Here is a 64,384-nt window from a genome sequence, read left to right on the forward strand (position 1 = left end):
GTGGAGTAGAGGGAGGGGCAGTAGGGGAAAGTGGGGGACTGTAGATGAAGGGGAGGGATCGGTGGGAGGAATAAGCGGGGGTGGGCAGGTAAGGGAGCAGACAGGTGATGTAGCAATGGAGGATACATCAGAAATCAAGACTAGGTAGAAATGCAATGGAGGCTGCAAATAGCCCATGTACAACAACTATTAACTGGCCCTATGCTTTCCCTAGAGAAAAATAATAAAAGGCTAACATGCTCATCTTGTCTCCACAAGCCTCGAACGTTTCACTGCCATGGGTGGCCCATGATGGCTTGCCCACCACTTCTCCACACGGGGTCTTGTGCCCGCGGAGACAGACGCTATCCCTGACTCTCGTTCTTAATTTAATAATTTATATCTAACATCTCAAAATGTAATTTCTACTTATATCACAAATATACATTATCACAATTTTTATGTCTCGCAAATGGGATAAAATTTATTCTACTCTTCACTGATAATGTATATTTAAAACATACAAAATAGACAAATAACATTGCCTTCTGCAAAATAGATGGAAAAGATAATGGAGATTTTGTTAAGCTTATAAATGTTAACTGGTCAAGAAATCTTTGTTTATTAGAAACTTTTTATAGTAAATGTTCTTTAAGATAACCCCTCTTCCAGCATGTTATCAATTTTTTTTTTTTTTTTTACAAAGTTCAAACACACTTGTTCACAGACACTTTTCCTGATATAGGGAAACTAATAGTAGGATAATTTTAGTAATTGTAACTTTTTGTTCATAATATATGGGAATTAAGGAAGACAGCATGTCTTAGGATAGGATGAGCGTGGTAGAAGTAGATCTCGTCAGCCTTGGATGGCCAGAATTGACACGATATATGGGCGGATATGACTTCACTAAGGGCAGAGTGAGGGCAGGAGCCAGGACTGACGTGTCTCTTTAAGGACAACCTTCTTTTGTTCTAGGGGCCATTTTCTTTTAGGGCATTTCAGCTGACAAATGAAAGCATTATACATTTAACAGCCCGTGAAGCTTTGAAATAACATGGTGCAAAAAAAAAAATAAACTCACGGGATTCAAACAATTACCAATACACTTTTCCTCTTCATAATCTAACGTAACAACTTTGCATATTCCCTCTATCCACATTGCATAGTATTGCAACAAATCACACTTGCCTTTACATTTTTAACTCGTCCAAATAATTCTCTATTCCTGCATCAGATTCACTTTCCTAACCTTCGTAATCAACACTGAGCTACATCCCCCACACGATCCTATCAACTTCAATTGAAATAACAAAATACACAATTAGAATATTTTCTAGCAAAAAATTCCATTGCTAAGTTCTGGATAACTCTACGGAACACAAATCTGAATCGCACTGAGTCGCAATCACGTCCACCCCCTCCTCCTCCCTCCCTTGTCTCACAGAAGGCAAAAAGGGAGGGGGACTGCAAGCATGACATTTTAACCATGTCAGTGCTGGAAAGACAGTTACGTTACAATTATTGCAAAAGCAAATAGACACAAAAAAAAACACAACATTTAGACAATACACCTAGGGTACCCATACTTATAGCAATAATTGAAATAATCCCTGATCCAGTCAGGTCAATCACAATATAGTAATACTCTCAGTGGAACTCAATACAAAACCCCCACCCTCTACCAGGGTAATGGCTAACACAAAATACAAAAACAATTATTATAATATACATATTCTTAACCCTTTGTGATCTAGTTCTTCCTCAGTCCAACCTTCCTGCTGAATTCTAGCTGCAATCTACCACATGAAGGCACAGCAATTTTACACACTTTAGCAATCTTTTCAACTAGATCACACGCGCTAGCCAGCCCTTATTGGGCTTTCCTAACCCTGTTCAATTCCCCTCCTATACAGGCATCCCAGATATAGGGGAAAGAAGATTAAACAGATTATCTACAATGGTCAGCTGCCACTCAGAAAGGGTGGGTCCCTCCAAGTGCATCTTCCCAAAACGCAGACTAGTCACTAATTCCGTGTACCCGAGGTGGTAGCCACGGATTGGAGTGGGGTGAGAAGTGTGTGACCAATCACTTCTCTCACAAGAGAAATAGTAGAGGATAGTGTAATAGTATAGGAAGTGTAGAAAAGATAAAAAGGTAAGGAAAATCCTTAGAGACAGACACAGGAGTTCATGAGACTCCTCATTAAACAAACAAGACAACAATACAGTTGAAATACAGTGCATGCATTACAGTTCAAATAAAATCAACAGTAATTCCTTTCCTTTACTCGTGTGCTTACTCCAAAGTCACCTCCCTCAACCTCGTAGTGTCTCCACTACCTGCGGCCGCGGAAAACAACTGACACCGGTCCGAGTTCCGCCAGCCTCCCTCGTCACAGCAGCCCACTAATAGTGTCTGCGCTACCCTCACCCTCGTAGTGCCCCTATAAAAACCCACTTACAGGTCTCACTACCACGTGGCGATCAAGACAGCAATGCCTGCCCGAATTCATCCACCAAATATGCTAAAAATTGGAATGGCTCCAGCTCAGCGCTCAAAGTTGGAGGGTACCACCACTCTGCAAGCAGAGTTACGTGCACAGAGAAGCTAGCTAGGCTATCAAAGTGACACAAGAAGGATCCCCAGGAAACTATGAGTCTACACAATCTCCACAGATCCAACACACCTCTTTTTCCATACAGCCCCAGCCACGAGGCTCCTAAAAGAGTAAAACAGGCAAAGAAGACCCCCAGGAACACATCCACAGGTCAACCCCCCTTTTTCCCCTACAACCACAGCACCGTGGTTCCTAAAAGGAGTAAAACAGGCAACAGAAGACCCAGGCAAATCCCCTCAGGTCCACCCCCCTTTATCCCAAAAGGGGTAAAATACAAACAGATAGACAGACAAACTGAAGACCCAGGCAAGTCCCCTCAGGTCCACCCCCCTTTATCCCAAAAAGGGGAAAACAAGCAAAACAGAGAACCCCAGGCAAATCCCCTGCAGGTCCACCCCCCTTTATCTCAAAATGGGGAAACAGGCAAACAATTCAAACATACCCAGGCAACAGATAGACTAAATGCAGGTAAACAAGTGAGTAACGAGACACCGGGCAAGATATTACCTGTCTTTGATGTCTTCCCGGGAAGCAGTCACAGACACGTGGACGGGTCAATCAAAGGGGCCGGAACATACCGGTGGCTCTGCAGAAGTCTCTACCGTGTACCTGGAGGTGATCAATCTCCTTTCCTTCCCCCAGGATTCCCCCGTCCAACAGCATCTTCCTTAGGACGGCTCACCGGCCAGACATAGCCCGATGCCCCACGTTGGAAAGCGCCAAATTGATGTAGATTAATTTAGAAATAAACAAATATGTTTAAATGTCTATCTGTTCCTGCCAAATCTGAGATGATTAAATTGCCTATACGCAGAAGTAAGCTCACACTGACACATGGAGTTCAGGTTAAAAGCACTTCAGAAAATTTAATGCAATCTGGCTGGAAAACAGTTATGCAGATCTTTTTAAAGGCAAAATGACATCATCATTGAATATCAGATAATAACAAATAAACATCATTAATTGGATTAAATGTTATGTGACTATATCAGTGTCCACCCATCAATATTATTAATTGGATCAAAAACTAAGTGGTTAGCTTCGTGTCCACCCACCAAGAGGTGGTATTATTTTGGACACGGGTGGGGACAAGGGGGTCTTGAGCGTCATTTTACACGGTCGGTGATGTCAGATCTCGTGGTCAGGTGCAAGGTCTCTTATGAATAGAACATTTCATTACTACAGTGTTCTCATGGCCTTCAATTTATACTATGTTGCGAGTTAGGGGAAATTCAGCAGTTCCTGGGTTAGTCATATCTTTATGGAAAAATACAGTCTTTGTCTATTGTGTTAGATGTGCTGAGCAATTCTGTCATGTAATGTAGTTTTCATATGGAGAAGTCAGGTTATGAGGACAAAATGGAGGATTGAAGAAGTCAGGTTAGGAGGACAAAATGGAGGATTTGTCACAGCATCAGGTTAAAATGGAGTTAGTGCAATAATTCAATACAAGTACAATAAAGATTTTTTTTAATAATTCTACATCATGTGTGTATGAATGCAGTGTGTGTATGAGTGGTGTGTGTGTGTGTGTTGCAGAGCCTTGGTGGGGGGTGGGCAATTTTTTTTTTTTTCATTTTTTTATTATTATTATTTATTATTATTTTTATTTATTTAATTTAATTATTATTTATTTTTTTATTATTATTTATTATTAATTTTTTTTATTATTATTACTATCTTTTTTTTTCGTCCCCCCTCCCTGCTTGATACATAGCAGGGAGGGGGGCTCTCCTTCCCTGGTGGTCCAGTGGCATTGGCAGTTCGGTGGGGGGAGAGGGGGGCTGGCAGAGCTGTAACTTACCTGTACTGCAGCTCCTGTCAGCTCTCTCCTCCTCCGCGCCGTCCGTTCAGCTCCCTCTGTCAGCTCACAGTGTAAGTCTCGCGAGAGCCGCGGCTCTCGCGAGATTTACACTGGGAGCTGACCGAGGTGCTGAACGGACAGCGCGGAGGAGGAGAGAGCTGACAGGAGCTGCAGGAGAGGTAAGTAAGATCTCTGCAGCCCCACTGTCTGTATTATTAAGAAGCCCAATCTTGACCCTAACTCCCCATCCAACTATCGTCCTATCTCGCTACTGCTTTTTGCATCCAAGATCCTTGAAAGAATTGTGTATGCGAGATTGACAGACTTCCTCGAGTCCAACTCTCTGCTAGACCCGCTTCAGTCTGGTTTCTGCGCTAAGCACTCTGTGGAAACGGCACTGACTAAAGTATCCAATGATCTACTCGCTGCAAAATCTGGTGGTCACTACTTTATCCTAATTCTCCTTTTCCTGTCTGCGGCTTTTGACACTGTTGATCATCAACAGCTTCTTCTCATTCTCTGCAATATCGGTCTACAAGATATTGCTCTCTCCTGGTGCTCCTCCTACCTCTCCCAGGGCTCTTTCAGTGTTTCTTTCTCTGGCTCTGCTTCTTCTCCCCAACTCCTCTCTGTTGGTGTCCCCCAAGGTTCAGTCCTTGGTCCCCTACTGTTCTGCATCTATACTGCCTCCCTTGGTAAACTCATTAGCTCCTTTGGCTTCCAATATCATTTCTATGCAGATTACACGCAAATCTACCTGTCCTCTCCTGATCTCTCCCCGTCCCTCTTGACTAGTGTCTCTGACTGCCTGCCCACTTCCTTAAACTAAACTTGACCAAAACTGAAATTCTGGACTTTCCTCCCTCAAGTGTTGTTACTCCTGTGTCTGTCTCCCTCCAAGTCAACGGTGTTACCATCAGCTCCACCATGCAGGCTCGCTGCCTATGTGTTCTCTTTGACTCCGACCTCTCCTTCAAGCCTCCTGTTCAATCTATCGCCAAATCCTGTCATTTCCATCTCAAAAACATTGCGCGCATCCGCCCCTACTTAATGCCAGATGCGACTAAGGTGTTGGTCCATTCCACTGTCCTTTCTCGCCTTGAATACTGTAATCCGCTTCTCAGTGGTTTTACGTGCTCCCAACTTGCACCCGTTACAGTCCATAGTGAATGCGGCAGCGAGGCTCATCTTCCTGTCCGCCCGCACTTCCCATGCCTCCCTACATTGGCTTCCTATAAAATATAGAGCTCAATTTAAAATTCTGGTTCTTGCTTTCAAATCTCTACATAATGCTGCTCCCACCTATCTATCCTCCCTTATACACAAGTATGTCCCGTCTAGGCCCTTACGATCTGCTGAAGACTTACGTCTATCTTCTGTCCGTACTCCCACCTCTGATGCTCGCCTTCAAAATTTCTCAAGGGCTGCACCGTTCCTGTGGAACTCGCTTCCCTCCTCCGTTAGATGCTCACCCAGTCTCCACTCCTTCAAAAAATCGTTAAAAACCCACTTCTTCATAAAAGCGTATCAATTAAACTGTTAATAGCTCCTGACTGATTCCTCTTCTGCAACTGTCACTAGTTTAATACTATCCTTACCTTTTTGTGTCATTTTACCCCACTCCCTCTAGCATCTCTGTATCATTGAGCAGGGCCCTCAACCGCTCTGTTCCTGTGTGTCCAACTTGTCTGGTTACAACTACATGTCTGTTTGTCCACCCATTGTAAAGCGCTGCGGAATTTGATGGCGGTATATAAATAACATACCGTATATACTCGAGTATAAGCCGACCCGATTATAAGCCGAGGCCCCTAATTTTACCCCCCAAAAATGGGAAAACGTATTGACTCGAGTATAAGACTAGGGTGAGAAATGCAGCAGCTACTGGTAAATTTCTAAATAAAATTAGATCCTAAAAAAAATATATTAATTGAATATTTACAGTGTGTGTATAATGAATGCAGTGTGTGTGTATGAATGCAGTGTGTGTGTATGAATGCAGTGTGTGTGTATGATTGCAGTGTGTGTATGATTGCAGTGTGTGTGTATGAGTGCATCGTGTGTATGAATGCAGCGTGTGTATGAGTGCAGCGTGTGTATGAGTGCAGCGTGTGTATGAGTGCAGCGTGTGTATGAATGCAGTGTGTGTGTATGAATGCAGCGTGTGTATGAATGCAGTGTGTGTGTATGAGTGCAGCGTGAGTGTATGAGTTTAGCGTGTGTGTATGAGTGCAGCGTGTGTGTATGAGTGCAGCGTGTGTGTATGAGTGCAGTGTGTGTGTATGAATGCAGTGTGTGTATGAGTGGTGTGTGTGTGTGTGTGTTGCAGAGCCTTGGTGGGGGGTGGGCAATTTTTTATTTTTTTTTTATTTTCATTTTTTTATTATTATTATTTATTATTATTTTTATTTATTTAATTTAATTATTATTTTTTTTTATTATTATTTATTATTAATTTTTTTTTATTATTATTACTATCTTTTTTTTTCGTCCCCCCTCCCTGCTTGATACATAGCAGGGAGGGGGGCTCTCCTTCCCTGGTGGTCCAGTGGCATTGGCAGTTCAGTGGGGGGAGAGGGGGGCTGGCAGAGCTGTAACTTACCTGTACTGCAGCTCCTGTCAGCTCTCTCCTCCTCCGCGCCGTCCGTTCAGCTCCCTCTGTCAGCTCACAGTGTAAGTCTCGCGAGAATTTACACTGGGAGCTGACCGAGGTGCTGAACGGACGGCGCGGAGGAGGAGAGAGCTGACAGGAGCTGCAGGAGAGGTAAGTAAGATCTCTGCAGCCCCATTGTCTGTATTATGGCAATGTAAATTGCCATAATACAGACTCTGACTCGAGTATAAGCCGAGTTGGGTTTTTTTAGCACAGAAAATGTGCTAAAAAACTCGGCTTGGGGGCGGGGCCGGACCGCCGAGCTGAGCGGCAGCCATCCATGCCAGCTCCAGCTCCGAATCGCTCAAATACGCTGAAATAAGCACTAAAAGCACACCTGAAGCCGGGGCAGAAGTAAGCACCAAGCGGGGAGAGGCACAGGAGCACAACCTGCGAACCGACACCGAACTGCCTGCCCTACCGGAGCACGATAAACCCATGTGGCCTACGCGCAGAAACCGCGAGCCCAGACGAGAGAGAGAGGGGGAACCGGATCCGGCCCCGCTCCCCCCCCCTCAGGCCGGCGGGGGTGATCCCGGCCCATGAGGTAGTTCTCGGAGACTGGAGGCAGAAAGCCCACAAATGGCAGGGCCCTTTCCCACGTGGAGTCAAGATGGCCGCGGAACCCGCTCGCTACTGGGAACCACGCAGGGACGCCTGGACCCCTGGGGATGGCGGATCCCACAGACGGACCCCACCGGGCGGCAGAACGGTCAGTGCAGAGCCAGCCCTAACCCCTGGATTTGGTGGTGATCTGGGGAGGCCCAGCCCCGACTCTGTGATCCCTATGGTGACTGGGTAAGCTGGATCCCCGGCGGACCGGTGGCCGGGGAGACAAGCGCCGGCGACATGCAAGAGGCCGGAGAGGGGTGGGGCCTAACGGGCCTGGAGCTCAAACGGGGAACTGCAGCTGGGGAGGTGCAGGGGACTGGAGGCCCGAGGACTTTTCAGTGGGGGGGGGGGGGGGGGAGTCTGCCGGGCTGCTGACGTCCCTGAGTGCCCACAGCACTGTGGAACCCTTGAATGACCGACCGGAGCAGGCCTGGAGGAGAACAGAGGGGATTGGTCACGCCAGGGGAGCTGGGGGACCCTGCAATGAGTGACCAGCCTAGCAACCATATGCACCCCAGGCATAAGCCTGCAAGAGGACACGGCGGAGGAAAGCCCGCACAGATACCTCCCAGGAGGCCACTGACATTATTAACCGCCGGGCACTACAACGCCACCTCCAGTGGAGAGACTCCCCTATTATGGTATCACAGACCAAGATTAGGATACACCTTCTTACTCTTAACCTATTGAGGTATAATCCGGCACCATATATATGCATAATTATATAGTATTGTTGGGCACTCACTGTTTCATAGGCCTCTGCGTAGGCGACCACATACTATTACCCTGCACTGCAATCATTAATCAGCCTCTGCGCAGGCACATATGCAACTAGTGTCTTATACAACTCTGAGCCTCTGCGCAGGCAACATTATATTGATTTTTGCTTCTCGCAACATGCATGCAATTCTACTAAAAAATAAGCACTCTTCTTGACATACACGCACGCTCCTACACTTGTTCAATGTTTTACTCTTTATACGACATGCTTCTGGACTGATCTATATAAAAAAAAAAAGTGCAAGCCTCTTCACATGACCCGTTATGTACACGCAACTTACCTTGTCATATTTACTACCTATGTCATGCTGTATAATTCTTGTTTACCATCTATGCACTACTAAAATAAAGAATTAAAAAAAAAAAAAACTCGGCTTATACTCGAGTATATACGGTAATAATAATAATAATAATTACTGTTATTTTTTTCACTTCTGGGAGAGCTGGGTGGATATTTTGCACCTGTGGTCTAGTGGGGCTACTGGGCTGGCTGATGGTGCACAAAGCAGCTCCTCATTTGCACGGCGCAGAGTAATGCCGGGAGCCGGAGTGACGTCAAATTCCGCCTCCCAGCATTACAAGGGAGCTGAGCAGGATGGACTCAACACTCTCCCTGCCTGCTTTGTGCGCCCGACTGCCTGACTAGGCCAGCTCTTGGGCCCCCTTAAAACAAGGCTAAAAAGGCATTTCCCTGGGCATTTGGGGGCGGCGTTTTTTGCCACCCCCTAGGAAGTGCCACCCAGGGCAAATGCCTTGTTAGCCTCATGGTAAATACAGCGCTGATTGAACTTACTTCCTCCCAGTAGGCTGCAGGGGCTGTTATAACTCTGTGACAGGGGCCCGGTTGCCTCAGTACTTTTCTATGGGGTTTTCTTTGACACTGGATGACCATATGCAGTGTACAACATCATCCAAACTTTCTGAAACTCCAGGAAGTGCCTAAAGTGAGCCTGCCTTTGTACTGCAATGTAAACATTGCAGTTTCTCTAAAATGTAAATGTTTTACACTGCAGAGTTAAGGGTGGCAGGGACACTGCATCCAGACCACTTCAATGAGATGAAGTAGTCTGAGTACCTAGAGTGTCCCTTTAAATTACAACCAGTGTGAATGGAGGGCTGTGGTTACAAGGAAGGGTGGGGAGAGACAATAAAAAGGACTGTAGACCATATGGGAGACTTAAAGGAGTGGCAGAGCAGCCAGCGTGAGCAAGTCTGGAAGTGTCCATGGATAAAACCCTGCTGGGAAAATAACAAGACAGAGAAAAGGGGGAAGAGGGGAAAGGCGCACACAACCTGGTCAACCAAGAGATTAAATTGAATTCTATCTACCCAATGTAGAAAATCCCCACCATTTTAAACCAGATGATAAGGAATTTAAAGGTGGGGAAGCATCCTTTAAATGCACACTGGCAGGGCTGGACTGGCCCACCGGGATACCGAGAAATTTCCCGGTGGGCCGCGGCACCTGGGGGGCTGGAGATGGAGAGGAAGCCCTGCTCCACATATTTTAATAATATTGCGGCCGCTGGCCGCATGTCAGTGCCGCCGGGTGGCCGGTCCGGCGGCACACTCTGAGGTGATTACTCAACTTGCGGCCGGCGGCCCCATCTCCTGTGCTGACAGCTATGCTGCTGTCAGTATCAGCGAGTGTGCCGGGTGGCCGCCTAACCGGTCCGGCGGCACACTCACTGATAATGACAGCCGTGCAGCTGTCAGCACAGGAGGACTGAGGGAGGGGGCGGAGCTAACTACCAAGCTCCCTCGCGGTTCCCATAAATCCCAGCATCTACACATCATAGAGTAGGGACACAGAAGGGCAAGGGGGGGGGGAGACAAATAAAGGGGAAGGGGGGCAAATAGAGGGGAAGGGGGGGCAAATAGAGGGGAAGGGGGGACAAATAGAGGGGGGGCAAATAGAGGGGAGAGGGGCAAATAGAGGGGAAGGGGGAGGCAAATAGAGGGGAAGGGGGGACAAATAGAGGGGGAGAGGGGACACATAGAGGGGAGGGGGGGCAAATAGAGGGGAAGGGGGGGCAAATAGAGGGGGTGGGGGGAGACAAATAGAGGGGAAGGGGGGAGAGACAAATAGAGGGGAAGGGGGGCAAATAGAGGGAAAGGGGGGAGACAAATAGAGGGGAAGGGGGGCAAATAGAGGGGAAGGGGGGAGACAAATAGAGGGGAAGGGGGGAGAGACAAATAGAGGGGAAGGGGGGAGACAAATATAGGGGAAGGGGGGGCAAATAGAGGGGAAGAGGGGGGCAAATATAAGGGAAGGGGGGCAAATGGAGGAGAAGGGGGGAAACAAATAGAGGGGAAGGGAGGCAAATAATAGAGGGGAAGGGGGAGACAAATAGAGGGGAAGGGGGGAGAGAAATAGAGGGGAAGGGGAGAGACAAATAGAGGGGTAATAGAAACACAGGGGAAGGGGGGACACAGAGACTGAGGGGTAATAGAAAGACACCAGGTTGGGGGACGAAGACAAAGAGACAGAGGGGTAATAGAGAGACAGGGGATAGGGGGACAAAGAGGGGTAATAGAGACAGAGGGGTAATAGAGAGACAGGGGATAGGGGGACAAAGAGGGGTAATAGAGACAGAGGGGTAATAGAGAGACATAGGGGTTGGGGGGACAAAGAGAGGGGTATTAGAGAGACACAGAAGAAGGGGGGACACAGAGACAGATGGGGTAATAGAGAGACACAGGGGATGGGGGTACAAAGAGACAGATGGGTAAGAGAGAGACACAGGGAGGAGATGGGAAAGAGAGACACAGGGAGGAGATGGGGAAGAGAGACACACTAAAGGTTTGTTGGGGGGACAAAGAGACATACAGTAGGGAAGGGGAACAAAGTGACACAAGATTTGTGGGAGGCAACGCTGGGCTGGGGAAAAAGAGACAGAGAGTGGCTGGGAGTGGCTACTTTGAAAAGCCCAGGAGTGCACGTAGACAGACACACACTCCTACACACATATATATATACACACACACAATCACATATACACACACAGTTACACATATATACATAGGCATACACTCTTATTTTTATTATCGCCATTTATGTAGCGCCAACAGATTCCGTAGCGCTTTACAATAATATGAGAGGGGTATTTGACTATAAATAGGACAATGACAAGAAAACTTACAGGAACAATAGGTTGAAGAGTACCCTGCTCAAACGAGCTTACAGTCTATAGCATATTTATAGTCACATACACATTATTGCAAACCTACAATTTATGTTGCTGGCTGCTTCTGGTGCAGTATGCTAAGGGCCGGTGTAAAGAATTTTGGGTACATAGGCGAAGATGCATTTTTCCGCCCCCCCAAAAAACATCTTCACCTGTGTGCCTCTTAACCTCCCTTTTGTGTTTCTTATCCCGTTTTTAAATATCTGACTCCCTTTAGTGTATTTTATCTCCTATTTTTGCCTTTGTGTGTCTCCTATCTCTCCTCTTTCTATGACTCTTACATCCTCCCACATTTTGTGTGTCTTACTCCTCCCAGACCCTTTGTGTGACTCCTTTTCTCCCAGCCCCTTTGTGTCTTTTACTCTTCTCAGCTCCTTTGTGTGTGTCTCTTTCCTTCTCAAGCCCCGCTTTGTGTTTTTCTCATCCAGCCCCTCTCCCCATCCCTTAATGGTCCCCTCCCTTCTCTGACCCTTACTGTTCCTATCCCCTCTCTCCTCCTTTCCCTGTCCCTTAGTGTTCCTCTCCCCTCCCCCCCCCGTTCCCTGTCGCTTAGTGTTCCTCTCCCCCTCCTTCCTTTTCTTGTACCTCAGGGTCTCTCCCCCCTCCTCTCCCTGTCCCTTGGTGTGCCTCCTACCTTTCTTGTAGCGTGGCTGAGCAGAGCGAATCCCGGTACAGTGAGCTTTTCCTGTCAGTCCTGCCAGGTACAGGAAACAGAAGTTCCTGTACCACGGTACACTCCGCTTGGCCATGCTACAGTCAAGGGTGTATAAACACTAACAGTCACACACACTCAATGACAAACACACAGACGTCTCTGACAGCCAGACTCACTTATCTGACACACTCATTTATTGACAGACACTCACACGCACACTGACAGACACACAAATAATAACAGACACACACACTCACATGCTCACACATACACACTCACAGACACACATACTCACACACACACTGACAGATACACATACTCACATGCACACACACACACACTGACAGACACACACACTCACTCACACACACACACAAACTCACAGACACACATAATTACACACACACACACACACCGACATATACACTCATTCACTCACACACACTGACAGACACACACACAAACTCACAGACACACATACTCACACACAAACTCACAGATAAACATACTCACATGCACACACACACACACACTGACATACACACTCACTCAAACACACACACTGACAGACACACAAACGCACAGATACACATACTCACACACAAACTCACAGACACACATACTCACATGCACACACACACACTGACAGACACAAACTCACAGACACACATGCACACACACACTCACAGTAATTAATAATATAAATTTAATTAAAATTTCCCACCCAGCCTCCCTACCTGGAGAGCTGGCGTGGATCTGGGCCTGAGCCTCAATTCTGACCTCAAACAGAGCAGCACACCGCCGCTCCCTCCCTCTAACCTGCAGGTTCCTGGTGCCAGCTGCGTCCCATCTTGCTGCCCTGTACTGCTGTCTGGGAGCTGGGAGGAAGTTAAATGTAATCACTTCCTCCCAGAACAGTAAGCACTTGAGGGAAGAGCCGTGGGCCGTATGTTTGACAGCCCTGATCTGGAGGTTTCTCTAGACCAGGGGTAGGCAACCTACGGCACTAGTGCCATGCACGGCACTCGAGGTGCCTTTGCACGGCACTCAAGGCTACGAGAGCCAAACAGGCTCTGGCCTGTCAGGAGTCCCAATGAAACTTCAGCTATCTATAATACGTAAAGGTGGTGATGGACAATCCTCAATTTATGCATTGGAGCACATAGAGGAAGTGATCTCAGATCACTTCCTCCCAGCACTTATGAATGGGAATCCACACTGCAGTAAAGCAGCCCACAGCTTCTTGTTGCAGCTTCTGTCCTTGAGCTGTGCCTGGCCAGCCTGATCCTCACTGGAACACAGGGAAGCCTCAGAGCTGCAGAATAACCCTCCCCTCATACAAATAATACAAACACACACACAGTCCGCACAAACACAACACCACCAACAATCCACATACATGCACACAATCCCACATGCAGCCTCTCACATGCAATACCCCAAACAGCCCCACACAGACACACACTACCAAATACACAATGTGACATATCCATCCACACACAGTTCCACAAGCAGCCCCCATACACAGCTCAAATTCATAGGTATTATACATGATACCACAAACTATTAATGAACATATAAAATATAATAACTCATACGCACAAATACAACGATACAAAGCAACTGCAGTATAAATAACACAAGCAGTATATGGCAACATGCTCACCTCAATTTAAAGAAATAGGACCGACACACTATGGGACTTCACAATCTTATTTCGGCACAGTGCTGCTAAAAGGTTGCCTACCCCTGCTCTAGACCTACACTGATTCAATCAAGAGGCTTACCCCCAACTCGCCCCCTATAATAGGGAATCTAAGGATGGCATCTCTAGGGACCCATAGATTATATATATATGGAACTCTAATCTGTATGTGAAAGAATATAAATATTTATATATATATATATATATATATATATATATATATATATATATATATATATATACACACACACATATACAATCAGTTGTAACACTTGCTCTTTCTTTTCTGTGTGTAGAGTTTTCTATTGTTTCCCTGACTCTCAGCATCTTATGCGTTTTTCTTTGCAAAAGTAATGAGCGCGCACATAGTTTGTCATGCATGAATTGAACTATTTCTCATGGAATTGAGATGGTGGATTAATGAGTGGGTAAGGATGGAAAGGAGGTAAGGTTGAAGAAACTCCCCTAGTTGAAAGGCGTGCCAGACAAAGCACACTGACAAAGTTAGACCTTTTCTTGCTTTATTTTAATTTGTATATTTGTGTAACAGTGTTTGCTTGCTGTTAAAAAAAAGTCAAAAAATATATGTGTCTTCAATGTTTAGGCTTTTCTGCATTTTATTAGTACATGCACCAGCAAATTTTTACTCTGTTCTAGCAAAACGAATAGATTGAAAAATCAATTACTTAAAAACCATTATCACCATCTGCAAGATGATATATACAGAAATGACCAAGGCAGGTAGGTTGCCAACATAGCTTACACTCCCATGGACGCTATATGCTTCATTTTTCTCATCGGTAAGAAGATTTTAAAAATAAATGAATAAATAAGAATAACTTTTTCTAATTATGCGCATCTTGCATTTTGGCTTAATTAATGTGTACTGTTAACCAATTACACACACTTTAAAGTACAAGTTCCAATAATCTGCAGTATATATATATATATATATATATATATACACACACACACATACATACATGTACACACATACACACTATATATATATATATATATATATATATATATATACACACACACACACAAACAGTAGAGGCCATAATTGAGAGAAAACTACATATTTACAAAGTCTATACATCTAAAAATAAGCTGGACACATTTACACAATATTGATTCCAATAGACCATAATGTTTTATTTTTGGCATTTTACGCACATGTGTGCCTATTCTGTTGGAGCTGGTTCCAGTAGCGGACTAACTCAGGAGGCTTGAAGTCATGGGACGTAACTATCCGGTTGTACATACAGTCAGAATATGCAACCCTCCAGTGATTGAAATCAGACGGGCTAGGTGGAGGTACAGGTTTAATTCCCAATTTGTCAAGACAAATCCCTATATAAACATCTTCTAATGGCAAATGTTTAACAGTTAAAGTGATTTTAAATATCTTTTCTGCCAGCTCCCCAGAGAACACATAACCAGTGCCAGAACAAAACACAGGGTACATGTCTCCTGGGTACAAATCTGGTGGCATGTACCATTTACTGTCTTTGTTCCGATTCGGTGCATACCCTTTCATTATAGATCCTGTAAAATAATTGGTCCTTGGAGGAAGATCTGGCTTCAGAAGCTTGTTTATTAAATATTCAGTATTCACAAACATGTCAGTGTCTGTCTTCATGACATAGTGTGCGTGTGGACAATATGTGGCCACCCAGTTCATTCCCATTAGGGTTTTAGTGGTCAGATTGTTGTAGGTGTCTAAATATTCCTGCTGGATGATATCATGATATTGCATACTTTCACTGGTTATGGCCTGTTCAATGTCAAATGCTTGTTGAGTGTTTCGACCGAGCAAAAACAGCCTTACTACTTGGACTCCTGGTATAACATTTTCATTTCCCCAAGTTTGCCTAATAGCTTGACGAGCATCTAGATGTTGTGGTGTTGCAGCTATCAGCAAAATTAGAAAGGGAATGTGTGTTTGACATTTCATGGGCTCATTAATGATATAATCATAGAACTGAACTCCCTGAGATGAAGCACGCAATTGTCCCATGGGCATAATCTGTAATAATCTTTGAGTTGATTGACTGGTTTTATCTTGAGGTTTCTCATGGGAAGAAGAGTAAACCATATTCTTTGCAATCCAAGCAGAGTTGTTAATGTTACTTTTTTTCCCCTTGAAGACACGTATGTTGTGCAACTTCAGATTGTCTTCATTCACAAATTTTCTTGGAAACCAGCTATAACTGCTTAGCATCAGCAACATGAAAAGCAGGAACACCAAAAATACAAACCCTGTTGTAAAGCATGAAGAGACAAAGGTTCTGGAGAGGCGCTTCAGCCAATGGGGACAACAGTGGATCCTCTTCCAGAAAAGCATGATACAATTTCCCCAAAGAATAATGCAGTGCCTGAACTTCCACCATCAACCACAGCTAATCACACAGCATTCCCATGCTCCAATGCTCCTCTTCTGAGACTGCAAACGCCATCTACAGAAAAACAAAGCAAAGCACTTGGAAACTCAAGTTCTTACCTTGATACAACTAAAAATGTCTTGGTTTACTCCTGTCCAATACACTCTGTTTCCTTGATAATCTTCTACTCTCTGTTTATCTACAACAAAGCCTCTTTTCTCTCACAGGGTTCTTCACTACAGTAAGAATTGTTGGGAATTCACTTTGAAATCTCATTTTAGTGAATAACCTAGTACACATTAAAAACACCATATTTATGAGTATAGTTGTTTTGCGTGGTTGTTTAACAGTTTGTAATTCAGTGGGAATATATGAATATTTTTTTGAAACAGAAGAGAAGGGATCGGTGGTGGAGAAAACCTCCGCCGATACCTTGGTAGGGTTACAGGAGGTAAAAGGGGCTTAACCCCAAATGCAATAGGTACAAAAAAAGAAAAGTGGAAATGTGTGACCAACTCGCATAAAGCAGGTGGGAACACAGATCCACTAGGAAATACCTCCTAATAAAAACCGTCACATAGGTAGGAAAAACCTTTATTAGAGAAAATTATCTTAATAACACACCAAAATAATGTGTAAAGAAGAAAACCAACACCTAGTAAAAAACTTTTGGCTGGATCTAATTAGTAATCTTAAATAAAGTAGTGTAGTGGGAGCCCGTGATATTATGAAGTAAAATATTATTTACAACTGGAGATAAATCACTGAGTATAGCCCCTAGAAACACAGTATAAATAGCAAGACCACTAAAGAATCAATCAATTGGACGGGATAATGTCTAGTAGTGGTTGTGGTATCATAGGACAGAGACAGCAGTTAGCGAAAAAGGGGGTCCTAAGGGAGCCTAAGCAGGCAAAAGGAACTAATAACCTGTAGTATAACAGACGTACTGGTACAAAATAGAAGTAAGGCCTATAGGTAAAAACCATAAATGAGTAGCCAGCTGGAGCCCTGAAATACGTAAAATGGGGTAAATAGCCAGACCTAATAAACCCTAAACTAACTGTCTCAAAAAGCCACTGCTAGCTGCTGCTTCAAGGCAGCCTAACAAAAGTCCCTCCAAATTGAATAGTAAGACGCCAGGATAGTGTCTAACTCAGCCAAGTTAGATAAAATACAGATCGAAAGTAGATTAGAAAATCATAGCGTCGGCTATTTCGCTCGACGCGCGTTTCGGCGTATTACAAACGCCTTTGTGTTTCGCTAACTACTGTCTCTGTCCTATGATACCACAACCACTACTAGACATTATCCCGTCCAATTGATTGATTCTTTAGTGGTCTTGCTATTTATACTGTGTTTCTAGGGGCTATACTCAGTGATTTATCTCCAGTTTTAAATAATATTTTACTTCATAATATCACGGGCTCCCACTACACTACTTTATTTAAGATTACTAATTAGATCCAGCCAAAAGTTTTTTACTAGGTGTTGGTTTTCTTCTTTACACATTATTTTGGTGTGTTATTAAGATAATTTTCTCTAATAAAGGTTTTTCCTACCTATGTGACGCTTTTTATTAGGAGGTATTTCCTAGTGGATCTGTGTTCCCACCTGCTTTATGCGAGTTGGTCACACATTTCCACTTTTCTTTTTTTGTGAATATTTTTTTGTTCAATCATATTCAGGCATTCAGTCTAACATTTATATTCACATTCCTAGCTAAACAAAAGCAAATTTAGTTTTCAATACCAAGTGAAGGGTCTGGGACAAAAGCAGCAAAAGATGACCAACAATATTAACAACCCTAGCTTAAACTATCAACAATAACGTGGCCTGAAGTATCACAATCTTTATCTGCCATGATTCAGTATTTATTAATCAGGTAAATTTGACCGATAGTCTGATAGCAAAAATAGTCAAGATGGAAAACCAGCAATTTTAGCTCAAATTGTGCTATTCAGTTTTTAATTCATCATGACTTGTTTAGTGAAAACAACCCGCTGTATTTCAAGAGTTCTATTTCTGAAGTCAGAATAATGCCTAAAATCATTTTATCCCTGGCTTCAGTCCAGTGGCGTACTAAGCAGGGGGCGAGAGGGGGGAGGTCTGCCTCAGGTGTCACTGATCAGTATATTTATGTATGTGTGTGCATAACTAGATGGCTGCGCACCAGCCCACGAGACACAGAACGGAATCCCAGTGTAACGAACTGTGTTTTGCTACTAACCACCTTCCTTATTTTTGGCTGTCCATACTTTTACTTGTTGCAGAATTTTACATTATTTGCCACTGTTCGTTACTAATAAGAAACAAGTAACAAGCGCTATGTTATACCATTCGTCTGGCTGTTCGGTAAGAATCTAATTGCAACCATATTAAGTCCTACCGTTCGACAAATGGACAAACAACCAAACAACCAGGCCACACCGGAGAGGAGCGTGGCTCTAATTGACCTCCCCATCGTTATTCACACTACCTTAATTGCTAACCACACGAACGCACTGGGTATTCCCTGTGTGGCCGCCGTTCGGCCTACGAGCACGTGGCGGTGGCCATCTTGTCATACGAACACTCCAGCGGTGTTTGGTTGTCAAGTGTCTGGAACCCAAATTGGACACTCGATAGCGCGAACACCGCGGAGACCTCCATACCCCCACCCGCTTGTGGAAAATCAAGCGAACAGAACGGCGTTCGGTGAAAAGAATCATACGAACCAAGACAAAACCCATTATGTAGACCTTTTCGTGCTTTTCAACCGCATGAATGGAAACCTCCATAAAACATTTGAACCCCTGAACCAATCTGGGTGATTTTTCAGTATGTTGCTCCCCCAGATCGGGGCTATCAGAGGGTATATAAATTATGGGTGTATGGTATTGTTTTGGGGTACATCTGAGAATTGGGGAAAACTGTGTTCTAAAACTTATATGTAATTAAGTTATCTCTCATGCTGAGGGGAGGGAATCTGTGAACTGTATCCAGCCCTGGATTGGCTGATGCCTTATTCTTTGTGGGTGTCTCCCTGGCATGGGAGAAATGTATAAAAACTGAGTATGTGATTAAAAGTTCAGTTCTGCTCCTGATACTGAGTGTCGTCCAAATATTGGGAAAAGGTGATGGGAGATTCGTGGATTTCTTTATTGACTACTCAGTGGCGTACACACAACCCATGGGGCCCCGGTGCGAAAACTGATCCGTGGGCCCCCCCCCCCCGCGCGCGCGCTTACTCTGCGCGGGCTGGGGCCGCAACACATGGCGGCGGGCACCTGGTCGCAGGGCTGCGACCCCTGCGACCACGTTATGTACGCCAGTGCATGCATAAACACATACACTTAAAGGACCACTACAGACACCCAGATCACATCAGCTCAATGAAGTGGTCTGGGTGCCAGGTCTCTCTAGTTTTAACCCTGCAGCTGAAAACATAGCAGTTTCAGAGAAACTGCTATGTTTCACTGAGGGTTAATCCAGCCTCTAGAGGCTGTCTCATTGACAGCCGCTAGAGGATTTTCTGCGTTTCTCACTGTGAAAATCACAGTGAGAAGACGCTGAACGTCCATAGGAAAGCATTGAGTAATGCTTTCCTATGGGCGGTTTGAATGCGCGCGTGGCTCTTGCCACGCATGCGCATTCGGAGCTGAGAGGCGGATCGGGGCGGAGAGATCCCCAGCGCCAAGGGAGTCCGGCGCTGGAGAAAGGTAAGTGCTTAAGACACACACGCACACATTAACTGACAGACACACACTCAGTGACAAACATACATACACACTCACTAACAGACACACACTCTAACACTAACACGCACACTCCAACACACACTCTAATACTAACACACACACACACTCTAACACTAAGACAAACACTCTAACACTTACACACACACACTCTAACACACTCACACACACACACTCACTAACATACACTCACACACTAACACACACTCACTAACATACACTCACACACACACTAACACACACTCACTAACATACACTCTCACACACACACACACTAACATACACACACACACACTAACATACACACACACACACTAACATACACTCACACACTAACACACACTCACACTAACACACTCACACTAACATACACTCACACTAACATACACTCACACTAACACACACTCACACTAACGAACATACACTAACACACTCACACACTAACACACACTCACTAACACACACTCACTAACATACACTCACACACACACACTAACTAACATACACTAACATACACTCACACAAACATACACTCACACAAACATACACTCACTAACATACACTCACTAACATACACTCACTAACATACACTCACTAACATACACTCACTAACATACACTCACTAACATACACTCACTAACATACACTCACTAACATACACTCACACTAACATACACTCACACTAACACACACTCACACTAACACACACTCACACTAACACACTCACACTAACACACACTCACTAACATACACTCACTAACATACACTCTCACACACACACACGTTTTTTTTGTTTTGTTTTTTTTCTATTTAATCCCCCCAGCCTCCTTACCTGTGGGAGAGCTGAGGGGATTCCCTGGGGTCCAGTGGTGTCACCCGGCGGGCAGTCAGGCTGGAGGGCGCGCGAGGGAGCACTCTCCCCTGAGTGCTTCCTCTTCAGCTCCCTCGCGCGCCGCGTACTGATGCCGGAGCCGGAAGATGACGTCATCTTCCGGCTCCACGTCATCTTCCGGCTCCGGTTTCAGTGCGGTGCGCGAGGGAGTTGAAGAGGGAGCACCCAGGGGAGAGTGCTCCCTCGCGCGCCCTCCAGCCTGACTGCCCGCCGGGTGTAAGCAGGGCCAGCCTCGGGGGGCCCGGAGGTGGCCGGCTCCTGGGCCCCCCAGGAGAAGAGGCTGGCCCAGTGAGTACATACCTGGGTCGCAGGGCGGCCGGGCCCCCTGGTGGGCCGGGCCCGGTCGCAGCCGCGACCCCTGCGACCCCGGTATGTACGCCACTGTGACTACTTATGCTGTTCTTCTGGTAATATCCTGCTTGTTCCTGAGTAAGTATTGGAATATCAGCGGAGAAAAGTCTATGTTAAACTAGCGCTCCGCTACACACAGGGTGAACTGCAGGATGGGAAGCGCTCCCCTCCTGCCGGTCACATAATGTAGCATGATCGAGCAGCAGACCACAGTAGAGGAGTTTCCGTTACTCTACTCAGTCTGACAGGTCCCAAGTGCTCACTTACAGCACAGAACTGCTTCCTGTCAGACCGGCTACAGTGAACATGAGCTCCTCTACCGCGGCTCAGCCCGGACGTACAGGAGGGACTGTGGAGGGGGAAATGGGACACATGGAGAGGATGAGTGGGATTGGGACACATGGAGAGACTTGGGGAAGGAAAATGGGACACGTGGAAAAGCTGGCGGTGAGAGAATGAGACACATTGAGAGGCTGGGGAAGGGGGAGAAGGGAGACATGGAGAGGCTGGGGAGGGGGGAAATGGGATACATTGAGGTGGGAAATAAGACATCTGGAGGGGCTGGTGGTGAAAGAGACACATAGAGGGTCTGGGAAGGGAATGAGACACATGGAGTGGCTAATGGGGTAAAGGAGACACATGGAAGGGCTGGGGGAGGGGAATGAGACACAAAGAGGGGCTAACGCGGTAAAGGAGACACATGGAAGGGCTGGGGGAGGGGAATGAGACACAAAGAGGGGCTGATCTGGAATGAAACACATGGAGGGGCACAAAGAGACACACTGTGGGGCACAAAGCAAAACACACACAGAGGCTGGGGAACACAAAGAGACACACAGAAGGGCTTGGGAGACAAACAGACACACACAGAAGGGCTGGTGGACAAAGAGATACACAGAGAAGGCTAAGGGGAACAAAGAGACATACAGAGGGGCTATGGGGGACAAAGAGAGACACTCAAGGGTTGGGGGGATAAAGAGACACACAGAGGGACTGGAGGGGGACGAATAAACATTAAGAAGGGCTGTGGGGACAATGAGGCACACAGAAGGGCTGGGACATGGGAAAAAGAGACACACAAAGAGGTACACAAAAGGGCTGGGGGGACAAATATACACACATTATTGCTGGGAGGGAGATACACACAGAGGGGAATGGGCAAAAGAGACACATTAAGGGGTTGGGGAGAAACAGATACACAAAGGAGCTGAGGGAAGTAAGAGGCCTGCCAGCAAGCCACACCAGTTGGACAGCACACAGCTACCAGCCACAGCCAGGCTGACTGCCAATCTCCCACAGCAGCCAGCCAGCCTGCCAGCCAGTCTGCCAGCTACAGCAGCCAGCAACAGTAATTAAGGTGAGAAGAGCCAACTTGGGCTGGGTATCAGAGACCTATATATTACAATATTGTGAATTGGGACAAGTGACTACATTGTGGTCTCTAATGGGGCATTGAGGGGACTCTTTCTAACATACAGTTTACAGATTTGTGCAATAAATATTCTTAAAAACATTTTTTTAAAATTGCAGGTGTTTTTTACATTTTAAAATTAGGGAGATGGTGCCAAATACAGTGTCCGCCCCAGGTGCCAAGTTCTCTAGGTACCTCCCTTCTCCAGTCTAATAATTTACCTTGTGTATCTCAATTAGGGATTTTAGATTCACCATAAAATGGGCTGTCCAGCAGTATGTGAAATTAATAAGCTGCAGAGTTATTCATTGACTAATGACTTAATTTCCTTCCTATCTACTTTCCTGCACTTTTTGCACTGTCCATCAATATGTATTGGTGCACACATCCCTACAACAAGAGGTATCAATCTGGTAGGGAGAGATAGGAAGGGCTGGTATGCCTCCTAAATAATAAATCTTGTCCAGTTAAGGACAACCCTCACAAAAAGAGAGCTTGCCAGCCTGGCACTAAATTGCCTCTCTAGCTGGCCCCATTCAGGGCAGCCTATGCTCCTGAAGCACTCTGAGAATGAGATGATGTGTGTTTTGAAAAATATGGTGGATATTGCAAACCTTATCCCCATGATCCAATAAAGCATTGCTTATTGCCCTCTCAACAACAAATAAGGGTGGTCCTTATGCTGGGTATTGCCAAAGAATATACGTGTGAGCTAAAATTTCATCCTAAGTGACCTTAACTTAGTTTTCCCCCTTCTCCTTCTCTGTAGAGAGACGAGAACATGAATTCCTGCCAACAGTTCCAATGGACAAATAGGGACATTTTAATTTTAGGGTTGTGAGTGAGGGTGTGGCCTGGGACTGGCCTGTTATGATAAATGTTAGGTGACCAACAAAAATTTATAAAACTAAGAATGTAATTTATTACATTAGCAATGTATCTTATTTACAAAGACTGATTTGTGCACATTTATTGTAGTTTTATCGCTCTGTTATACTCTGTCAAACAAACCAACAATATGGAGCCCCTAGAAAAGAGAAACTTTAGGACAGAAAAGAGGGACAGAGGTATACAGGGACTGACCCTCAGAAATAGGAAGTGTTGAGAGGTATAAACTTGTGTACCCCACAACAAAGTTGTGTTACTTGACAAAGTTGCTCATTCCATGTGCTATTCGGCACCCTGGAAAAGTGATATGGTTTCAACAAAACATGGTGGATCTGGCAAAACTAGTTAAAGGACCACTATAGTGCCAGGAAAACTATAGTGCCCTGAGGGTGCCCCCACCCTCAGGGCCCCCCTCCGCCTGGCTCTGGGATGAGGAAAGGGTTAAAACTTACCTTTATTCCAGCGCCAGGCGGGAGCTCTCCTCCTCCTCTCCGCCTCAGATTCTCCCATTCGGCTGAATGCGCACGCGCGGCAAGAGCTGCGCGCGCATTCAGCCGGTCTCATAGGAAAGCATTATCAATGCTTTCCTTTGGACGCTTGCGTGCTCTCACTGTGATTTTCACAGTGAGAATCACGCAAGCGCCTCTAGCGGCTGTCAATGAGACAGCCACTAGAGGATTTGGAGGCTGGATTAACCCATTTATAAACATAGCAGTTTCTCTGAAACTGCTATGTTTATAAAAAAAAAAAAAATGGGTTAACCCTAGCTGGACCTGGCACCCAGACCACTTCATTAAAGGGACACTCCAGGCACCCAGACCACTTCAGCTCATTGGAGTGGTCTGGGTGCCAACTCCCACTACCCTTAACCCTGCAAGTGTAATTATTGCAGTTTTTTTAAAACTGCAATATTTACCTTGCAGGGTTAAGTCCTCCCCTAGTGGCTGTCTATTAGACAGCCACTAGAGGACACTTCCTGCTTCATAGCACAGGTTTTCTGTGCTAGAGCGTCGCTGGACGTCCTCACGCTGTGTGAGGACCTCCAGCGTCGCTCTATTCCCCATAGGGAAGCATTGAAATTCATTTTCAATGCTTTCCTATGGGGTGCGCTAATGCGCATGCGCGGCATTGCCGCGCATGCGCATTAGGTCTCCTCGGCCGGCGGGCGAGATCAGTCTCGCCCACCGGCCGACGTAACCAGAAGGAGGAGCGGCGGGGGAGGAGGAAGCAGCGACGTGGGACCTGTCGCTGCCCCTGGTAAGTGACTGAAGGGGTTTTCACCCCTTCAGTAACCGGGGATTGGTGGGTGGGAGAGGGACCCTCCAGTGCCAGAAAAACGGATCGTTTTTCTGGCACTGGAGTTTCCCTTTAAGCTGAAGTGGTCTGGGTGCCTAGAGTGGTCCTTTAAACCTGAGTTACAAAAATAAAAATCACTCAAATGTAAGGAATGTCCATTCTTGAGCAACTCAGAAACAATTTTTTTGGGTTTTTTTGTTTAACCCCTTAAGGACAGACGACGGATATATTCCATCATGATTCCCTTTTATTCCAGAAGTTGTGTCATTAATGGGTTGAGATTAAAGGTTAAGGAAAACACCCAATTCTTGGGGAGGAGAGTTGAAAAACTGCCTTGCAACTTGTCATTTTTCTTTCTGATTATATTTTACTAGAAAATTGACAGACTATAGTGCATTAGCAAAAAAGCTGCATTCAGGAAATATCTGCGCTACGGATGTTAGTTTTACTGATATGCCTAATTTTTTTTTTACGTTGATTGTTTTTAAACTCAAAGCTAATAAGATTAACCATTTAATATATTTTTTAATTACTGTATTTAAACAAATGGCAATGAAAATTATTGAACAGTTGAGTATGTATGCCACAAAGAAAATATGCATATGTTTTTTCTGCATGCTTTTTATGGGAGTTAATTTAAGAAAAAAAAAAGAGAGTTTATGGAAGCTACTGTCGTTCATCTTTCCCATGCACCAGGGAACACTCCAATCAGTGGCTTCTATTTGAGAACGAGATTACGTCTTTCCTTTGCACTGAGCTGTAGCTTAGCGTGTCTGCTACTTCTGCTAGCTCTGTGGAGATAACAGAAGAAAACCTCCCTCGACATCACTGGCCCTAGTTATACAAGTGTTAGTTTCTATGAAATCTGATCTTTTATGAACTGTCACAAATATGACACACTTAGCCATAAAACTTAAACCATAAAACAAATCAGTGTGTTAATTGTTCCTTGAAATCATAAAACTAAGAACGTGGTACTAGCATTAAACAAAGCAGAGGAAATGGAAAGGAGCAAAAAACGTGTGTGCAGGATGGAAAAGAGGGGAAAGATTTACAGGTCCAATATCCAAAATCTCATACTTTTCAGCAACCCCACCACATGTAAAAAAAAAGTAACCTCTCCCCCAAAGCACCTCCAACAGATGTCCGAATAGACTGCCCCATATAAGCTAATTTCACTGGAGTCACCTCATTAGCATCTTGTACATCCACCCCTGTTCCACTGCACAAATAGAAACCAGTGGCGTACATACCGGGGTCGCGGCTGCGACCGGGCCCGGCCCACCAGGGGGCCCGGCCGCCCTGCGACCCAGGTATGTACTCACTGGGCCAGCCTCTTCTCCTGGGGGGCCCAGGAGCCGGCCACCTCCGGGCCCCCCGAGGCTGGCCCTGCCTACACCCGGCGGGCAGTCAGGCTGGAGGGCGCGCGAGGGAGCACTCTCCCCTGGGTGCTCCCTCTTCAACTCCCTCGCGCACCGCACTGAAACCGGAGCCGGAAGATGACGTGGAGCCGGAAGATGACGTCATCTTCCGGCTCCGGCATCAGTACGCGGCGCGCGAGGGAGCTGAAGAGGAAGCACTCAGGGGAGAGTGCTCCCTCGCGCGCCCTCCAGCCTGACTGCCCGCCGGGTGACACCACTGGACCCCAGGGAATCCCCTCAGCTCTCCCACAGGTAAGGAGGCTGGGGGGATTAAATAGAAAAAAAACAAAAAAAAAAAAACGTGTGTGTGTGAGAGTGTATGTTAGTGTGAGTGTGTGTTAGTGTGAGTGTGTGTTAGTGTGAGTGTGTGTTAGTGTGAGTGTATGTTAGTGTGAGTGTATGTTAGTGTGAGTGTATGTTAGTGAGTGTATGTTAGTGAGTGTATGTTAGTGAGTGTATGTTAGTGAGTGTATGTTAGTGAGTGTATGTTAGTGAGTGTATGTTAGTGAGTGTATGTTAGTGAGTGTATGTTAGTGAGTGTATGTTAGTGAGTGTATGTTAGTGAGTGTATGTTAGTGAGTGTATGTTTGTGTGAGTGTATGTTAGTTAGTGTGTGTGTGAGTGTATGTTAGTGAGTGTATGTTAGTGAGTGTGTGTTAGTGTGTGAGTGTGTGTTAGTGTGTGTGTGTGTATGTTAGTGTGTGTGTGTGTATGTTAGTGTGTGTGTGTGTGTGTGTGAGAGTGTATGTTAGTGAGTGTGTGTTAGTGTGTGTGTGAGTGTATGTTAGTGAGTGTGTGTATGTTAGTGAGTGTGTGTGTGTGAGTGTGTTAGAGTGTGTGTGTGTAAGTGTTAGTCTTAGTGTTAGAGTGTGTGTGTGTTAGTATTAGAGTGTGTGTTGGAGTGTGCGTGTTAGTGTTAGAGTGTGTGTCTGTTAGTGAGTGTGTATGTATGTTTGTCACTGAGTGTGTGTCTGTCAGTTAATGTGTGCGTGTGTGTCTTAAGCACTTACCTTTCTCCAGCGCCGGACTCCCTTGGCGCTGGGGATCTCTCCGCCCCGATCCGCCTCTCAGCTCCGAATGCGCATGCGTGGCAAGAGCCACGCGCGCATTCAAACCGCCCATAGGAAAGCATTACTCAATGCTTTCCTATGGACGTTCAGCGTCTTCTCACTGTGATTTTCACAGTGAGAAACGCAGAAAATCCTCTAGCGGCTGTCAATGAGACAGCCTCTAGAGGCTGGATTAACCCTCAGTGAAACATAGCAGTTTCTCTGAAACTGCTATGTTTTCAGCTGCAGGGTTAAAACTAGAGAGACCTGGCACCCAGACCACTTCATTGAGCTGATGTGATCTGGGTGTCTGTAGTGGTCCTTTAAGTGTATGTGTTTATGCATGCACTGGCGTACATAACGTGGTCGCAGGGGTCGCAGCCCTGCGACCAGGTGCCCGCCGCCATGTGTTGCGGCCCCAGCCCGCGCAGAGTAAGCGCGCGCGCGGGGGGGGGGGGGCCCACGGATCAGTTTTCGCACCGGGGCCCCATGGGTTGTGTGTACGCCACTGATAGAAACCTTTACAGTAGCCTCTTAAATATTGTCCAAACTTGTCCAAATGCCTCCAGTGGAGACATCTGGACCTTGATATTTTTGTTCTTACAATTTGCTCCTTCACAAATATCTTTGTGCTGAAGGGCAGTACATGAAAAGTGTTTATAAACTGCCCAACAACATTTATATTTCCTGTCCTAACGTGTCTAATACCCCACCTCCTATAGACTGTAAGCTCGTTTGAGCAGGGTCCTCTTCAACCTATTGTTCCTGTAAGTTTTCTTGTAATTGTCCTATTTATAGTTACATCCCCCCCTCTCATAATATTGTAAAGCGCTACGGAATCTATTGGCGCTATATAATTGGAAATAATAATAATAATAATAATAATATTGACACAAAGAGAAAGGTCCAGGCACACAAGGTTAAATGCAGTGCAAGCTGTATCTGACATGAAGGGCACTGTTCTGACCGAGAAAAGTCGAGCCATCAATATTTATCAGTGAAATACATCCACGAAAATATGGCAAATTGCCCAGTCACTAGTTTTACACTTTCAGTAGAGATGCTCCCATCTGCCGTATGTCATGTGTTGGCATGGGGAGCTATTATACTCTCTCTTGGTAAGAAGCCTGGTACATGGTTATCTACTTAAGTGAAAATTCAAAGTGAATTTAACATTTATCTGAAATGAAAGCATAGGCGACATAGAAAGTTAGTTTGGTTTGACTATTTTGACCTTAAATGTGAAATTCACATTGAATTGAGTAAATAACCCTGACGGGTTTTGTGGGTGACGCATGCACTAAACATTTTAATATCTTAATCATCAATTCCTGCTCAGCCAAATTTCATAAATATCTCACAGGTGAATGGATGACAAGCATGCACTGTTAGTGCTAGAAATAGCTTACAAAACAAACATCACAAAAAAATGCAGTTTAAGAAGGTCTGTCTGGGGAAAACAGGCTGGTAAGTAGCCTCATGAAGGTAAAATGCCAAAGAAGGGGGGTGGAGCCTGACTTGCAAACTGAATAGACACATGTTCGAGGGGCTCCCGATTTCCTGGGAATACTCCCTGAACCCAAGAGGGAACCAACGCCAAACAGCGCTACCTATATATTGCCCTGGCAAGCATCTTGACACTTTTCCCTGGCATTATCACTATTGGGAGCACAAGGTGGTTTACTGCAGCCTGCAGGTGACGGAGCTGGGAAGATGGAGGCCGCTCTCCTCTCCTTTGCATCGGCAGTGCGGACCCACTAACCTCCTACCCCACCCCCCCCAGACCGGTGGGGGTGATCCCTGTCCATGGCTGGAGGGCAACCCGGATGTGAAAGACACAAGGAATAGTGCCGAGTGAGTCAACTGTGGGCACGGAGTCACGCAACATTGCGGATGCCACGTGCTCCTCAAGTAATTGTGGTGAGAGGCCTGACCTCGCGACCTGGCTGGATAACATATTTGCTGCCTTCTGGGAAAAACTAACACTACAACAAGCTACCAGGCAAGAAGCAAATGTTAACCCTGCTATGGAATCGCACCTAGCACAGGCTCGTGGCCGTTAGTGTGCAGAGAGCGAGATCAAGGTGGCGGATCAAGCGACCTCTCGCACCTGCACAAGCCAGTCCACAGATGAGGAGGGATGCAGTTAGACTCTACCACAAGAGACTGGCTGCACGACCTGTAACCTGCTACCTACATTGTCACGAACCGGAGATCACAAGGGAGACCAGGTGGCCCATGGAAATATTGAGAGCGATATGCTGCCAGCACTGGCTGTGAATACCTGCATTTTGGGGCCTGAAATCCCTCTGCATAATGCCGGACTGTGCTCTACCTCTCGAAGGTGTTGGTTGAGTGGGGACAGGTGGTAGGAAACACAGCCATTTATTCTCACACCTTTTTCCTTTTGATTTTGAAGTCTGCTGGTTCACACGCACAACATTACACCCTCACCTTAGAGTGTACATATCTGCCGTAATGGGGGAGCCCTCTGGGAGAACAAATATGATAGTTACTGGACAATTCATGCCCCATTCTGATAAAAGCGTAAAAATTGGAAATGTCTTCTTTAAGCTTGTTTTCTTATACACTTATGCCCTATAATGTCAGCATGTTAAATTGATTTATTTCCACACCTGCCTTACCATGTATCTGACATGTTAGTCATCCTGTTATTATTTTTACCTTAACATTTAAAACTGTGCTGTATTTCTCATATGCCATAAAACTGACTGTACTTGACGTAATTGCTAATGATATTGTGGCACAGAAAGATTACCCGTTATCTCTATTCACATGCACGGCAAAAATAAAGAATTTTTAAAAAGGCAAAGGCTAAAGTAGTGCTCTTTGGTAAGTAAAAAGAATTTTACGACTTAACTGAGTTATAACGGGGACTTTTACCAACTTTAACTTAATTGTAACTTTTTCTTAAAGGAACACTTCAAGCACCATAACACCAACAGCACACTATAATTGTTGTGGTTTCAAGACTGCCTGGCACAAATCCATAGCTCTAAGCCCTGCAGAGATGGGAATTGTGATAAGAGCTTTTGGCTACAAGAAGAGGCTGGGAGCAGCACCTGGCAGATCCCAAGTAATACCTTACAGGCGGGGATAATGGTACTTGGAGAGTTCATTTAAAGTGTACCTGTCAAAGTAGAAACAACCTCATTATACTGGATAAGGATCCAAGTATTTAGATGCCAGTGTGCTTGCAGTGAAGTAAGCATGTTGGCGTCATGGAGAAAGATTGTCCTGCCCGGGGGGGTGTAACCAATGCCAATGACACTAGAGTAGGACCAGTAGTGGATGTTACAATACAGTAATATTCACAGTGCTCAGGACATAGAGATGGTGGAATCAAGGTAACTAATAATAGAATATAGAATTTAACAATAAATACATAATTCATCCCTATGATACATTATGTATTCTTTACCTATGGGGGTGATTTCAGATAAAGTGAATCTGTAACAACAAATTCACTTTACAGGACAGCATTTTTTCTTATACCATTAGATGGATGAACTATATAAAATTGAAATAATTTTACAATATTGTGTACAATCATCTAAACGCAACTCACTGAGCCACACAAAAATTAAACACCTCAGGGATCATATCTGGATTTATACTCACACTGTTCATGCATTAATTTTGCTGCCAAATTCCTGCAATGTTTGTGATGCTATTCTGTTGTGTTTTTGTACTTTTTTTTTCTAATCTCTTTTCATACGTTATTTGTTTTTTGCAATGTACATTGATATATAGTGCTGGAGGTACTGAGACTGCTCATATAATTCATAAAATACTCTCTGGTAAAACCTTTTGAAAACAAAGACATTATCTTTTTTTTTTTTTTTTTATTATACAAAACACTAGACGCCTTGAATTCCGATCTACCTCAGCAATGGAAAGATCTGGCAAGTACTGCTATTCTCTAAAATCCCTTTTTGGCCAGGAATTTTGATTTTGCTTCTTCTGAAATAATAAAGGTTTCTCACTAAGAGTTATCATACACTTTTAATAGGGCAGTGTGGTTCATTCTGTAATTTATAAAACTTTTCACTGTGAATGATCTGGCTAATTATTGTATAATTATATAGAACGCCAGGTTTTCTAAAGTCTGTTTGCTCCTAGTAGCTGATTGTAACAAACGCACATTTAGTTAAGCGTGCTTATGACTTGGTTCTGGTGTTAATGATAAAAACAATTTATAAATGGGGTGCTTTGCTCCCCCAACAAATTCGATTAACAACCCACAAAATTCAATTTAGCATTAAATCTATGCAATGAAAACGAATAAATAAGTCTCTGCAGGTAACGTGAATACCAGACAAAGGCATTACTTAATTAAGGAGTATTTATTATGAGCAACAAAACAGTCACAGAGCATACAAAAAAATAGATGAGAAACAAATAAGTTACACCAACAACAGTTAAAAAAAAATAAGAAAATTAACAGTAATCCTAATTACTCACTTAGATGGCAAAGTAACGGTATCTTCTGTCAGGGGGGCTCCGACAAGGAAAGATGACAACTCAGAATAAGATTTTGATCCCTAGTAAGCACACAAGTCAATAACACGTCATCAGATTTATACCACCTACTGCATTTATCTCAAAATTCTATAGGCAGAGGGAACTCTGAAACACGCCCCCCCCCCATAACATGAGTGGGAGATGGGAATGACGCAATTTTGTGAAGGTGGGAAACTGATGTGGTACTTACTCAGGGAGGTAGTGTCAGGATCAAGACAGGGATCCAACACGCAGTGTACTAAAACTATAAAGAGACGTATACCGGACCTTAGAGTGGCCGGACTAACGTCAAGCAAACAAGGAATGGTCAGGGACAAGCTGAGGTTGAGGGAACGAGAAGACAGGTAAGCGTAAGCCGGGCTGAGTATAAGGATAGGAGAGGGAAGCAAAGTCAAGAAACAAGTCAAGTCAAAACCGTAGAACACTAAGAGAATATAAACGCACTGAAGGAACAGACAAGCTGAAACCTTATAGTAAGTGAGTACCTTTTATACCCTGTCTCTTTAATTGATATCCACGCCCCCAGAACATCCTGGTTTGAGATTTCCTGCGGGTCGTGACGTCATTGACGTCATGACGTCGGCGGAGTTGCGCCGCGTCATAAAAGGGGGCGGGGCTATCGCGGACGCGGCCGAAGTGCCGAAATTGCTGGAGAAGGAGGTGTGAGTGGCAGGTACCATGACAGGTAGGAACACCGGTTGAGGGACATAATGTAAGGGTATGTATCCTTACAGTTAGTCAGCTATACTAATAAAGCTAGACGCTGGCAATTTGTGTGTAAAATAAGACACCTGGAAGAGGAACATTGGTTTGAGTCACAGTTGTAAATTGTCTGACATATACCACATGAATACCCAATAAAGTTAACCTTTAAACATTTCATGGTAATAAAACTGTCACGATTCCGGGAACCAAACACGCTAACACACACACAGGAAAGGTGCAGTACCGGACCTTAGAGTGGCCGGGCTAAGCACACAAAGAATAGTCAGGAGACAAGCCGAGTAAGGGGAACCAGAAGACAGAATAACGAGAAACAAGCCGAGCTCAAAGGGTAGGAGAAAGTCACAAAGTCAGATAAACAAGTCAGAGAGTACGTAACCAGAAACACAAGTACAGTAGCAATACTAGCAAGCAAAGACCACAACAGGAGGAACAGGAAAGGTAAGTATTTAAATCCATAGGTTAATTCTGATTGGATAATTTCCAATCAGAATTAACAATCACACATGGGAGATATCTAGACCTCCCACTGTGATTGAGGCACTGTGCCTTTAACGCCGGGTCAGGTGGCTGACCCCGGCGTTTATTAAAATGGGCAGTCTCCCAGCGTGCAGCGTCATGCATGCTGCCGCTGGGGGATGTAGAGGAAGACGCGGGCGGCATCCGTGGCTGGGAGGATGCCGCCCGCCGTGTGCACGCCAGGAAGGGGACCGCGGACGGCTGGAGGGTGAGTGCCGCGAGCGGACTGCAGCCTCCCCTCGCAGCCGCCCGCGGGATCCTGACAAAAACTGGGAAAGAACCACTAATGCACTCCTGTTTATACCCTCTGTCTAAGGATTAACTCTAATTCATATATACAGATTTCGACTTTCCTGACCATTCAAATTACTGAAGTAAACTGAGAGTTCTTGTACTACCCTTACATATTTTTGTGAAATTATATCATAATACAACTGAGACTTTTTTTTGTCTTCGTTTCATAAAATCTTCTATTCCCCTGATTAATTTTGTAGCAAAATATTTTACTCTTGCAGATTAATGTCCCTTACAATTCAAGACAATACCTTCAGAAACATTATACTTTATACTAGTAATGCCTTAGCTATTGTATTCTTTTATCAAATGGCTTTATCTAATAGCAAAAGTTCAAAGTACAGGTATCAGCATGGGTATGGGAATTCTGCTTGGTGATAACCCAATCTATGACATGGATGCAGACAGGGTTATACAGTAAACTCTGAATTTTCCCAAACTAAATCTGAATGGAAAAACTAAACCACATTGCATGAATATATTACATAGTTACATAGCTGAGAAGAGAGTTGCGTCCATCAAGTTCAGCCTTCCTCACATATGTTTTTACTGTTGATCCAAAAGAAGGCAAAAAACCCAGTCTGAAGCCCTTCCAATTTTGCAACAAACTAGGAAAAAATTCCTTCTTGAACCCAAAATAGCAGTCAGATGTCTCCTTGGATCAAGCAGCGATTACCCCACTAATTAGAAATTGTATCCCTGTATGTTATGTTTTTGCAAGTATTTATCCAATTGCAGTTTAAACATCTGTATAGACTCTGACAAAACCACCTCTTCAGGCAAAGAATTCCATATCCTTATTGCTCTTACTGTAAAAAAAAATGTCTTTGCCTTAGATGAAATCTCCATTTTCCAGCCTAAATGTGTGACCTTGTGTCCTATGTATAGCCCTGTTTATGAATAGATTTCCAGATAATGGTTTGTACTGGCCCCGAATATATTTGTATAATGTTATCATATCCCCTCTCAGGCGCCGTTTTTCCAAACTAAAGAGATTTACATTTTTTAACCTTTCTTCATAACTTAAATGCTCCATTCCTTTTATCAATTTTGTAGCTAATTTCTGCACTTTTTCTAGTGCCATGATATCTTTCTTTAGAACAGGTGCCCAAAATTGCACAGCATATTCAAGGTGTGGTCTTACCAGCGATTTATAAAGAGGCAAAATTATATTTTCATCTGGAGAATTTATGCCCCTATTTATACATGACAAAACCTTACTGGCCTTAGCAACGGCAGATTGACATTGCATATTGCTGCCTAATTCGATATATCTGAACTCTTAGCTAGAGTCACAATTGGCTATATTTGTCTCAGTGACCTTGTGTGTGTCAGTGAGTTTGTCTGCTGTGTACGTGTGTGTGTGTGTGTCACTGAGCCTGTAGGTAGTGAGCTTGTGTGTGTCTGTGAGCTTGTCTATTGTGAGTTTGTGTGAGTCAGAGAGTTTTTGTGTGTTTCACTGAGCATGTTGGTAGTGAGCTGGTGTGGGTCAGAGAGCTGCTGTTTGTGTCGGTGAGCTTGTCTGTAGTGAGCTTGTGTGTGTCAGTGAACCTGTCTGGCATGAGCTTGTGTATGGGTCAGAGAGCTTTGTGAGCTTGTCTGTAGTGTACTTGTGTGTGTCAGTGATATTTTCTGCAGTGAGTTTGTGTGTGTCAGTGAGCCTGTCTATAGTGAGCTTGTGTGCGTCATTGAGTTTGTCTGTTGTATGTTTATGTGGGTCAGAGAGCTTCTGTATGTCAGTGAACCTGTTTGTAGTGAGCTTGTGTGGGTCAGAGTGGTGTGTGTCAGTAAGCTTGTGTGTGTCAGTGAGCTTGTCTGTAATGAGCTTGTGTTTGTTTGAGTCAGTGAGCTTGTCTGTAGTTTGCTTGCATGCCAGTGAGCTTGTAGTGAGCTTGTGTGTGTCAGCAAGATTGTCTATAGTGAGCTTGTGTGTATCAGTAAACTTGTCTATAGTGAGTTTGTGTATATGTCAGTGAGCTTGTTTGTGTCAGTCAGCTTGTGTGGGTTCAAGAGTTTCTGTGTTTGTCAGTGAGTTTGTCTGTAGTCAGCTTGTGTGTCAGAGAGTTTGTCTGTAGTCAGCTTGTGTGAGTGTGTGTTTGTTTGTGTGTGTGTCAGTGAGCTTGTGTGATTTATTAATGTGGAACATGCTTTTTAATACATATATGTTTGCTGCAGTGATGCCATTGACACATTGATGCCAATATGCCAATATCAACATAAAGGATTGTCCTGCTTATAGAAGTGTCCCCAAACAGGGCTCATCACAACAGACAGGGGGCAGCCTGGAAGGTGGCTGTTACAGCACTGTAATACCCATGGGTCACCTGGAGTGAGGAGCTGCAGTTAAGAAACAATATAACAGCTCCCAAAACACATAAATATAAAAAAAATATTAATAAAATATTAATATGTTACATGATTAATTATAGGGCTAGAATAATATTTTTCCAATGCTGCTTACTGTTCCCAGTCCAGCCCGGTATGAAAATACTGTCCTCAAAATACTGCAGTGTCATTGATGAAGTAGCTCACACTTGGCTAACCAAAAGACAAACCAGAAATGAAAGTAACACTAGTGCATCATGTAATTGGCTGTCTGATCTCCTGCAATATAAGCAGTACAGGTCACTCAACTTTTCAGCATTTTTTTTTTTTTTTACCTATACATAGCATTATTTTTCATATTGATATATATAAAATACTGTCCTCCAGATTACTGCGGTGTGATTGATGAAGTAACCCTAAGTTGCCTGACCAATAGACGAACCAGAATTCAAAGCAACACTAGTGCGTCATGTGGCTGTCTGTCTGATCTCCTGCAATGTAAGCAGTACAGTGTGGGAGAAGGTTTGTAGTGCATTTGTCTGTTTGTGTGTGTGTATGTAAGGGTAAGTGTTAGACACAATGTGTGGCACTTGCTTTCTACGTCTGGCTGCGTGTCCTTGTGAGACTGCATGACTGTGTGTAAAAGAAGATACTAAATGTATTACTGTGTGTAAAAGAAGACAGTCTGCAGCAGTGAAGGCCCGGTCCCTGTATAGAAAGACAGTCTGCAGCAGTGAAGGTGTATCAAGGTGTGTGTGTGTGGCAGTGTATATGTAGATGTGCATACATCTCTGCATTCAAACGCAAACACCACACAAAAACACCCCACATTCAAACTTCAACAGTACATAAAAACACACCTTTGTGTTAAACACCAAAATTATATATAATCACACACGCATTAAAACGCCAACACCATATACAAACACACCCCTATATTCACACAAACATACTCAATACAAAAACATGCTTAGATTAAAACACACAAATAAATACAACCCTGCAAGCATGGGAAAATTGTAGAGCACCAGCTGTCATGACAGATAGGGATCAACTTTTTTATGGGGGGGACACAAAATAAGTCTTGCACCAGACGAGTGGGGGCTGGGGGTAGGGGTGTGGGGTGGTTCAAGCATATGATTGCCCAGGGTCCAATCAATATTAAAGACGGCCCTGGCTATATGTCTATTCAATCTCCATCATATTAATTGCACCCACACAAGTTATACATCATTTTGTTCAGGAGAAACAGGGCTTTCATTTCACATCAAATATTTGTATGCTAGGAGTGGGGCCTGATAGCTGACCAAGATAGTTGCATGTGTCTAGAGCTCCTTTAGGAAAACCTCTTACTAAGCCTAATGACTTTGTCGTTATACTTTTGGCAAAACTCTTGCTTAGTCTCCTGTGGAAAACTAAATTGAATGTTTGGCTTACTTTTGCCTGAATCTGGTGGGCATAGCCCATGATAGGCTTCTCTCCAGTCACGCTTGCAGTCACGCTTGAGGCGGGGGGAGGCGGTCAATCCTCTGCCATGATATGGAGCTAGCTAGTACTTGAGCCCTCTTCCCCTGTCTTTGGACCGGCAGGGGATGTCCCAGTCCCCACTGGTGCAATCTCGTGGTCCACTCAATGAATCATTAAAATTATAGGTGATTTGTAGGATCCAGTCATCTGGAACACCGTGCTGGAGTGTCTTGCAGCTTGGGTACGAAGGGGAGACCATATCAGATTGGCTGGAATACAGTTTCATTGTGGCAGTGACTCTCCCTCTACAGGCATCGGCTGAGGGGCCACAGATCCTGTCTGCATCTAGGCTGTTTTATTATTAGATTTTATCATGCATAATGTCAGATATAAATATTTCCGTTTGTTCTATTTTATTATTCTGCTCACATCAACCATCTGCACCTTATCTCTTGAAAGATGCAACAGTTTCGTTTTCTTTTTCTTTGTGTTCTAAACTTTTTGGAACTGTGATCTTGATGTCATTTACCAATTTAAAAAAATGTGCTGTCATTTGTTACTTATATGCGTAATTTTTGTCTATTTCTGGACTGTTGCTTTACTGTATGGGAATTTTAGTGATGTATCACTGCACTTAAAAAATAACAAAAATACAAATATTTATACATGGAACATAATTTAATATGGGTTAATGGAACAAGTTGAACAAAGAACATCTGCATAGTTGATGCATTTACTTCTCATTATTTGTTATAATGATATAAGTTTTTATGTCTTTACATTTTTTATGATTGGAAAGATATGCAAGTTTTATGTATTTACTGCTCATGCAGTGAGAATTTACTATAAAATAGTTCCTAGAAGTGGAGCCATAAAGGAGCCATAAAGGGGCGAGGACATTTAGATCTAACCCCTTGTAGGGAGAAAAATGTTTTTCACCGCCCCATGTTGCAAGGTGGGTCCTTTAACACGCAGTGTGAGTTTTGCTGTTTGTGTGCTCCCTTGTCAGTGTGGTCTGCGCAGTTGCCCCCTATTGCTTTCTATGGACTGTATGACAGACCTATTTGGGCATTAGCAGAGAGTCGTGTCTATCTCACAGGCAGACTTTACAGTAATGCTGTTGTGTAGCTACTAATACTACATTATCACATAGTAATAGTGTAATGTAGTGTAATTAACCATGAGAAAGGGGCTGTACCAAAATTATCGAGAAACTATTTCAGGTTTACATTTGCACAAACATTCGGTGCGCACAATATTTGGGATCGGTATAAAATTTTGCACAAGAAAAAATGTCTGCACACACCAACTAAGAAAAATTTGAGAACATTGGTGGCTAGGTGTAATGAATGTGTGATGTTGGTAAACTTTGTGTAATGTGTATGTGGTGGGTTGGCTGCATGTAATTGGTGTGTGTGGTGTGTGCTGGCTCTACATAAAGTGTGTTTGTGGTGTGCGCTGGCTATATGTAATAAATGTAATATGTGTAGCGTGTGTTGGCTGTATCTAATATCTGTGTGATGTGATGGCTGTATGCATGTGTGCTATCTTTATGTAATGTGTATGGAGTGTGCTAGCTGTATGTCATGTATTTGTGTTGTGTGTGCTGGTTGTATGTAATGTGTGTGGTGTGTGCGCTTGCTATATGTAGTGTGTGTGTGGTGGGGTGTAGTGGCTGTATGAAGTTTGTGGTGTGTGTTGGCTGTTTGCAATTTGCGTTGGTGGTGTCCCTGGTGGTCCTGTGGAGGAGTGTGTGATCTGCAGCTGCAACAGAAGCAGAGCTCCATCAGGCATGCAGTGAATCAGAATACAGGCTAAGAATCCAGATGCAGATGCAATCTAACTCACTAGAGAGCACCGGACTGCAATGGTGTGATTATTTACACCCAGCAAAGGAATAGACCTCACGCCCCAGACCTGTCCTCTCTCTACTATGTACAGGCCAAGCAAACTGTTTTCCCAGAACTGCATGTCCCGGGACGTCTGTCAATTCAATTTCCACACCCCTGTAACAGGTTCTTTGAAAAAACAGTCAGAAGATCATTATTGTTATATTGATTCTTGTTCAAACAAGATGTTTGTGTTTAACCTGAATAACATTCCATTCTGCTTCTTTGTTAAGAGGTGTTTTAATAGCTAACTCTTACCATTTTTCACTTCCTTATAGTCTATATATAAAATAATAATTATAATATATATTCAACATATGATAATCAAATATATATATATATATATACACACCATATACACTTTATTTGAATTATTCTCTTCAGTAGTAATTCCACTGTTTAATTTTAGTGTACTCTTTGTTAAGTACACTGATATTTATATGAGAATATATTATTCTCTTCCTTCAGTATTGATCCTACTGTTTAATTTTACAACATTACAAAAGGCTTCATATTTTGTTTAACTTTCCTTATTGCCACTCCATATCAGCAAAGAACAACCAATGAAGAAAACAATTAATAAAATTCATAGACACAGGTTATATAAAGTCCCCCAACAGGAAGTAGATTCTCTTTCTTAGTTGCTTCATATCAGGTACAGGTCAGCGTGTTTGGTTCCACTAGCTGGATTGTTTAATTGGACATATCTCTTTTATTTACACTCACATCATTCATATCATATATAGTTGTTTACGTACTTAGTTTAATATTGTTAACTGTGTGGGGTATTTTGACCTAACCATGGTCACCTATATGGCCACCATACCACAGACTCTCACAGACTTGGGAATGAAAGAACTAGGCCCGGCAGCACAGGGAATACTGTTCAGGAAGCCTTTCATCAAGGAGCTGAATATGCATGTCAAACTTTTCTCTTCATTAAACAAAGCACAATCTAAGTTGAAAATAGTTTTTTGCACCTGGAAGGGTTGTTCCTTCCGGGGCTGGTCGGCAGAAGGACCCTGCCACCAGCTAGTTTTGGCCTTCAAGCCCAAGACCATTTCACAATACTTCCCTCTTGTGTTTCAGACAGAGGATGTGGCTTCCATGCACTTTTCTTGCAGGCATGGTCCAAGATTTCTACAGATATATGGATCATGCAAACAGTACAGTGGTACCGAAGGAAGGAGCTTTTCAACTGGCTAGGTCCAGGACTACTTTTCAGCAATATCTTCCTAGTTTGGAAGAAAACAGGAGACATGCGACCGGTCATCAAATTTATAAACCTGAATGCAAAGGTGCTTTACCGATACATCAAGATGGAAGGTAAACACCTACTGAGAGATCTCTTTCAAGAAGAAGACTGGATTACTCACCAAACCTCAAAAAAGCGTATCTGTCTGTTCTGATTCATCAAGAAAGTTGACAGTTCCTGCAGTTTTCATGAAAGGGTTTCCCATGGCAATTCACGGGCTTCCTGATCGGGTTCAGTTTAGCACCTTGTTTTTCCACCAAGCTCCTTAAGTCGGAAATAGCTCACATAAGTGCATTATCTAACTGGACTTCTTCCTCATTTTCTCCTTGACAACTCCCACACTATAATCTCAGACGCGATACGTGGTCCATTTTCTGGAATCTATGAAATTTGTGGTTAATCTAGACAAAACCCCATTAACCCCTGCTCAAAGGGTACAGTTTCTGGGTTTTGAGATAGATTCCCACTCCTGCATCCTGAAACTAACAATGGATATGATTACCCAGATAAGGACAGAGATTCACAAGGTGCTAAAACTAGAATATCTCCCTCTGCTCCCCCTAGCCCCTCTTGTGAGTCTCCTCTCTTTGTCTATTCAGGCAATCTTTATGGGCCCTCTCCCTTACAGAGCCATGCAATGTCTGAAGACTTGCTTCCTAAGATCGTCCACATCTTATGAAAATATAACTTACAGAGGAAATACTTACCAAACTGAGGTGATGGCTGATGCACATGCACTCATGGAAGGGTTGCGCAATATTTGGCTCTACTCTGGATGTCGTCTTGGAGTTGCCATGCCCACTTCCCTCCCCCCCCCATCATTTTATCTCTGCAGCTGAAAACATTGCTGTTTTGCCGGACTAACTTGCTTCTAGTGTTTGTCCTACTGACAGCCACTAGAGGCGCTTCAGCGATAATAGTGAAGTAAAACTCCATTATTTCAATTAGATGGTCTCATAGACCATCTAGATTGCCACAGAGTAGCGTTTTGCCTATTTTTCCTACGAGAAAGCACTGGATTGACCAAGTTGTTGATCTTGATGATCCAAAGAGGTGGAGAGGCATACTGGAGAACAGCGCTTACATAAAAAAGCAGAAGTGTGTAATCTAAGTTTTAAAATTACTTTACATAGAAGACATGAAAATGAGTTGTTCAAGGTTCTTTCTAAGTAGTAAAAAAACTTCAGTCCACTGTAGTGGTTATGGTGCAATGTCCCATTGTAGAATCAAAATAAGCAGCACTTAAGAATCTTATAATGCAAACTATGCTTTATTCCATAGCAATCAGTGGATGATGTACCAACAGCAAATGTTCAAAGTTTCAGTCATAAGACTTTTATCAAGGCCTTTTATATATATAAAACCCTCAATGGTGCAAGGGTTACTTACGTTGTGGCAGAAGCCCCATACAAAATATCAATTCAATGCTTTCCTATTTGAAAGCTTGGATACACGCTGCAAATGACGCGGATGCTGATCGTGTCCCTGGTGCTCCTCTATGAAAAGCAATGGATTGGACATCGCCGGAAGGCGGAAAGGAAAGTAGGGCCGATAGAGCCTCAGCACGAGAAACAGGTAAGTAAAATAATATTTATTTTTTCATCCTATATGGCAAACGGAAGAGGGACCTGTTTTTAAATAGAGACACTAAAGCGTTATTGTTTCTTTAAATATTTTATTCATATGTAACCTTGTGCTATGCAATCCTATCGGGAATTAGAAGAAATAACTGTTTGTCCTTTAAAAAACAATACATTAGATGTATGGGTGCACTTAATGAGACTTAAATTAGTATAGAACAATCACATAGAAAAGCAAGAAGTTAACCGTCAGTACTATAGTGCACACAGTACCCTAGGTTTATAAGTGTACCCTTATAAACACTCAAAAAACAACAGTGACAAGAAAAAGGAAAAAACCAAAGGTACAAAATAATGTGAATCACCAAAGTGATAAAATGTAAATAAATACAATACAAACTGGGAATATGTAGAAATGTAAGAATTCAAAATAGTATCTGTAAAAAATATATAAACAATATATAGGGTAATATTGTTAAAGACCACTTTGAAATATCGGTGGTAGAGAACTCACAAAGGTAAGATGAAATCAGGCATATCTCCCCCTGTATTAGGGAACTGGACAATATGAGAGACCTCCAGCGATGAATCTCAATATAAGGTGGCAGCAAATCTTCTAATGCACTCCAAATAGAGAAAAGAAAATGGATAGTGCAGATTGTATAAAAAGTAACAATTTTATTGCATGAATTACACTTACAGTGTATCAGAGTAAAAACAGCTTGTCTCCACACTAGGTGGTATTCATAAGCAGCAACTGGACCAATCAGGATACAAGATCAGGAACAGTGGTAGCAGCACCAAACAATGTACAAATACAAGTTCGGTAAAGAACAAATAAAACAATTCCAACGCGTTTCGTCCTTCTCTGGACTTCCTCAGGGATATGTAGCTGTGATGGGGATGGGAGTCCTCTTAAATATCCGTCTGTTAATTTTCCAAATGATCGCCGGTGTTGGCGTGCGTTCCACTGTGGAACGCATGTTACTTCCGCATGACATCACTTCCGGTTTTGCGAGTGCAGTGAAAAAACAGTTTCTATTGAAAGTGGCAGCTCGGATAACAGCAATAATGATAGCATAGAGACATAGACCAAAAAAGAACAATGGAATTCATGTTTATCCACCAAAAACATCCTACATAAATTTGCAAATGTAAACATGTAAATTCCTGGACATTGGGCATATTTAAATTGATGTACATCTGTGTATTAGGTATAATGTATTATAATGTCTGCAGATTAATAAAGATAATTAGAATTAGAATAGACAATTAGAATGAATCCAATTATAATGGATATGAATACTTTGAAAGGATCTTTAGAAGATGGAAAATTTTGGAATGTAGAAATTTAGATATGAAAAAAGAATGTAATATTTAAAGGTATACACAATTAATATAGATCGCTTCAATATGCTCAATATCTTACAAATTTGAATAATATATTGTATAACATCATCCAATAAATTGGGAAATATTTCTGTAATGAAAAACAACAATTAATCATCAAATATAAAAATATAAAAATCAAATAATTATAAAAAATAAAAGAAATAAAAAGGAAAAGGAAACTAGTGAAAAGGAAAGAGAAGAGTTTTAAATTAATCCCGCTAGATCTATTTCTTGATTCAAACCACATTTTAAAGTTTTTAAATTAAAAATCCATTGAGCCTCCTTGGTATTCAATAAAGTTTCAATATTGCCTCCTCTCCAGTGTTTTTCTACCTTATCTATCCCAATAACTATCAATGTGTTCCATTGGAACTGTGGACAGTGGACACAATGTCTGGATACACTATGTTCTAATTTTTTATTCCTTATATTTTTAAAGTGTTCCAATAGCCTTACATGTAATTTTCGAATCGTTCGACCAATATATTGAGCTCCACATCCACATTGTAGTAAATAAATGTTTAGTATCTTTGATATATGAAGGAATCTTGGATACATATGGTTGTAGAAAAAAGTCTATGTAGGCCGAAAGGTTACAGGAAAGTGAATCAATACCGCTTATAATGGGACGACCTGGAGGATGTGAAATAGACTTATGTATCATAAGTCTATTTCACATCCTCATCCACATATATATCCAAGATTCCTTCATATATCAAAGATACTAATTATTTATTTACTACAATGTGGATGTGGAGCTCAATATATTGGTCGAACGATTCGAAAATTACATGTAAGGCTATTGGAACACTTTGTATCATAAGTCTATTTCACATCCTCCAGGTCGTCCCATTATAAGCGGTATTGATTCACTTTCCTGTAACCTTTCGGCCTACATAGACTTTTTTCTACAACCATATGTATCCAAGATTCCTTCATATATCAAAGATACTAAACATTTATTAAATCATCTACAATCTGTAACATGGAAATCTAGTTATATTTTAGCCTCAGTAGATGTATCTTCTCTTTATACTAGTATCCCCCATCAAAAAGGCCTATCGGCAGTAGGAGAGTGTTTATTACAGCATTCTTCTATTGCCAAAAAACAGATCAAATTTTTGATTAACTGCATGCTTTTTGTTCTCACAAAGAATTTTTTCTGGTTTAATGACCAGTAATTTTTACAGCTATGCGGTGTCGCCATGGGGACGAGGTTCGCCCCCAGCTTCGCCAATCTATATGTCTCCCATTGGGAATCTAGATGTATTTCTTTGAGTAAGACACTGGGGGGGAGCCTCGTTCTGTGGCGACGCTACATAGACGATGTCCTTATCACATGGGACGGTGACCAAACCAGTTTAGACAGCTTCATCTCGTATATCAATAATAATGATTATAACTTAACTTTTACTTCTACTTGTCATCCTACACAGATAGATTTTTTAGATCTAACAATTTATATAGAAAACAATATCTTAAAGGCAAAACCTTTTTTCAAAAATACTGACTGTAACACTGCCATAGATCACACTAGCCTGCATCATCCTATGTGGTTGAAAAACGTCCCTAAGGGGCAATTAACACGATTAAGACGCAATTGTTCAGATATAGAAACTTTTAAAACTCAATCTAAAATCATTAAACAAAGATACATAGAAAAGGGATATGATTCAAAAATAATTGAAGAAGCAGAATCTTCTCTAATTAATAGTGACCGTAACAAATTACTTTCATTAAATAGAAACAGAAATAAAAGAAACGAAGATTCAAATAAATGTAATTTTGCTTTTATTACTAGATATCATTCTCAAGCCTGTGAGATTAAAAATATTATCAATCGACACTGGCATATTTTAAAGAAAGATACTTTTCTTAATAATATCCTACCAAGTAATCCCACTGTAATTTATAAAAAAAAAAAAGCAGATAATCTAAAGAATAAACTAGCTCCTAGTATTCTTCCCACCAATAAAAGTATTTCTTCTCAACCCACACAAATTTTTTCTAATCAGATACTAAAAGGCTTCTTTAAATGTGGAAAGTGCTCCACATGCTTCTTTCAAAAAAAGAGCACAGATACATTTTTAGGAACTTATACTCAACAAACTTATCAGATTAATAAATGTATCCAATGCTCCACTACCCATGTAGTTTATTTACTACAATGTGGATGTGGAGCTCAATATATTGGTCGAACGATTCGAAAATTACATGTAAGGCTATTGGAACACTTTAAAAATATAAGGAATAAAAAATTAGAACATAGTGTATCCAGACATTGTGTCCACTGTCCACAGTTCCAATGGAACACATTGATAGTTATTGGGATAGATAAGGTAGAAAAACACTGGAGAGGAGGCAATATTGAAACTTTATTGAATACCAAGGAGGCTCAATGGATTTTTAATTTAAAAACTTTAAAATGTGGTTTGAATCAAGAAATAGATCTAGCGGGATTAATTTAAAACTCTTCTCTTTCCTTTTCACTAGTTTCCTTTTCCTTTTTATTTCTTTTATTTTTTATAATTATTTGATTTTTATATTTTTATATTTGATGATTAATTGTTGTTTTTCATTACAGAAATATTTCCCAATTTATTGGATGATGTTATACAATATATTATTCAAATTTGTAAGATATTGAGCATATTGAAGCGATCTATATTAATTGTGTATACCTTTAAATATTACATTCTTTTTTCATATCTAAATTTCTACATTCCAAAATTTTCCATCTTCTAAAGATCCTTTCAAAGTATTCATATCCATTATAATTGGATTCATTCTAATTGTCTATTCTAATTCTAATTATCTTTATTAATCTGCAGACAGTATAATACATTTTATTGATTTTTTTGATTGGGTAACTAAAATTATAGATCAGGGTGGTGCAGTAGACATTGCTTACCTAGATTTCAGCAAGGCATTTGACACTGTTGCACATAGAAGGCTTATCAATAAACTGCAATCTTTGAGTTTGGATTCCAATATTGTTGAATGGGTAAGGCAGTGGCTGAGTGACAGGCAACAGAGGGTTGTAGTCAATGGAGTATATTCGAAGCTTGGGCTTGTCACCAGTGGGGTACCTCAGGGATCTGTACTTGGACCCATTCTCTTTAATATTTTTATTAGTGATATTGCAGAAGGTCTTGATGGTAAGGTGTGTCTTTTTGCGGATGATACTAAGATATGTAACAGGGTTGATGTTCCAGGAGGGATAAGCCAAATGGCAAATGATTTAGGTAAACTAGAAAAATGGTCAGATTTGTGGCAACTGACATTTAATGTGGATAAGTGCAAGATAATGCATCTTGGACGTAAAAACCCAAGGGCAGAGTACAGAATATTTGATAGAGTCCTAACCTCAACATCTGAGGAAAGGGATTTAGGGGTGATTATTTCTGATGACTTAAAGGTAGGCAGACAATGTAATAGAGCAGCAGGAAATGCTAGCAGAATGCTTGGTTGTATAGGGAGAGGTATTAGCAGTAGAAAGAGGGAAGTGCTCATGCCATTGTACAGAACACTGGTGAGACCTCACTTGGAGTACTGTACACAGTACTGGAGACCATATCTTCAGAAGGATATTGATACCTTAGAGAGAGTTCAAAGAAGGGCTACTAAACTGGTTCATGGATTGCAGGATAAAACTTACCAGGAAAGGTTAAAGGATCTTAACATGTATAGCTTGGAGGAAAGACGAGACAGGGGGGATATGATAGAAACATTTAAATACATAAAGGGAATCAACACAGTAAAGGAGGAGACTATATTTAAAAGAAGAAAAACTACCACAACCAGAGGACATAGTCTTAAATTAGAGGGACAAAGGTTTAAAAATAATATCAGGAAGTATTACTTTACTGAGAGGGTAGTGGATGCATGGAATAGCCTTCCAGCTGAAGTGGTAGAGGTTAACACAGTAAAGGAGTTTAAGCATGCGTGGGATAGGCATAAGGCTATCCTAACTATAAGATAATGCCAGGGACTAATGAAAGTATTTAGAAAACTGGGCAGACTAGATGGGCCGAATGGTTCTTATCTGCCGTCACATTCTATGTTTCTATACCTAATACACAGATGTACATCAATTTAAATATGCCCAATGTCCAGGAATTTACATGTTTACATTTGCAAATTTATGTAGGATGTTTTTGGTGGATAAACATGAATTCCATTGTACTTTTTTGGTCTATGTCTCTATGCTATCATTATTGCTGTTATCCGAGCTGCCACTTTCAATAGAAACTGTTTTTTCACTGCACTCGCAAAACCGGAAGTGACGTCATGCGGAAGTAACATGCGTTCCACAGTGGAACGCACGCCAACACCGGCGATCATTTGGAAAATTAACAGACGGATATTTAAGAGGACTCCCATCCCCATCACAGCTACACATCCCTGAGTAAGTCCAGAGAAGGACGAAACGCGTTGGAATTGTTTTATTTGTTCTTTACCGAACTTTTATTTGTACTTTGTTTGGTGCTGCTCCCACTGTTCCTGATCTTGTATCCTGATTGGTCCAGTTGCTGCTTATGAATACCACCTAGTGTGGAGACAAGCTGTTTTTACTCTGATACACTGTAAGTGCAATACATGCAATAAAATTGTTACTTTTTATACAATCTGCACTATCCGTTTTCTTTTCTCTATTTGGAGTGCATTAGAAGATTTGCTGCCACCTTATATTGAGATTCATCGCTGGAGGTCTCTCATATTGTCCAGTTCCCTAATACAGAGGGAGATATGCCTGATTTCATCTTACCTTTGTGAGTTCTCTACCACCGATATTTCAAAGTGGTCTTTAACAATATTACCCTATATATTGTTTATATATTTTTTACAGATACTATTTTGAATTCTTACATTTCTATATATTCCCAGTTTGTATTGTATTTATTTACATTTTATCACTTTGGTGATTCACATTATTTTGTACCTTTGGTTTTTTCCTTTTTCTGGAACAATCACATAGTCTACATAATATATTATAAAAAGAAAGTCTCTGAATTATAATCACGGTACTTTGAGATCATGGTGTAAATGCATCAGACCTAAAATAAGAAATGATTAGCATATTGTGTCACTTTGCAATTGCAGGATTTTATTACAATGTTTTTCTTTCTCTCTTCATTTAGCAATCTTGACCCCAATACAATTCACACACGCAAGTGCATGCACTGCCTGCTCCAGACAGACTTAACCTGCATGTCCCTTGAAAGTGTTAGCTCTTATCTCCTTCCACTTCCTCCCTGTCTGCAGCCCTCCATCCTCCCTATGGCATGCACTATTATTTTTATCCCCAGCCCTCCTTCCTCCTCCTCAATTTCCTCCTTCCCTCTAATCCTCTCTTTGCCAGCTTTGGGTGTGCGCAGGTGCTGATTACATAGTTCCATCAATGGCTTCTCTCTGAAGCCTTTGATTGGACCTCAATGTGGCTCCCATGATGTCAGTTGGAGGTACGCATAGCAGCGCTGGGAGATTCGCACAACACTGGATAAACTTATTTTACAGTTATTTTAAACATTTTTGGGGTTGTATGACTTACAGAATAATGACCATTATTGCATTATTCCAACAGTAAAAAAGATTTGGAGAAACCCTTTAGGTTTTTCAGCAATTTGAGCTACAGTAGCTTTTCTGGGTAAAGGAAAGATAAAAAAAAGTCCAGCACAAATCTTTAAATCCACAGATCCTATATTTAAGGTGCCAAAGAAATAGGTGAAATTTCTGCCATACTGGGCCGATCCAAGGAAGTCAGTTCTAAAAAGGGACACTATGGGCAACCAGACCACTTCAGCTCATTGAAGTGGTCTAGGTACAGTGTCCCTATTGCCCTTAGTCCAGCAATGTAAATCATTGCAGTTTTAGAGAAAATGCAATTGGTCACGGGAGTCGTAACCCAACATTCAAGAAAGTGGAAACACACAAAAGGTGGATCTGAAAGACGTATTACCGAGCCTTAGAATGGCCAGATTTAACATATTAATACAGCAAGAAACAAGGTCAAGATAAGCCAAGGTCAGGAATACAGAAATACACATAGTCAAGCCGGGTCAGGATACCAGAAATCACAAGGTCAATACGAAGCCGGGTCAAGATACCAGAAATCACAAAGTCAATACGAAGCCGAGGTCAAACACAGAAAATCACAAGTGAATCACTAGGAGCACAAAGCGAGGATCTATACAGAAACCACAATAGGGCAATGAATGGAGGCTAAAACAAGCCTTAGAGAGGCTCAAAAAACTTCACATTGGTCCACGTCTAGATGACGCCACAGATTTGTATTCCTAACACTATAGTTTCCCTTTAAGGGGAAGGATACTAGTTTTAAATGTTAAACAAGTAGATAAGAGACTGGAAGAAATGGCCTTGAAATTTGGACAGAGTAGCTATCCAAAAGAACTCCTTGATGTAGAATTTAATAAAGTGAAAGAAATGGATAGAAATTGTATCCTAATCCTGAATCGGAAAAAGCAAAAGAAGCACCTAACGTTTGTTTCTAATTTTGGCGTTCACAATTCTATGTTTATGAATGGTTTGCACAAGCATTGGTCCATTCTCACTAGTAGCCATTGTGAGGGGGGGGGGGGGGGGGGAAATGGCAAACCCTTCCTAGATTAGCTTTTAAAAGGGGCAGATTGCAGGACAAATATCAAATCAAGATAATTCTCTTTTCGCAAACCATAAGTGGTTAAATACTCGTGTTTAGGGTGAGCAGCTTGTAAAAATTGTGATAAAGGGGGCAACGTTTGTACACCCACAGAGTGGCAAAAAATAGAAGGTCAAAGGTTTTCTTCACATTTAAGTCATCTTTTGTAATATAAGTAATGAAATGCCCTTGAGGAAAATGTATATGGGGAAAACAGTGCAAATAATCAGAGACCAAATCTCCAGTCAAAAATCCACAATACAAAAACAACCAAGATAGACTTGCCAGCATCAGACATTTTTTTGAAATTAGTCATATTGTTGCACAACTGAGGTTCCAAGTAACTGAGCAGGTTCCTGTCTAAAGGAGGGACGGGTGGATGAATAGAGTAAAATTGTAGATTATACTAGCTTTAGTGTAACTATAATCTTAATTTTATTAATGACAGGAGGCGAATATTTGCTTAAGCCTCTCTTTACTAGAACTCCACAGCAGCACATTAACAGAGAGATAAACACCAAAGACAAAAACATAAGGTATCTATATAAGGCTCCTCCTAAGCCACCATTTCCTCTTTCACGCTGCGACAACGTAACGTACACAACAATGACAATAACTAAATAAAGAAAATTTAACAACATAACAATGAATGCCATCTGGAAAAACTTCGGATAATGGATGAACTTGATCTTCATCCTGCCAAACAGCCAATTCTATGAACTGAAGTCGAACCATTAAACTGAAACGAAATAAACAGAGTCGGAAACACTGATTAGTGAACGAAATGTACGGATAAAACATAAATCCCACGATCCAGTACTGATAGAATAAAGACATGAAATCCATCACTAATGACCGTCAATACAATATAACATGCACTTCCCACAACATCACCCCAGACTACCAAACCTAGCCCAGATAATCAGACAAATCAACAGAAATACAATCAATGCAATCCATCCAAAACAAGGGGGGGAGAAACCAAACTGGGTGGGAAATATTCGCCTCCTGTCATTAATAAAATTAAGATTATAGTTACACTAAAGCTAGTATAATCTACAATTTTATAGCATGACAGGAGGCTTCATATTTGCGGTTTTAACGCTCCGACAGCAAAGCAAAAGAAACATAGTCCGACGGTCCAAAATAAACTGGCGCAAACTCCTCACGGACCGGACCGCCACATACAAAAAACGTCCCGAGGAGAAACGCCCATCAAGGAAAAACTCGGAAGCAGTAGCCCTGCTAACCGAATGTACTCCAAGAGTCGCATTCACCCCTGCCAGTGTCAATAACCATCTCATCCATCGAGAGTGGACAGGGGCGAAGGATCGGACATCAGAAACACGTCTGAACGAAACCAGACACAACAAGAGGGCAAACACAGTAGAAAGCTGACGAGGGGAAAAAACAAGGAACTCCGGCCGAATCCCGAAGAAAAACGCTAAAACCATACTTACCTCCCAGAGGGAAGGGTATTTAGGCGCCGGAGGACGTGCCAGCCTCATCCCCCGTAGAAATCTGACCAGACTAGCGGGTCCTGATCGATGGGAAAAAACCTCCAAACGGAACACGCGCCGCCTAAATAAATGACTAATCACAAGAACCAGACGGCACAGCCGTCCCAAAACATCGTCGAGGGACAAGACACTCAGCAAGTTGGTCACGGGCCAGAAAAATAGGGTTCAGCATCCTGTCCTATGCACCGACACTATGAAAAACCATGCGGAGAGTAAACTTCCTCTCGTCCCGGGAGCTCAGGGATCCCAGAGAAGGTCCCTGACCGATAGTGACGACGCCTCGACATACCAGGCACTCCCAAAAGAGTCCAAGAGGAGAAATCGAGAGGACGGTAAGAGAAGAGGATCCCGACAAGAAAAAATCCAGAAGCTCCGTGAACCCAACCGATCTCGCCATAGCGGAGTCAACAACACTAAGGACACACGTCGACCACAAACTAGAAGTAACACCCGGGGAATAGAGGAGAAAGGAGGAAACACTGAGAAAAACGACCGCACCCGTTGAAGCGCGACCATCACCGTGCACGCTGGATCCGAGAGTCAACCAAAGCACGACCGAATCCGATGGTCGTCCCGGAGGCGAATAGAGAGCGCCCAGTCGCTGGCATCCTTCCAATGTCTGGAGAACCAATCCGACGTCAGGTTTGACTCCCACGGCAGATACACTGCCTGTAATGCGACGTTGCGCTGGGGCAGAAGCTGGAAATCCCCTTCGTCACCTCCAGTGTGCGAGACCGAGCGCCCCCCAAGCGGTCGGTATATTGCACCGCTGAGACCTTGTCCTTCCAAAGAAGGACGCAGCAGTCCGACAGGTGACTTGCCAGTCTCCAAACTGCCAACGAACTCGCAATCAATCCAGGCACTTGATGTGGAATTCAGATTCCTTGTTCGACCACGGGCCGCCCGTGGACCCGATCACGCACGTGGCACCCCAACCCAAAGGCGTACAGTTGATTCCAGTACGAAATCTGGGGTTGGTCCGAATATTGCCTTGCCGTTCCATGCGGCCATGCGCAGAAGCCACCAGCGCAGTCCGGCCTTCACATCCGGAACAGAAAAATCATCCTGTCCGAAGAAGGTCACATGCGTAGAGCAGGGGCCTTTAACCGTTGCATGGTCCTGTAGTGCAGTGGGCCCGGGTATATTACCTGTATCGAGGCTGAGAGGAGGCCCGCCACGCGAGCAAACATTTGAAGGGGAATCCGGACTTGCCGTAATATCCTTCTCATCACCTCCCGGGCGGTTGCCATCAGTGCCAGAGGCAGACGGGGAACGTATTCCATCGCATTGACCACGACACCCAAGAACTCCACCGTCTGGGAAGGTTCCAAAGCGGATTTCTTCAGATTAACTACGAATCCCAGGAGCTCCAATAAGGAGATCGCCGAACGCGTTCGAAATCCGAGCCAGGAGGGATCTTCGCAGAGGACTAGCAAATCATCCAGAAATAACAGGAAACGGACGCCCTCTGACCAGAATCGGGCGACCACAAGCGTCAGCAGCTTGGTGAAGCACCAAGGGCCGAGCTGAGGCCGAACGGGAGGCCTATGAATTGGCGAGGGACGCTATTCCAGGTGAAGCGAAGTGACCAGCGACCACTCTTGTCCACCAGGACGGAGAGGTAAGCATCCTTCAGGTCCAGTCCATGAACAAGTCTCCCGGCCGGGGAAGGTCCCGATGGAGATGAATGCCCCCCAACTTGAAGTGGTAGCAGACAACGAAGGTGTTCAATTCCCGAAAATTAACCACCGGGCGGAACACCCCCGACTTCATCTTCACTAGAAATCGAGCCAATGGCGAGCAGAGTCCGAACCTCCGAATCCATCAAGGAACGTTGAACCCACGCGATGAAGGAGACACTTGGAGGTCCAACCTGCGTCAGTGGGGAGTGGAAGTCCATGACCTAATCCCCTACAGTCCGATGGACCCATGTATTTGAAGACACTTCCTGCCACCTGTCCCTGCAGTGAAACGATCTGTCTGTACGTAGTAGAGGGAAATAGAAAAGTGGCAGGAGATGTACACACCCGTAGGAAGTCTCGCTTGTCCTCCGGCCCGGTCTCCACGACCTCTACCCGCCCTTCGGGTGCAGGGAGGTCTGGGCTGGTATGGTGGAAAAGAGGATGGGCCACGAGATCTGTGGGGACCGAAGACCAGCCGGGATAACAGTGAGCGAAACACCTTCTGTATAGAGGACTGTGCTTTATCCCGGGAAGCAAATACATTGATGCATTTCTGTAGCTCCTTAAAGAAAGGTTCCCGGAACAGTAGGACTTATTGCCAGGGGGGCCCAATTCTCCGGATCCTAGTTCCGATAGCTTGGTGTCCATACGGAACAGAGCCGTGTACCTGCGGTTGGTGCAGAACCACATTAGCATTGCCAAGAAGGCAACTGGGGCGTAGTGTCCAATCTCGCATGATGGCCGGGTCCAGGCTCGTACCATCTGTGCAGGCCACGTCCGTCAGGGCCAACATCCTGCACAAAGGACCCTTGCGCCGGGCGGAGGTGACGCTCGACCCCGTACGTGAGGTCCCGAGCCGTACGATTCAAGTACGAGGCCACCAGGGGGTCAAAATCCGGGTCCCCCGCCACCTTGTCCGGCAGGACGGCCAGGGGCATTCTGCCCGAAGTTACTCGCGGGCCTCCCTTTTCAGGGGTCTACGGACCCAGTAGCGCACGAATTGTGCTAAGTGGTCGGGCCGCGACCAATATGAGGACCTGGGGTGCCAGATAGCGCGAGGGTCAGACAGAGGTTCACCTTTAGCATCTAAAAAGATGTTGTCTCCCGGCACCACCGTGGGGGCCCCTGTTCCCGGCGCGTCTTCATCCTCCTAGCGCCAACCTGGGCCAAACCTACGGTCCTAGTCCCAATCATCTTCTACCATTGAAGGGAGTTGGTCTGCCCACCACTCATCCAGTACGGCCTATGATAGGGGGGAGCAAGGAGGCCTCCTCCCCTGCGCCCGATAGACGGCGGCGCGAGTCCGGCGAGGTTAACAACCTCGAACCATGTCGCTTCGCCGGAGCCTTGCCCTACTGGGAGCGTGGTTTAGGGACTTCGCCCTTCCAATAGCGCATTTGCGCACTTGCCTGCTCTCTCCCATGAGAGTTTGACTCAGCCGAGTCGTCTGCCAAGCGGGGGGTTCCACTCGCGCCTCTATCCAGTTGTGATAGAGGGAGGGCCCTAGCCAGGGCTGTCTCCACAGAGGCGGACCCCGCCGCATCAAACAATGCCTGCAAACTCTGCTCCTGTGCAGAGGCCTCCATAATATCCGAGATGATGGTATGTGACACCTAAGGAGATAGAGAACAGGTATCACTAGCAGGCAGCAGGGGCTGCATCCCTATAGTTGGCAGAGGCAAGTATTATACGCATGCCGGCTCAACAAACAGGGGTCCAGGAGCGGAGCCGCCAGGCCAGTAGCATGCGTAAAATGGCACAGACAACGCAGGCCAAATCATGGGGCACAGACAAAGCTGGCCAATCAAGGGGCACAGACAAAGCAGGCCAATCATAGGGGCACAGACAAAGCAGGCCAATCATAGAGGCACAGACAACAGCTGGCCATTATCTGGGCACGGGTAGCACCGGCCAGAGGTGTATGGAGGCAAAATGTAAATCCTTACGGATGACAGGCAGGCATATCTTGACACGGGAGCGTGTAGGGTAGAGATGTACCAGGGTCCCCAGAACAGGCTCAGGAGTGTGAGGGATAGTGTCCCCAGTAGGGTCCAATGTAGGTAATATGCAGATGTCAGTAGCAAGGGCAGAGAATCCACGCATAGAGCAACTGCAATCAGCAGAGATCGAAGCAAACACGCATTGCACTGCCACATGCAGTGAGACAGGGAAAACACATGCACATAGCAAACCTCAAATCACACCTGAGAGATATATATAGTTAACATGTGGAAGTTGTTATCAATGAACCCTTCCGATTGTGAGAGCTGAAAGGGTGAGATAACCCTGCAGGGAACTGAACCTGCAACTCTGAGGGTTTAGTAGAATCTACAGATCATATGTTAATGAATTGAGCTATCCTCTGACTAGCTTTAGTAAGAAGTGTATCATAGACTGTAATCTCAAGTAGATATTAACACAGAAAAGAAAAAGGTGGTGCCCTGCGCCCTTAAAAGAAGGGCGCACACGTGGCCGGCATAGCAGAAAACAAAACCGCGCACCCCCGGACCCGGCCACGCGGTCACGGGGAAGAGGGCACACTTAAGCCGCAACCCGCGGCAACAGAGAGGCTCCCTGTACCCTCCCCACGCCGCCCGTGTATAGCCAGTATGCGAGCGAGGGAGGGACAGGGAAGCAGGTAGGCGATTCCCGCTCGGCGGACGAAGCCGGCGGGCGGGAATCAATACACGGCGCACAAGGGACCGCCGGAGTCTTTCTCCGCGGTCCCGACGGTCGGCAGGGAGGCGGTCAGAAGACCGCTTCCCGGCGACCGTAAAGCAAACCAAGCAGGAAAACAAAGGGGAAAAACCCAAAGTAGAAAAGAAATGCAGAATAATATGAAACAAGGGACTAAGAAAAGAAACAAAGTTCAAATACCTCACAGAAAAACGGAGGAACAGATTATACATAGGAATAAAATACACATATGAATAATTTGCATTTCAAAATGACACATATAAAAACCCACAGCCACCCAGAAAAACCAGGAGGCAGAGGTACTCTGACCTGTACTGTCCGCGGAGCAGCAAAGAAAGAGGAAATGGTGGCTTAGGAGGAGCCTTATATAGATACCTTATGTTTTTGTCTTTGGTGTTTATCTCTCTGTTAATGTGCTGCTGTGGAGTTCTAGTAAAGAGAGACTTAAGCAAATATGAAGCCTCCTGTCATGCTATAAAATTATTAAAGAAAAGAGAAAGGATTTAGATGAGGGAATTTAAATATTTTTGAACCGCCTGGCATGATGAATAGGGATTATGATTTGAGTATGCTTCTTTAATTCTTAAATATTCTTCTAATTTATCTTTACTGCTTGGACAAACTGGGAACCCATTTTGGTTTAAAGTAAACCCCTAAGTACAAAAGAACTCTGCTTAAAGATTTAGTGTATCCAGTAAGAGTTAAATTGAACAATACTTTATGTAACTAGTAATAAATTATGTCGCAGTTTGTATATCATATGATTTTGTTTCACACCGGATGGTTTTTAATATGTGATTACGTAAATGTAGAAGATTAATTCTTACACAAAATTGGATAAGAGCCAAAAATGAATTATATTATAGCATGTAATACCTTTAATTGTTGTTTTTTTTGTACTTTCTGTTTTTGCACTTTATTTATTGTCACTTTGCTTGTGTTTTGCACATGTATAGTGACTGTGTTCACACGTCTTATCACATGACGTAGTATGTGACAGTGAGTGTTGTTAGGCAAATTACAACATGATCTAATATGTACTTCAAAGCTTGCTCATTGAGATAATTGAGAGCGATACTCAGGTCTATTAATATTTACACTCTTTCAAGTTACTACTAGGTAGTGATGTCGCAAACATAAAATTTTCGGTTCGCGAACGGCGAACGCGAACTTCCGCAAACGTTCGCGAAACGGCGAACCGGGAGAACCGCCATAGACTTCAATGGGCAGGCGAATTTTAAAACCCACAGGGACTCTTTCTGGCCACAATAGTGATGGAAAAGTTGTTTCAAGAGGACTAACACCTGGACTGTGGCATGCCGGAGGGGGATCCATGGCAAAACTCCCATGGAAAATTACACAGTTGATGCAGAGTCTGGTTTTAATCCATAAAGGGCAGAAATCACCTAACTTTCCTAAATTGTTTGGAATAACGTGCTTTAAAACATCAGGTATGATGTTGTATCGATCAGGTAGTGTAAGGGTTACGCCTGCTTCACAGTGACAGACCAAACTCCCCATTTAACGCACTGCAAACAACCACAAACAGTCCTAAATCACAATGGATATGGTTTGACACCTGACATATGGACACCTTGACATATGGATTGACACCTGTCCTCAGAGACCCTGATACACACTGACACAGAGCAGAATAGGGACTGTTCCCCCTACATAGGGTCACTTGGGAGATATGGATTGACACCTATCCTAAGGATCCCTGATACACACTGACACAGAGCAGAATAGAGACTGTTCCCCCTACATAGGGTCACTTGGCAGATATGTATTGACACCTGTCCTCAGAGACCCTGATACACACTGACACAGAGCAGAATAGGGACTGTTCCCCCCTCCGCGCAGGGGTGGGGGCTGGGGGGGAGGACAGTAGGTCCCCCCCCTCATTATTTTTATGGCCCCACGCACTGCGCAGGGGTGGGGGTGGGGGGAGGACAGTTGGTCCCCCCCCCATTGTGATTTATGGCCCCCACCCACCGCGCAGGGGTGGGGGCCGGGGGGAGGACAGTAGGTTGGACACTCAGTTGTTATGGTCAATTTAAACAGTTGTAAAAAACCACACAGTATACATGACAGATGATAGATAGATAGATAGATAGATAGATATCTGTGGGTGGATGATATGTCATCGGGCTCAAAATATCCACTTACCACTAGCCATTGGCAAGTGGAGTAGAAATTCATGCATTGTGAATGACTTGCAGTAGCAGGTAACTTTTAAGGCATAGCTAGTAATACAGGACTTCAAGCAATATTATAATACCCTTATAATATAATATATATATTAGAAATGATAAGGGTTTATATATACCCCTCCCTGTCATAGCTGCCTTATTCCAGGTAACGAATCTAACTTTGCACTGCAGAGAGTACGAGAAGGACTCAATATATGATCATATACTGTAACTAAATCCCCATATTTTTTGTTTGGGTTTGATATTTTTAAAACTGTTGCACTCTGTGAGCTTTTAATTTGCCATTTAGTGAATGAGTAAGTGCACTGGATGTGGTATGTTGTGTGTGTATATATACATACATATATACACACACACACACACACACACACTTCAACATGATATCTTACTTGGAAGGATCATGTTATCGGGTGAAATTAAATGGATGTTTTAAGCACCAAAATCACTACTGATTTTTGTAGTGTTTCTGATTAAGGAGTTTCATGGGTGCTGTTCCTCTATTGTTTTGTCAAACCATATTTCAGTGCAAACAGCATATCAGACGGATGTTACAATTATTGGACGGATGTTACAATAATGGGAACATTAACCTTCCATATTATTACGGTGGGAGCAAAAAGACAGGACTTTGGATGATGGCAAGAGCCCCATTTTTTTTTTTTTGTTCAATGACTGAATAAGGCTTTGGCAAACTGCTGGGATTTGGACCAAAGACTCCTTAGAAGCAGGGTTAGCTGTTCGAATTAATGTGAAGTCAGACATACAGGCAAGCAACAGACATAGGCTTAACAAAAGGATAATTTACTGTAACCCTAGATAGCCTTGGCCAGACGAGTATTGGATGGTATTACAAATGCCCATTCAAATTACTGAAACATGTTTTGCACCTCATTTGCCTTAAACAGTCAGGCATTGTATACAATTCTGTACTCTGCCTGCAACCCCCATGGAGAGTGCAAAGGGGTGTGTGTGTGTGTGTGTGTATGTTTGTGTAGACAGGTATGGAGACAAACAGATACATTGAAAGGCAGACATACAGCTACATTGGTAGATAGACAGGCAGACTATGCAACAGAAAGGTAATAGAGGGCTAGCTAGATAAACAGACAGACATTCATATGGAAAACAGACATCCATATAACAGATAATGTGTATCTGTCATATGTATTATTGATCATACATTTTACCATATTTACAATTTTATTGTAACACAGACTATGAGAAGCGTTAGAACAAGGCATGCCCTGCTCTCTGAGCAACACTCACTTTTCTCTGTATTTATATTTCTGCATTTTAAAGCCAATAAACAATTCAACAAAAAAAAATCTAATAATACAGTCATCAATAGCATTATTAATGCTTTAACAAAGACATAAATATATACATTTTTGTTTTTAAATGGAACACTATGACTTGCTGTACAGCACAATTCACAGAGGAAGACTGGTGGCACAGCTCCCTTACACACGATGCCATACTGTATGTGGCTGAAAGGGTTAATGGCTGCCCAATAAACAGAGGGTCTGGGCACAGTTTGAAGATTCCCTATAAATCACAATATAAATTTTAACATAGCACGCTACCTGCTCCCAATCACAGGCATTAGTCGTTCTAATGCCATGTGTAATGCCCACTTTTAGGTTCAGGAACTGGAAACATAGGCTTCACCCAAAATGCCCTCCCTCCAACATCCACCCCATCAGCAAGTGCATCACTACACAACTGATAGCTTCCATCTCCCAGAATGTGCTCTCCCCAAATCCCACACATCATGGGCATGATTAGCTAGAATTCCATGTATTTCATAAGATGCACATACCTCTCCTACACCACTGGCATTTTTCTCCATATCCACAGCTATACACAGCAGACAGCCCTCCCTGCAATGCATTCCATTCTTCACTCTCACTAGAAGACATACCCACCAAGTCCTACTCCTAAACTAGCTCCTCCTCCTGCATCTTGCCTGACTCCTGGCATTTATCCCCACGCCAGTCCCAAAGCTCAGCTTTCTCTCTCCCTTCCTGCACTAATCAAGTCAAATGTATTAATCTGCACCTTGTACCCTGTTCCAGACCTCTCCAGGGGCTTCGTGCTGTGTCAAAGGGTGTCTAGCTGCAACCCCATCATCCATGCAGCCTCCTTCCCTACAATCACACATACTATCTATATGCAATTGTGCAAGGGTTGGACTGCTGTTAATGATATTATTGGAGTTACATTAATGCTGTCACACTAGGGCTTATTCAAAGGTCAGGCTGAAACACTGTGTTGCCATATTTGTATACAGTATATTTTATGTGCAACCATGTATATTGTGTCATGTTATCTATTTTATTTATTACATTAAGTTCCTGCTTTATTGTGACACCCTATATTGATACATAACTCATTAGTAAGAATAAACATATGAAAAAGCGAAACACATTGTAAAAAAAAAAAAGTTTTACATTTCAACATGTATTAATTTGCACCTGACCTGAGTAAACAGACTCATATTACATACGTTATATTTTGTGTATTTTAGGAATCCATTATTATTAGCGGGTGAATATGAATTATAGGAATATTATGTTTTTAAAGATTATTATGTTCTGAGATTATTATGTTCTGAAATTCATATATCAGGAGTGGTCACAAAGGCATTATTAACATATACAGATTTTCAAGGTAGGTCCCCCAGTCAATTTAGTCCGATACTGCAATGTATTCATTTTATTATCAATCAGTGTCAAAAGTTTTACATACACACTCATGCACATTGCATGTTTGCTGTGAGTTGTCAATGCTGGTATGTAGGGTACCAGTAACATTAACAAAAATGTTCAGCTGCATCCATCAGATAGTGTAATGTTCCTCAAACATAGATTTTTATATTTTTTATTATTTTTCTGATTAAAAGCCTTGATCAGGTCTAATTTCAGATATATGGCTTGCTGTTTCTCCCATAAAAAATGCATGTGAGCATCAGAACTGGCTGTGCTCACCCACCACTTACTTTCCACAGACATCACTCCAGATGTGGCAGATTCTGTGATTTGATGCAAGCAATGGATGTAAAGAAGTGTTATTTAAAATGTATTACTTCTAATGCTTTATCATTACATTTACATAGATATTCTTTTATATGTGGAACCTAGTAAAAAAAACCTTTTTACTACCTACTACATCCCCTAATATAAAAAACTCCCTGCAGCACTTGGACAAATTAAAGGGACAATCCTGAATCCTAAAGCACTTTAATTTGCTGACAAAATGTTACACCCTTCTGCATGTCAATCAGACAACCGGTCCTGTTACTTCCTGGTTTGGTTAGCTCAGTGGAGCTAAACTCAAGAAGCAGGCAGTTGTTCAGAGCACCTGCCTTGCAAAGACTTCTCAATGTGCTGCATTGGAAAGTCTGTTTTTAGACAGACAGTCACAGAAAGTCTGAGATGGGGAAGAAAAAAAGGACTTGCACAGACTGCAGACAAGAGCTTGCAGGTTTTGCAAGCTGTTTTAGATATAGCCCCAATAAAAAATTGAATAACTAAAGGCATGCATATTTTCATTTGGGGTGTATCTACTAAACAGTGAGTTTTATTTATTTAGTATTTGGGAGTTTCACTTTAAAGGTAAAGTCTAATTCTACTTTTTCCCATTGTTACTCTCTATTTCCTAACTTTGAAGACAGAGGCGTGCCAGACTCACACCTACAATTGACACATGACCATTTCTTCTGCATTCAGTTGTGTGGCTTGGCTGATTTCCCAGCCAAGAATCTAGGCAAAAAAAATAATGGGGATTTAGTTACATTATATGATGCCAAAGATGGGGTACATTGACGTTGTGGCAGGCTTATGCAATGTATGATCATATAATGTAACTAAATCCCCATTATTTTTTTTGCCTAGATTAGGTGTTTTTTAAAAAAAACTTTTAAAAACTAATAAAATCTGTCAACATTGAAGTTGCTGTTTAGTAGATAGGAGAGTGCGCTGGATCTTGTGTATTGTTTATTGTATAATATGGCCCCCAGCAGCACCCCATTTAAGCATGTTCAGGTGAGTGCAACCATCCCCCATGTTTCATATATATATATATATATATATATATATATATATATATTTGGGAGTCTAGCCTACTCCTTGGTTTTGCACCCCTCCCTGTTACAGGTGCCTCATCTCAGGTCCCTATTTAGCCTTGTACTGCAGAGAGCCTCAGATGGAATTTTTTCCCAAGTAAGTGGGTTAATCTCATAAGAGCAGACATTAGACTGTGAGAGTAGGACCTGCCAAAGATGGAGTACATTGACGTTGTGGCAGGCTTATGCAATGTATGATCATATAATGTAACTAAATCCCCATTATTTTTTTTGCCTAGATTAGGTGTTTTTTAAAAAAACTTTTAAAAACTAATAAAATCTGTCAACATTGAAGTTGCTGATTAGTAGATAGGAGAGTGTGCTGGATCTTGTGTATTGTTTATTATTATTATTATTATTATATATATATATATATATATATGGCTTGGCCTGTAATTGTGGGAGGCACTATGAACCCTATTTAAACCCAGTGAGTCCCTGCTTACCTGTCGTCGACGTTCTCGGAAGTGAATCGGTTTACTTCCGGTTCACAGGACCTGACGTCATTTTCGCGCCCGCCAGCAGTCCGTTTTGCAAACTTTCTTTTCCTGTCTCAGTTCGTGAGTATAACCATAGGAAGCCAGAATACGAACGGCTAAACAGTAAGTCATACTCGAGCGTTCGTATGCACCCCATACTTGTTTTAATACGTACATTGCTCATAGTAATCATTTGTGCACTTACCGCTACAATTTAATGCATACTGGTTCAGTTTCGGTTAAACTTTAATTTGCACAATTCCCTTAACACTTCGGCATTCGTTCATTCGCATAACCTAATAGGTTTCTCGTTCATATACTAATTACAGCCGCACATGTAAAACCCACATTTCTTACAACCTGTCGTTCATGTGTAGAATCTGCTGATTGTTTCGCTTGAACTATCGTACGCTCTGTCTAATACTTTTCATTTCGTCTATAACACCCACGTTAATCGTTTATTTACCACTGCAATTCGTGTGGTCTGGCTTTCGGTTAAACTATTTTTCACTTGTGCCACAGTGGTATAGATGTTGATGTATCGCTTAATATCAGTATAAAATTGTAATTGAGAATGAAACCTAATCTCTCAGGTGATTGTATTTCTTGAAATCCCTTCTTGCCAGATGTGCTACATGTTTCCTGGCTTAATGTTGGAGCAATTCTTTCCCATAATGTATTGTCATAAAACCCCTCCTCCCCCCAAAAAAACCCTGCATGATTATAACATCTTCATTGTATTTAAACAGCGGTTCTTGTTAAATTCAGGGGGTTTACCAAGTCTTTCATCCAATATATATTGTATAGCAATTGATTTTCAGAATCCCCCTGACAAATAAGATGCTGTGATGTAAAGCATGGACACATACTCTCCGTACTCTTACGTACTCCTTATACAGCAGCAGCCGGTTGCTATTGATAATATCTTCTAATATATAACGCCATTAGTGTCAAAATAATTCATTTGGCTGTAAATGGGGTTTTGTTCTATTGTCTTAATTCACATCTTCGTCTAAACTTTCATTCATCTATAACACTCACGTTACTCGTTCGTTTATTTACCACTGCATTTCGTGTGGTACGGCTTTCGGTTAACTGTCGTCGGCACAGTACCATTTATGTATGTTTAGACGTCCGTTCGCCTACATTTCTATGCTTACTGCTCCCATACATAACAGCCGTTAGTGAGTTAACACGTTCATGCCTTCTTTCATTATTTGGTGTAAAGATCCGTGTATTCCATATGCACTTTCGGCTCACTCTGGATACAGTGGTAGTTAAGCTCATTATCAGCACGATTATAACGTCTTCATTGTATTTAAAATACGGTTATTGTTAAACTTATTTCAGGAGGGTGTCACAAAGTATTTATCCTATATTGTATAGCAGTTGTCTTTATTGTTTCCTCCTGACAAATTGAGATCCTGTTTTGAAAGCTCACCAGTACTCACCAGGCTCTTACACATTATACAGCAGCAGCTGTTTGCTTTTGATAATTTCTTCTAGTAAATAACATTAGTCTGCATTATCCGTTCGCATAAAACGCTTGCTTTCCATTAGTATACACATAGCAGCAGTTCATATAAATCACACT

The 64,384-nt window shown here is 43.0% G+C and overlaps 1 protein-coding gene across 2 annotated transcripts; it reads right to left on the reverse strand.

Moving 5' to 3' along the window:
- Window positions 1-15,030: 15,030 nt before the first annotated feature.
- On the reverse strand, window positions 15,031-60,089 carry LOC134567991 (beta-1,3-galactosyltransferase 2-like). Of its 2 annotated transcripts, XM_063426199.1 has the most exons (3): window positions 60,008-60,084; window positions 31,915-31,994; window positions 15,031-16,459 (listed from the first exon to the last, which is right to left on the reverse strand). In XM_063426199.1, exon 3 carries the CDS (start codon window positions 16,345-16,347, stop codon window positions 15,169-15,171), a length of 1,179 nt encoding a protein of 392 aa, XP_063282269.1. In that variant the 5' UTR covers window positions 16,348-16,459; window positions 31,915-31,994; window positions 60,008-60,084; the 3' UTR covers window positions 15,031-15,168. The 2 variants fall into 2 exon arrangements, with proteins under 2 accessions (XP_063282269.1, XP_063282270.1); XM_063426200.1 differs by lacking the exon at window positions 31,915-31,994 and having other exon boundaries at window positions 60,008-60,089.
- Window positions 60,090-64,384: the final 4,295 nt, after the last annotated feature.

The sequence above is a fragment of the Pelobates fuscus genome, chromosome 7 (assembly GCF_036172605.1).
Source record: "Pelobates fuscus isolate aPelFus1 chromosome 7, aPelFus1.pri, whole genome shotgun sequence".
Taxonomy (NCBI): domain Eukaryota; kingdom Metazoa; phylum Chordata; class Amphibia; order Anura; family Pelobatidae; genus Pelobates; species Pelobates fuscus.

Excerpts from the sequence above, each read along its gene's own strand:
- LOC134567991 (XM_063426200.1), bottom strand. The coding sequence starts at position 16,347 with ATGCTTTTCTGGAAGAGGATCCACTGTTGTCCCCATTGGCTGAAGCGC.